Genomic DNA, 72,089 nt, shown 5'->3' on the forward strand with positions numbered 1-72,089 from the left:
GATGTCAAAGTGACAGAGATTCAGACTACAGTGGAGCAGCTCCAGGATGACATGCAGGAGAGGAGAGGCAAGACTACAACTGATGCATTTGCCAGAGTGCCAAGAGCTCAGAGATCACATGCAGTGCCAGTTGCTGACACCAGAGTGTTGGGGAACGTAGCAGAAATTCAAAATTTTCCTACGTGTCACCAAGATCTATCTATGGAGAAACCAGCAACAAGGGGAAGGAGAGTGCATCTACATACCCTTGTAGATTTCTAAGCGGAAGCGTTCAAGTGAACGGGGTTGATGGAGTCGTACTCGTCGTGATTCAAATCACCGATGATCAAGTGCCGAACGCACGGCACCTCCGCGTTCAACACACGTACAGCCCGGTGACGTCTCCCACGCCTTGATCCAGCAAGGAGAGAGGGAGAGGTTGAGGAAGACTCCATCCAGCAGCAGCACAACGGCGTGGTGGTGATGGAGGAGTGTGACAATCCTGCAGGGCTTCGCCAAGCACCATGGGAGAGGAGGAGTAGGGAGAGAGGTAGGGCTGCACCAAGAGGGAGAGAACTCATCTGTTATGGGCAGCCCCAGGCCTCTATTTATATAGGGGAGAAGGGGGCTGCGCCCCCTTTAGGGTTTCCCACCCCAAGGGGTGCGGCCAGCCCTAGATGGGACTTGGGGAGGCGGCCAAGAGGGGAAGAGAGGGGAGGCGCACACTAGGTGGGCCTTAAGGCCCATCTGGACTAGGGTTTGCCCCCTCCCACTCTCCCTTGCGCCTTGGATCCCTTGTGGGGGCGCACCAGCCCACCTAGGGGCTGGTCCCCTCCCACACTTGGCCCACGCAGCCTTCTGGGGCAGGTGGCCCCACTTGGTGGACCCCCGGGACCCTCCCGGTGGTCCCGGTACATTACCGATATCGCCCGAAACTTTTCCGGTGACCAAAACAGGACTTCCCATATATAAATCTTTACCTCCGGACCATTCCGGAACTCCTCGTGACGTCCGGGATCTCATCCGGGACTCCGAACAACATTCGGTAACCACATACAAGCTTCCTTTATAACCCTAGCGTCACCGAACCTTAAGTGTGTAGACCCTACGGGTTCGGGAGACATGTAGACATGACCGAGACGTTCTCCGGTCAATAACCAACAGCGGGATCTGGATACCCATGATGGCTCCCACATGTTCCACGATGATCTCATCGGATGAACCATGATGTCAAGGACTTAATCAATCCCGTATTCAATTCCCTTTGTCTATCGGTATGTTACTTGCCCGAGACTCGATCGTCGGTATCCAATACCTTGTTCAATCTCGTTACCGGCAAGTCACTTTACTCGTTCCGTAACACATCATCCCGTGATCAACTCCTTGGTCACATTGCACATATGATGATGTCCTACCGAGTGGGCCCAGAGATACCTCTCCGTTTACACGGAGTGACAAATCCCAGTCTCGATCCGCATAAAACAATAGATACTTTCGGAGATACCTGTAGTGCACCTTTATAGTCACCCAGTTACATTGTGACGTTTGATACACCCAAAGCACTCCTATGGTATCCAGGAGTTACATGCTCTCATGGTCAAAGGAAGAGATACTTGACATTGGCAAAGCTCTAGCAAACGAACTACACGATCTTTGTGCTATGCTTAGGATTGGGTCTTGTCCATCACATCATTCTCCTAATGATGTGATCCCGTTATCAACGACATCCAATGTCCATAGCTAGGAAACCATGACTATCTGTTGATCACAACGAGCTAGTCAACTAGAGGCTCACTAGGGACATATTGTGGTCTATGTATTCACACGTGTATTACGATTTCCGGATAATACGGTTATAGCATGAATAAAAGACTATTATCATGAACAAAGAAATATAATAATAACTTATTTATTATTGCCTCTAGGGCATATTTCCAACAGTCTCCCACTTGCACTAGAGTCAATAATCCAGTTCACATCGCCATGTGATTAACACTCATAGGTCACATCGCCATGTGACTAATACCCAAGAGTTTACTAGAGTCAGTAGTCTAGTTCACATCACTATGTGATTAACACTCAATGAGTTTTATGTTTGATCATGTTGCTTGTGAGAGAGGTTTTAGTCAACGGGTCTGAACCTTTCAGATCCGTGTGTGCTTTACAAATCTCTATGTCATCTCCTAGATGCAGCTACCACGCTCTATTTGGAGCTATTCCAAATAATTGTTCTACTTGGAGCTATTCTAAATTATTGCTCCATTATATGTATCCGGTCTCTCTACTCAGAGCTATCCGGATAGGTGTCAAGCTTGCATCGACATAACCCTTTACGACGAACTCTTTTACCACCTCCATAATCGAGAAAATTCCTTAGTCCACTAGTTACTAAGGATAACTTTGACGGCTGTCCTGTGAGCCATTCTTGGATCACTCTTGTACCCCTTGACTGACTCATGGCAAGGCACACTTCAGGTGCGGTACACAGCATAGCATACTATAGAGCCTATGTCTTAAGCATAGGAGACGACCTTCGTCCTTTCTATTCTGCCATGGTCGAGCTTTAAGTCTTAACTTCGTACCTTACAACTCAGCCAAGAACTTCTTCTTTGACTGATCCATCTTGAATACCTTCAAGATCATGTCAAGGTATGTGCTCATTTGAAAGTATTATTAAGTATTTTGATCTATCCTTATAGATCTCGATGCTCAATGTTCAAGTAGCTTAATCCAGGTTTTCTATTGAAAAACACCTTTCAAATAACCCTATATGCTTTCTAGAAATTCTACATCATTTCTGATCAACATATACTCATCAGAAATTCTATAGTGCTCCCACTCACTTCTTTGGAAATACAAGTTTTTCATAAAACTTTGTACAAACCCAAAATCTTTGATCATCTCATCAAAGTGTACATTCCAACTCCGAGATGCTTACTCCAGTCCTTAGAAGGATCGCTGGTGCTAGCATACCTTTTAGCATCCTTAGGATCGACAAAACCTTTCTGATTGTATTGCATACAACCTTTCCATACGAAGACTGGTAAGGAAACTCGTTTTGTCATCCATCTGCCAGATTTCATAAATGCAGCTAATGCTAACATGAATCCGACGGACTTTAAGCATCGCTACGGATGAGAAAATCTCATCATAGTCAACTCCTTGAACTTGTGAAAAAACTCTTCGCCACAAGTCGAGCTTCATAGATGGTGACATTACCATCCACGTCCGTCTTCTTCTTAAAGATCCATTTATCTCAATGGCTTGCCGATCATCGGGCAAGTCCACCAAAGTCCATGCTTTGTTCTGATACATGGATCCTATCTCGGATTTCATGGCTTCTAACCATTTGTCGGAATTTGGGCCCACCATCGCTTCTCCATAGCTCGTAGGTTCATTGTTGTCTAGCAACATGGCCTTCAAGACAGGATTACCGTACCACTCTGAAGTAGTACGCATCCTTGTCACCCTACGAGGTACGGTAGTGACTTGATCCGAAGTTTCATGATCACTATCATAAGCTTCTACTTCAATTGGTGTAGGTGCCATAGGAACAACTTCCTGTGCCCTAATACACACTGGTTGAAGTGATGGTTTAATAACCATATCAAGTCTCCACCATCCTCCCACTCAATTCTTTCAAGAGAAACCTTTCTTCGAGAAAGGACTCGATTCAAGAAACAATTCATATTGCTTTCGGATCTGAATTAGGAGGTATACCCAACTGTTTTGGGTGTCCTATGAAGATGCATTTTATCCGCTTTGGGTTCGAGCTTAATCCTGAAACTTTTTCACATAAGCGTCGCAGCCCCAAACCTTTAAGAAACGACAACTTAGGTTTCTCTAAACCATAATTCATACGGTGTCATCTCATCGGAATTACGTGGTGCCCTATTTAAAGTGAATGTGGTTGTCTTTAATGCCTAACCCATAAACTATCGTGGCAGTTCGATAAGAGACATCATGGTATGCATCATATCCAATAGGGTGCAACTATGATGTTCGGACACACCATCACACTATGGTGTTCCAGGCGGTATTAATTGCGAAACAATTTCCACAATGTCTTAATTGTGTGCCAAAACCCGTGACTCGGATATTCATCTCTATGATCATATCATAGACATTTTATCCTCTTGTCACAATGATCTTCAACTTCACTCTGAAATTACTTGAACCATTCAATAATTCAGACTTGTGTTTCATCAAGTAAATATACTCAACATTTACTCAAATCATCTGTGAAGTAAGAACATAACGATATTCACTGCATGCCTCAGCACTCATTGGACTGCACACATCAAAATGTGTTGCTTCCAACAAGTTGCTATCTTATTCCATTTTACTGAAAACGAGGCTTTTCAGTCATCTTGCCCATGTGGTATGATTTGCATATCTCAAGTGATTCAAAATCAAGTGAGTCCAAACGATCCATCTGCATGGAGTTTCTTCATGCGTATACACCAATAGACATGGTTCGCATGTCTCAAACTTTTCAAAAACGAGTGAGTCCAAAGATCCATAAACATGGAGCTTCTTCATGTGTTTTATACCATTATGACTTACATGGCAGTGCCACAAGTAAGTGGTACTATTATTACTATCTTATATCTTTTGGCATGAAAAAGTGTATCACTACGATCGAGATTCAATAAACCATTCCTTTAGGTGCAAGAGCACTTATTCAGGTTTAATACTAATCTTGATGGTAGAGGGAGCGTGCGATCTTTGATCACATCAAACTTGGAAACACTTCCAACACATATCGTCAGCTCACCTTTAGCTAGTCTCCGTTTATTCCGTAGCTCTTTATTTCGAGTTACTAACACTTAGCAACCGAACCGGTATCTTAATACCCTGGTGCTACTAGGAGTACTAGTAAAGTACACATTAACATAATGTATATCCAATATACTTCTATCGACTTTGACAACCTTCTTATCTACCAAGTATCTAGGATAATTCTGCTCCAGTGGTTGTTCCCCTTATCACAGAAGCACTTAGTCTCGGGTTTGGGTTCAACCTCGGGTTTCTTCATTGGTGCAGCAGCTGATTTGCCGTTTCATGAAGTATCCCTTCTTGCCCTTGCCCTTCTTGAAACTAGTGGTTTCACCAACCATCAACAATTGATGCTCCTTCTTGATTTCTACTTTCGCAGTGTCAAACATCGCGAATATTTCAAGGATCATCATATCTATCCCTGATATGTTATAGTTCATCACGAAGCTCTAGCAGCTTGGTGGCAATGACTTTGGGGAAACATCACTATCTCATCTGGAAGATCAACTCCCACTCGATTCAAGTGATTGTTGCACTCAGACAATCTGAGCACAAGCTCAACGATTGAGCTTTTCCCCCTTAGTTTGCAGGCTAAGAAAATCGTCGGAGGTCTCATACCTGTTGACATGGGCACGAGCCTGAAATCCCAATTTCAGCCCTCGAAACATCTCATATGTTCCGTGACATTTCAAAAACGTCTTTAGTGCCTCAACTCTAAACCGTTTAACTGAACTATCACGTAGTTATCAAAACGTGTATGTCCGATGTTCGCAACATCCACAAACGACGTTTGGGGTTCAGCACACTGAGCAGTGCATTAAGGACATAAGCTTTCTACTGTCCGCATAATTGCTACTATCAACTTTCAACTATATTTTCTCTAGGAACATATCTAAAACAGTAGAACTATAGCGCGAGCTACGACATAATTTGCAAAAGGTCTTTTGACTATGTTCAGGATAATTAAGTTCATCTTATGAACTCCCACTCAGATAGACATCCCTCTGGTCATCTAAGTGATTACATGATCCGAGTCAACTAGGCCGTGTCCGATCATCACGTGAGACGGACTAGTCATCATCGGTGAACATCTTCATGTTGATCGTATCTACTATACGACTCATGCTCGACCTTTCGGTCTCCGTGTTCCGAGGCCATGTCTGCACATGCTAGGCTCGTCAAGTTAACCCTAAGTGTTTTCGCTGTGTAAAACTGTCTTACACCCGTTGTATGTGAACGTAAGAATCCATCACACCCGATCATCACGTGGTGCTTAGAAGCGACAAACTGTAGCAACGGTGCACAGTTAGGGGAGACCACTTCTTGAAATTTTGTAAGGGATCATCTTATTTACTACCGTCGTTCTAAGCAAACAAGATGCATAAACATGATAAACATCACATGCAATCAAATAGAGTAGTGACATGATATGGCCAATATCATATAGCTCCTTTGATCTTCATCTTCGGGGCTCCATGATCATCTTGTCACCGGCATGACACCATGATCTCCATCATCATGATCTCCATCATCGTGTCTCCATGAAGTCGTCTCGCCAACTTATTACTTCTACTACTTTGGCTACCGGTTAGCAATAAAGTAAAGTAATTACATGGCGTTGTTCAATGACACGCAGGTCATACAATAAATTAAGACAACTCCTATGGCTCCTGCCGGTTGTCATACTCATCGACATGCAAGTCGTGATTCCTATTACAAGAACATGATCAATCTCATACATCACATTCTTCTTGGCCATATCACATCACAAAGCATACCCTGCAAAAACAAGTTAGACGTGCTCTAATTGTTGTTGCATGTTTTACGTGGCTGCTATGGGTTTCTAGCAAGAACGTTTCTTACCTACGCAAAACCACAACGTGATATGCCAATTGCTATTTACCCTTCATAAGGACCCTTTTCATCGAATCCGTTCCGACTAAAGTGGGAGAGACTGGCACCCGCTAGCCACCTTATGCACCAAGTGCATGTCAATCGGTGGAACCTGTCTCACGTAAGAGTACGTGTAAGGTCGGTCCGGGCCGCTTCATCCCACAATACCGTCGAAACAAGATTGGACTAGTAACGGTAAGCATATTGAACAACATCAACACCCACAACTACTTTGTGTTCTACTCGTGCAAAGAATCTATGCAATAAACCTGGCTCTAATACCATTGTTGGGGAACATAGCAGAAATTCAAAATTTTCCTACGTGTCACCAAGATCTATCTATGGAGAAACCAGCAACGAGGGGAAGGAGAGTGCATCTACATACCCTTGTAGATCGCTAAGCGGAAGCGTTCAAGTGAACGGGGTTGATGGAGTCGTACTCGTCGTGATTCAAATCACCGATGATCAAGTGCCGAACGCACGGCACCTCCGCGTTCAACACACGTACAGCCCGGTGACGTCTCCCACGCCTTGATCCAGCAAGGAGAGAGGGAGAGGTTGAGGAAGACTCCATCCAGCAGCAGCACAACGGCGTGGTGGTGATGGAGGAGTGTGACAATCCTGCAGGGCTTCGCCAAGCACCATGGGAGAGGAGGAGTAGGGAGAGAGGTAGGGCTGCACCAAGAGGGAGAGAACTCATGTGTTATGGGCAGCCCCAGGCCTCTATTTATATAGGGGAGAAGGGGGCTGCGCCCCCTTTAGGGTTTCCCACCCCAAGGGGTGAGGCCAGCCCTAGATGGGACTTGGGGAGGCGGCCAAGAGGGGAAGAGAGGGGAGGCGCACACTAGGTGGGCCTTAAGGCCCATCTGGACTAGGGTTTGCCCCCTCCCACTCTCCCTTGCGCCTTGGATCCCTTGTGGGGGGCGCACCAGCCCACCTAGGGGCTGGTCCCCTCCCACACTTGGCCCACGCAGCCTTCTGGGGCAGGTGGCCCCACTTGGTGGACCCCCGGGACCCTCCCGGTGGTCCCGGTACATTACCGATATCGCCCGAAACTTTTCCGGTGACCAAAACAGGACTTCCCATATATAAATCTTTACCTCCGGACCATTCCGGAACTCCTCGTGACGTCCGGGATCTCATCCGGGACTCCGAACAACATTCGGTAACCACATACAAGCTTCCTTTATAACCCTAGCGTCACCGAACCTTAAGTGTGTAGACCCTACGGGTTCGGGAGACATGTAGACATGACCGAGACGTTCTCCGGTCAATAACCAACAGCGGGATCTGGATACCCATGATGGCTCACACATGTTCCACGATGATCTCATCGGATGAACCACGATGTCAAGGACTTAATCAATCCCGTATTCAATTCCCTTTGTCTATCGGTATGTTACTTGCCCGAGACTCGATCGTCGGTATCCAATACCTTGTTCAATCTCGTTACCGGCAAGTCACTTTACTCGTTCCGTAACACATCATCCCGTGATCAACTCCTTGGTCACATTGCGCATATGATGATGTCCTACCGAGTGGGCCCAGAGATACCTCTCCGTTTACACGGAGTGACAAATCCCAGTCTCGATCCGCATAAAACAATAGATACTTTCGGAGATACCTGTAGTGCACCTTTATAGTCACCCAGTTACGTTGTGACGTTTGATACACCCAAAGCACTCGTACGGTATCCAGGAGTTACACGCTCTCATGGTCAAAGGAAGAGATACTTGACATTGGCAAAGCTCTAGCAAACGAACTACACGATCTTTGTGCTATGCTTAGGATTGGGTCTTGTCCATCACATCATTCTCCTAATGATGTGATCCCGTTATCAACGACATCCAATGTCCATAGCCAGGAAACCATGACTATCTGTTGATCACAACGAGCTAGTCAACTAGAGGCTCACTAGGGACATATTGTGGTCTATGTATTCACATGTGTATTACGATTTCCGGATAATACAGTTATAGCATGAATAAAAGACTATTATCATGAACAAAGAAATATAATAATAACTTATTTATTATTGCCTCTAGGGCATATTTCCAACACAGAGCCACCACTTCTGCACCAGCTACAGCCTCAGTTCCACCAGCTCCAGCATCTACTTCAGCCTCAACTCCAACCACGTCTACAGAAGGCTTCGTCCTTGGAGTGCTTCGGACTCCACCACCACCTGAAGATCAAGCCTAAGTGTCAATTTAGCACTATGCATTTTCTAGGAACTTTTTGGTAACTTGTTGCCAAAGGGGGAGAAAATGTATAGATCATAGGCTTCGAGAGAGAGTGTTGCTTTTCTCTCTTGTTTTATTTGGTGGTTTTTTCGAACTTTGTTTGCTTTTGGTTGAGTTGCTTTGATATGCTTGTGAGACATTGATGATCATGTGTTTGATCATAAGCTACACTTAATGTTTGCTTAATATTATCATCTTATCTATCTTATGTGATCATTCACTATTCTTGGTGATGAGTGCATGTATTTCATTCTTATCATTTTAAGCGCTCCACCAAGATGTATGTGACATGGAAGAGTAACCCATGACTCTAACTCTTTGTGCATTTGCAGTCCAAAGCAAATTTTAAATATGCACAAATTTAGGGGGAGCTCTTACTTGTCACATACTTCTCAAAGCAACGATATATTTCATGCTTATTATCATTTGTTGAAGCTTTGATCTATATGTTGTCATCAATTACCAAAAAGGGGGAGATTGAAAGTGCAACTATCCCTAGGTGGTTTTGGTAATTCATAACAACATATATCTCATTGAGCTAATGCTATTCCAAGATGACTATTTCAGGAAAGCTCAATGATTGGCATGGCATGGATGTGAAAGTGGAACCCTCAAAATGCTAAGGACAAAGGATTGGCTCAAGCTCAAAAGCTCAAGACTCTCCATTTTATATTTTAGTGATCCAAGATCACATTGAGTCTTTAGGAAAAGCCAATACTATCAAGGAGGGATGAGGTGTTGCTTAATGAGCCTCTTGCTTCATGTGCTTAGTGATATGCTCCAAAAAAAACCTCAACTACTTTCCCATATCCACATATGACCTAAACCCTAAGCCAAACTCGGTCCTACCGATTCTTTCTATCCGGCGCCACCGAGTTTCACTTGTCATAAGCCACTGCCAAACTCTAGCAATTCGGTTCTACCGATAGGGATCTCGGTCTCATCAAGATGGGATTGCAAACTCTCTGTTTCCCTTTCGTAACTTTTCGGTCTCACCGAAAGAGCGAATCGGTCCCACCGAGATTGCAATGTAAATTCAGTGTTTCCTTTTTGTAACTTTTCGGTCTCACTGAAAGAGCAAATCGGTCCCACCGAGTTTGCCTGACCAACTCTCTGGTTAGATAATTACCAAAATCGGTCTCACCGAGTTTGTGCAATCGGTCTCACCGAGATTACGTTATGCCCAAACCCTAACCATATCGGTCCTACCGAGTTGCATGTCAGTCCCACCGAAAATCTCTAACGGTCACTAGGTTTACCTTTTCGGTCCGACCGAGTTTGTTGATTCGGTCCCACCGAGATTGGAAAACTGTGTGTAACGGTTGGATTTTGTGTGGAGGCTATATATACCCCTCCACCTCCTCTTCATTCGTGGAGAGAGCCATCAGAACACATACACAATTCCAACTCATATGTTCTGAGAGAGAACCACCTACTCATGTGTTGAGACCAAGATATTCCATTCCTACCATATGAATCTTGATCTCTAGCCTTCCCCAAGTTGCTTTCCACTCAAATCTTCTTTCCACCAGATCCAAATCCTATGAGAGAGAGTTGAGTGTTGGGGAGACTATCATTTGAAGCACAAGAGCAAGGAGTTCATTACCTACACACCATTTGTTACTTCTTGGAGAGTGGTGTCTCCTAGATTGGCTAGGTGTCACTTGGGATCCTCCGACAAGATTGTGGAGTTGAACCAAGGAGTTTGTAAGGGCAAGGAGATCGCCTACTTCGTGAAGATCTACCGCTAGTGAGGCAAGTCCTTCGTGGGCGATGGCCATGGTGGGATAGACAAGGTTGCTTCTTCGTGGACCCTTCGTGGGTGGTTGCTTCTTCGTGGACCCTTCGTGGGTGGAGCCCTCCGTGGACTCGCGCAACCATTACCCTTTGTGGGTGGAGCTCTCCATGGACTCGCGCAACCGTTACCCTTCGTGGGTTGAAGTCTCCATCAACGTGGATGTAGGATAGCACCACCTATCCGAACCACGGGAAAAACATCCGTGTCTCCAATTGCGTTTGAATTCTCCAAACCCTTCCCTTTACATTCTTGCAAGTTGCATGCTTTACTTTCCGCTACCAATATACTCTTTGCATGCTTGCTTGAATTGTGTGATGATTGCTTGACTTGTCCTACAATAGCTAAAATCTGCCAAGAACTAAAATTGGGAAAAGGTTAAGTTTTTATTTGGTCAAGTAGTCTAATCACCCCCCCCCCCCCTCTAGACATACTTTCAATCCTACAACATCATAGATCGCACCATATCTAGTAAAGTACGATTACGATGTTCGGACACACCATTACACTGTGGTGTTCCGGGTGGCGTGAGTTGCGAAACTATTCCGCATTGTTTCAAATGTACACCAAACTCGTAACTCAAATATTCTCCTCCACGATCAGATCGTAGGAATTTTATTTTCTTGTTACGATGATTTTCAACTTCACTCTGAAATTCTTTGAACTTTTCAAACATTTCAGACTTATGTTTCATTAAGTAGATATACCCATATCTGCTTAAGTCATCTGTGAAGGTGAGAAAATAACGATATCCGCCACGAGCCTCAACATTCATCGGACCACATACATCTGTATGTATGATTTCCAACAAATCTGTTGCTCTCTCCATAGTACCGGAGAACGGTGTTTTTGTCATCTTACCCATAAGGCACGGTTCGCAAGTACCAAGTGATTCATAATCAAGTAGTTCCAAAAGTCCATCAGTATGGAGTTTCTTCATGCGCTTTACACCGATATGACCCAAACGGCAGTGCCACAAATAAGTTGCACTATCATTCTCAACTCTGCATCTTTTGGCTTCAACATTATGAATATGTGTGTCACTACTATCGAGATTTAATAAGAATAGACCACTCTTTAAGGGTGCATGACCATAAAATATATTACTCATATAAATAGAACAACCATTATTCTCTGATTTAAATGAATAACCGTCTCGCATCAAACAAGATCTAGATATAATGTTCATGCTTAACGCTGGCACCAAATAACAATTATTTAGGTCTAATATTAATCCCGAAGGTAGATGTAGAGGTAGCATGCCGACCGTGATCACATCGACTTTGGAACCATTTCCCACGCGCATCGTCACCTCGTCCTTAGCCAATCTTCGCTTAATCCGTAGTCCCTGTTTCGAGTTGCAAATGTTAGCAACAGAACCAGTATCAAATACCCAGGTGCTACTGCGAGCATTAGTAAGGTACACATCAATAACATGTATATCACATATACCTTTGTTCACCTTGCCATCCTTCTTATCCGCCAAATACTTGGGGCAGTTCCGCTTCCTGTGACCAGTCTGCTTGCAGTAGAATCACTCAGTTTCAGGCTTAGGTCCAGGTTTGGGTTTCTTCTCTTGAGTAACAACTTGCTTGCTATTCTTTTTGAAGTTCCCCTTCTTCTTTCCTTTGCCTTTTTTCTTGAAACTAGTGGTCTTGTTGACCATCAACACTTGATGCTCCTTCTTGATTCTACCTCCGCAGCTTTCAGCATTGCGAAGAGCTCGGGAATAGTCTTATTCATCCCTTGCATATTATAGTTCATCACGAAGCTCTTGTAGCTTGGTGGCAGTGATTGGAGAATTCTGTCAATGATGCAATCATCTGGAAGATTAACTCCCAATTGAATCAAGTGATTATTATACCCAGACATTTTGAGTATATGCTCACTGACAGAACTGTTCTCCTCCATCTTGCAGCTATAGAACTTATTGGAGACTTCATATCTCTCAATTCGGGCATTTGCTTGAAATATTAACTTCAACTCCTGGAACATCTCATATGCTCCATGACGTTCAAAATATCGTTGAAGTCCCGATTCTAAGCCGTAAAGCATGGCACACTGAACTATCGAGTAGTCATCAGCTTTGCTCTGCCAGACGTTCATAACATCTGGTGTTGCTCCAGCAGCAGGCCTGGCACCTAGCGGTGCTTCCAGGACGTAATTCTTCTGTGCAGCAATGAGGATAATCCTCAAGTTACGGACCCAGTCCGTGTAATTGCTACCATCATCTTTCAACTTTGCTTTCTCAAGGAATGCATTAAAATTCAACGGAACAACGGCACGGGCCATCTATCTACAATCAAACACAAACAAGCAAGATACTATCAGGTACTAAGTTCATGATAAATTTAGGTTCAATTAATCATATTACTAAAGAACTCCCACTTAGATAGACATCCCTCTAATCCTCTAAGTGATTACGTGATCCAAATCAACTAAACCATGTTCGATCATCACGTGAGATGGAGTAGTTTCATTGGTGAACATCACTATGTTGATCATATCTACTCTATGATTCACGCTCGACCTTTCGGTCTCCGTGTTCCGAGGCCATATCTGTATATGCTTGGCTTGTCAAGTATAACCCGAGTATTCCGCGTGTGCAACTGTTTTGCACCCGTTGTATTTGAACGTAGAGCCTATCACACCCGATCATCACGTGGTGTCTCAGCACGAAGAACTTTTGCAACGGTGCATACTCAGGGAGAACACTTCTTGATAATTAGTGAGAGATCATCTTAAAATGCTACCGTCAATCAAAGCAAGATAAGATGCATAAAAGATAAACATCACATGCAATCAATATAAGTGATATGATATGGCCATCATCATCTTGCGCTTGTGATCTTCATCTTCGAAGCACCGTCGTGATCACCATCGTTACCGGCGCAACACCTTGATCACCATCGTAGCATCGTTGTCGTCTCGCCAACCTTATGCTTCCACGACTATCGCTACCGCTTAGTGATAAATTAAAGCATTACAGCGCAATTGCATTGCATACAATAAAGCGACAACCATATGGCTCCTGCCAGTTGCCGATAACTTGGTTACAAAACATGATCATCTCATACAATAAAATTTAGCATCATGTCTTGACCATATCACATCACAACATGCCCTGCAAAAACAAGTTAGACGTCCTCTACTTTGTTGTTGCAAGTTTTACGTGGCTGCTACGGGCTTAAGCAAGAACCAATCTTACCTACGCATCAAAACCACAACGATAGTTTGTCAAGTTGGTGTTGTTTTAACCTTCGCAAGGACCGGGCATAGCCACACTCGGTTCAACTAAAGTTGGAGAAACTGACACCCGCTAGCCATCTTTGTGCAAAGCACGTCGGGAGAACCGGTCTCGCGTAAGCGTACGCGTAATGTCGGTCCGGGCCGCTTCGTCCAACAATACCGCCGAACCAAAGTATGACATGCTGGTAAGCAGTAAGACTTATATCGCCCACAACTCACTTGTGTTCTACTCGTGCATATAACATCAACACATAAAACCTGGCTCTGATGCCACTGTTGGGGAACGTAGTAATTTCAAAAAAATTCCTACGCACACGCAAGATCATGGTGATGCATAGCAACGAGAGGGGAGAGTGTGATCTACGTACCCTTGTAGACCGACAGTGGAAGCGTTATGATAACGCGGTTGATGTAGTCGTACGTCTTCACGACCCGATCGATCAAGCACCGAAACTACGGCACCTCCGAGTTCTAGCACACGTTCAGCTCGATGACGATCCCCGGACTCCGATCCAGCAATGTGTCGGGGAAGAGTTCCGTCAGCACGACGGCGTGGTGACGATCTTGATGTTCTACCGTCGCAGGGCTTCGCCTAAGCACCGCTACAATATTATCGAGGATTATGGTGGAAGGGGGCACCGCACACGGCTAAGAGAACGATCACGATGATCAACTTGTGTGTCTAGGGGTGCCCCTGCCCCCGTATATAAAGGGGCAAGGGGAGGAGGCCGTCCGGCCCTATAGGCACGCCAAGGAGGAGTTCTCCTCCTAGTAGGAGTAGGACTCCTACTAGGAGGGGGAAGGAAGTGGGGAGGGAGAAGGAAAGGGGGCGCCGCCCCCCTCTCCTAGTCCAATTCGGACCAGGGGGGAGGAGGCGCGCGGCCCACCCTGGCTGCCCTTCTCTTTCTCCACTAAGGCCCATATGGCCCATTACTTCTCCCGGGGGGGTTCCGGTAACCCTTCGGTACTCTGGTTTTCTCCGAAATCACCCGGAACACTTTCGGTGTCCGAATATAGCCTTCCAATATATCAATCTTTATGTCTCGACCATTTTGAGACTCCTCGTTATGTCCATCATCACATCCGGGACTCCAAACTAACTTCGGTACATCAAAACTCATAAACTCATAATATAACTGTCATCGAAACCTTAAGTATGCGGACCCTATGAGTTCGAGAACAATGTAGACATGACCGAGACATGTCTCCGGTCAATAACCAATAGCGGAACCTGGATGCTCATATTGGCTCCTACATATTCTATGAAGATCTTTATCGGTCAGACCGCATAACAACATACATTGTTCCCTTTGTCATCTGTATGTTACTTGCCCGAGATTCGATCGCCGGTATCTCAATACCTAGTTCAATCTCGTTACCGGCAAGTCTCTTTACTCATTCCATAACACATCATTGCGCAACTAACTCATTAGTTGCAATGCTTGCAAGGCTTATGTGATGTGCATTACCGAGAGGGCCCAGAGATACCTCTCCGACAATCGGAGTGACAAATCCTAATCTCGAAATACGCCAACCCAACATTTACCTTTGGAGACACCTGTAGAGCTCCTTTATAATCACCCAGTTACATTGTGACGTTTGGTAGCACACAAAGTGTTCCTCCGGCAAACGGGAGTTGCATAATCTCATAGTCATAGGAACATGTATAAGCCATGAAGAAAGCAATAGCAACATACTAAACGATCGGGTGCTAAGCTAATGGAATGGGTCATGTCAATCACATCATTCTCCTAATAATGTGATCCCGTTAATCAAATGACAACACATGTCTATGGTTAGGAAACATAACCATCTTTGATTAATGAGCTAGTCAAGTAGAGGCATACTAGTGACGTTTAGTTTGTCTATGTATTCACACAAGTATTATGTTTCCGGATAATACAATTCTAGCATGAATAATAAACATTTATCATGATATAAGGAAATAAATAATAACATTATTATTGCCTCTAGGGCATATTTCCTTCATAGATCGTACTTGGAGTCCCTCGAACCATTGATGAGCGATCCTGTGAACCGCTCATGAATAGTCCCTCGAACCAAAGAGCGAAAGTATGACCTCTCTACTTGGTTGCACGCATGCAACCTTCACAATGCGACAACACTTCATCGTTCAGAGCTAATTGCCACCGGAGAATTAGAGGGGGGATTAGAACCACACGAGACTTTTAATTATAAGGATTAGAGGATTAGTCTACCTCTGATTAGTCAACTAGGACCAACTAGAACCAGAAGAACTAGAGGAGGCTCCAAAACTTGTGTGTACAAAAGGGCACCAAACCTCTAGTATATATAGGTTAGTGGGGGAGGGAGGGCTGCCACCAAGGGGGAAGGAGTCCCCCTTGTGCGCCAGCCTAGGGGGGAGGAGTCTAACTCCTCCTCCATCCCAACACGGCCTCCTTACTTAGGGAAGGAGGCGCCTCCCCACTTGGGGCCTTTGTGGCCCAAGCTGCCTTCTACCACTTGGCCTTCTTAGGCCCGTTGATATTAAATTAAATATAAAATTGTTACTCTCAGATCAGTTTATATATAATTTAACATCCCTGGAAACATTTTCCGCCTATATATTATTTATCGGTAATATCAGGCATTACCCGATATTCACCGAAACCCTTCTAGTGACCCCGGAACGCTTCCGAATCCTCTTGGAACTATTCTGGATATTAATGAAACAATACCACAAATATATTCTAATCACTCCCGTCATACTAACACTCAACAGATCGTGATTGCCTTAAGCGTGTGACCCCGTAGTTTCGGTAACTCATAGACATGAACGAAACCGTTCGTTCAATGACTGACAGTGGAACCGTGGACGTCCATATCGATCCCTATGAGCACATGAATGATATTTGAGTGAACCTTTGGTTATCATTGTTGGGTTTCGTAGTAATTTCAAAAAAATTCCTACGCACACGCAAGATCATGTGATGCATAGCAATGAGGGGGGGAGTGTGATCTACATACCAAGTAGATCGACAACGGAAGCGTTTGGTTGAAGTAGTCGTACGTCTTCACGATTCGACCGATCAAGCACCGAAACTACGGCACCTCCGAGTTCTAGCACACGTTCAGCTCGATGACGATCCCCGGACTCCGATCCAGCAAAGTGTCGGGGAAGAGTTCCGTCAGCACGATAGCGTGGTGACGATCTTGATGCACTACAGCAGCAGGGCTTCGCCTAAACTCCGCTACAGTATTATCGAGGACTATGGTGGCTAGGGGCGCCGCACACGGCTAAGGAAAAGATCACGTGGATCAACTTGTGTGTTCTAGGGTGCCTCTGCCTCAGTATATAAAGGACCAAAAGGGGGGAGGCTGGCTGGCCACATAGGGCGCGCCAGGAGAGTCCTACTCCCTCTGGGAGTAGGATCCCCCCCCCCCCAATCCTAGTTGGAATAGGACTTGTGGAGGGGGGAAAGAGAGAGAGGGGCCGGCCCCCTCTCCTTGTCCAATTCGGAACAAGGGAGGGGAGGGGCGCGCGGCCCATGTAGGGCTGCCTCTTCTCTTTTCCACTAAGGCCCATCATGTCCCATTTAGCTCCCGGGGGGTTCCGGTAACCTCCCGGTACTCCGGTAAAATCCCGATTTCACCCGGAACACTTCCGATATCCAAACATAGGCTTCCAATATATCAATCTTTATGTCTCGACCATTTCGAGACTCCTCGCCATGTCCGTGATCACATCCGGGACTCCGAACAACCTTCGGTACATCAAAATGCATAAACTCATAATAAAACTGTCATCGTAACCTTAAGCGTGCGGACCCTACGGGTTCGAGAACAATGTAGACATGACCGAGACATGTCTCTAGTCAATAACCAATAGCGGGACCTGGATGCCCATATTGGCTCCTACATATTCTACGAAGATCTTTATCGGTCAGACCGCATAACAACATACGTTGTTCCCTTTGTCATCGGTATGTTACTTGCCCGAGATTCAATCGTCGGTATTCCAATACCTAGTTCAATCTCGTTACCGGCAAGTCTCTTTACTCGTTCTGTAATACACCATCCCGCAACTAACTCATTTAGTTGCAATGCTTGCAAGGCTTAAGTGATGTGCATTACCGAGAGGGCCCAGAGATACATCTCCGATAATCGGAGTGACAAAACCTAATCTCGAAATATGCCAACCCAACATGTACCTTTGGAGACACCTGTAGTACTCCTTTATAATCACCCAATTACGTTGTGACGTTTGGTAGTACCCAAAGTGTTCCTCCGGTAAACGGGAGTTGCATAATCTCATAGTTATAGGAACATGTATAAGTCATGAAGAAAGCCATAGCAACATACTAAACGATCGGGTGCTAAGCTAATGGAATGGGTCATGTCAATCAGATCATTCTCTCAATGATGTGATCCCGTTAATCAAATAACAACTCATTGTTCATGGTTAGGAAACATAACCATCTTTGATTAACGAGCTAGTCAAGTAGAGGCATACTAGTGACACTTTGTTTGTCTATGTATTCACACATGTATTATGTTTCCGGTTAATACAATTCTAGCATGAATAATAAACATTTATCATGATTATAAGGAAATAAATAATAACTTTATTATTGCCTCTAGGGCATATTTCCTTCAGTCTCCCACTTGCACTAGAGTCAATAATCTAGATTACACAGTAATGATTCTAACACCCATGGAGCCTTGGTGCTGATCATGTTTTGCTCATGGAAGAGGCTTAGTCAACGGGTCTGCAACATTCAGATCCGTATGTATCTTGCAAATCTCTATGTCTCCCATCTGGACTAGATCCCGGATGGAATTGAAGCGTCTCTTGATGTGCTTGGTTCTCTTGTGAAATCTGGATTCCTTTGCCAAGGCAATTGCACCAGTATTGTCACAAAAGATTTTCATTGGACCCGATGCACTAGGTATGACACCTAGATCGGATATGAACACCTTTATCCAGACTCCTTCATTTGCTGCTTCCGAAGCAGCTATGTACTCCGCTTCACATGTAGATCCCGCTACAACACTTTGTTTAGAACTGCACCAACTGACAGCTCCACCGTTTAATGTACACACGTATCCGGTTTGCGATTTAGAATCGTCCGGATCAGTGTCAAAGCTTGCATCAACGTAACCTTTTACGATGAGCTCTTTGTCACCTCCATATATGAGAAACATATCCTTAGTCCTTTTCAGGTATTTCAGGATGTTCTTGACCGCTGTCTAGTGATCCACTCCTGGATTACTTTGGTACCTCCCTGCTAGACTTATAGCAAGGCACACATCAGGTCTGGTACACAGCATTGCATACATGATAGATCCTATGGCTGATGCATAGGGAACATCTTTCATATTCTCTCTATCTTCTTCAGTGGTCGGGCATTGAGTCTTACTCAACTTCACACCTTGTAACACAGGCAAGAACCCTTTCTTTGCTCGATCCATTTTGAACTTCTTCAAAACTTTGTCAAGGTATGTGGTTTGTGAAAGTCCAATTAAGCGTCTTGATCTATCTCTATAGATCTTAATGCCTAATATGTAAGCAGCTTCACCGAGGTCTTTCATTGAAACTTTTATTCAAGTATCCCTTTATGCTATCCAGAAATTCTACATCATTTCCAATTAGTAATATGTCATCCACATATAATATCAGAAATGCTACAGAGCTCCCACTCACTTTCTTGTAAATATAGGCTTCTCCAAAAGTCTGTATAAAACCAAATGCTTTGATCACACTATCAAAACGTTTATTCCAACTCCGAGAGGCTTGCACCGGTCCATAAATGGATCGCTGGAGCTTGCACACTTTGTTAGCTCCCTTTGGATCGACAAAACCTTCTGGTTGCATCATATACAACTCTTCTTCCAGAAATCCATTCAGGAATGCAGTTGTAACATCCATCTACCAAATTTCATAATCATAAAATGCGGCAATTGCTAACATGATTCAGACAGACTTAAGCATCGCTACGGGTGAGAAGGTCTCATCGTAGTTAATCCCTTGAACTTGCCGAAAACCTTTTGCGACAAGTCGAGCTTTGTACACAGTAATATTACCGTCAGCGTCAGTCTTCTTCTTGAAGATCCATTTATTCTCAATTGCTTGCCGATCATCGGGCAAGTCAACCAAAGTCCATACTTTGTTCTCATACATGGATGCCATCTCAGATTTCATGGCTTCAAGCCACTTTGTGGAATCTGGGCTCACCATCGCTTCTTCATAGTTCGTAGGTTCATCATGATCTAGTAGCATGACTTCCAGAACAGGATTACCGTACCACTCTAGCGCGGATCTTACTCTGGTTGATCTACGAGGTTCAGTAGTATCTTGTTCTGAAGTTTCATGATCTTTATCATTAGCTTCCTCACTAATCGGTGTAGGTGTCGCAGAAACAGGTTTCTGTGATGTACTACTTTCCAATAAGGGAGCAGGTACAGTTACCTCGTCAAGTTCTACTTTCCTCCCACTCACTTCTTTCGAGAGAAACTCCTTCTCCAGAAAGTTTCCGAATTTAGCAACAAAAGTCTTGCCTTCGGATCTGTGATAGAAGGTGTATCCAATAGTTTCCTTTGGATATCCTATGAAGACACATTTCTCCGATTTGGGTTCGAGCTTATCAGGTTGAAGCTTTTTCACATAAGCATCGCAGCCCCAAACTTTCAGAAATGACAACTTTGGTTTCTTGCCAAACCACAATTCATAAGGCGTCGTCTCAACGGATTTTGATGGTGCCCTATTTAACATGAATGCGGCCGTCTCTAGAGCGTATCCCCAAAACGATAGCGGTAAATCAGTAAGGGACATCATAGATCGCACCATATCTAGTAAAGTACGATTACGACGTTCGGACACACCATTACGCTGTGGTGTTCCGGGTGGCGTGAGCTGCGAAACTATTCCGCATTGTTTCAAATGTACACCAAACTCGTAACTCAAATATTCTCCTCCACGATCAGATCGTAGAAACTTTATTTTCTTGTTATGATGATTTTCCACTTCACTCTGAAATTCTTTGAACTTTTCAAATGTTTCAGACTTATGTTTCATTAAGTAGATATACTCGTATCTGCTTAAATCATCTGTGAAGGTGAGAAAATAACGATATCCGCCACGAGCCTCAATATTCATCGGACCACATACATCTGTATGTATGATTTCCAACAAATCTGTTGCTCTCTCCATAGTACCGGAGAACGGTGTTTTAGTCATCTTGCCCATGAGGCACGGTTCGCAAGTACCAAGCGATTCATAATCAAGTGGTTCCAGAAGCCCATCAGTATGGAGTTTCTTCATGCGCTTTACACCGATATGACCTAAACGGCAGTGCCACAAATAAGTTGCACTATCATTATCAACTCTGCATCTTTTGGCTTCAATATTATGAATATGTGTATCACTACTCTCGAGATTCAATAAGAATAGACCACTCTTCAAGGGTGCATGACCATAAAAGATATTACTCATATAAATAGAACAACCATTATTCTCTGATTTAAATGAATAACCGTCTCGCATTAAACAAGATCCAGATATAATGTTCATGCTCAACGCTGGCACCAAATAACAATTATTTAGGTCTAATACTAATCCCGAAGGTAGATGTAGAGGTAGCGTGCCGACCGCGATCACATCGACTTTGGAACCGTTTCCCACGCGCACCGTCACCTCGTCCTTAGCCAATCTTCGCTTAATCTGTAGTCCCTGTTTCGAGTTGCAAATATTAGCAACAGAACCAGTATCAAATACCCAGGTGCCACTGCGAGCATTGGTAAGGTACACATCAATAACATGTATATCACATATACCTTTGTTCACCTTGCCATCCTTCTTATCCGCCAAATACTTGGGGCAGTTCCACTTCCAGTGACCAGTCTGCTTGCAGTAGAAGCACTCAGTTTCAGGCTTAGGTCCAGACTTGGGTTTCTTCTCTTGAGCAGCAACTTGCTTGCTGTTCTTCTTGATGTTCCCCTTCTTCTTCCCTTTGCCCTTTTTCTTGAAACTAGTGATCTTATTGACCATCAACACTTGATGCTCCTTCTTGATTTCTACCTCTGCAGCTTTCAGCATTGCGAAGAGCTCGGGAATAGTCTTGTTCATCCCTTGCATATTATAGTTCATCACGAAGCTCTTGTAGCTTGGTGGAAGTGATTGGAGAATTCTGTCAATGACGCAATCATCTGGAAGATTAACTCCCAATTGAATCAAGTGATTATTATACCCAGACATTTTGAGTATATGCTCACTGATAGAACTGTTCTCCTCCATCTTGCAGCTATAGAACTTATTGGAGACTTCATATCTCTCAATCCGGGCATTTGCTTGAAATATTAACTTCAACTCCTGGAACATCTCAAATGCTCCATGACGTTCAAAACGTCGTTGAAGTCCCGATTCTAAGCCGTAAAGCATGGCACACTGAACTATCGAGTAGTCATCAGCTTTGCTCTGCCAGACGTTCATAACATCTGGTGTTGCTCCAGCAGCAGGCCTGGCACCCAGCGGTGCTTCCAGGACGTAATTCTTCTGTGCAGCAATGAGGATAATCCTCAAGTTACGGACCCAGTCCGTGTAATTGCTACCATCATCTTTCAACTTTGCTTTCTCAAGGAACGCATTAAAATTCAACGGAACAACAGCACGAGCCATCTATCTACAATCAACATAAACAAGCAAGATACTATCAGGTACTAAGTTTCATGATAAATTTAAGTTCAATTAATATTACTTAAAGAACTCCCACTTAGATAGACATCCCTCTAATCCTCTAAGTGATTACGTGATCCAAATCAACTAAACCATGTACGATCATCACGTGAGATGGAGTAGTTTCATTGGTGAACATCATTATGTTGATCATATCTACTATATGATTCACGCTCGACCTTTCGGTCTCCGTGTTCCGAGGCCATATCTGTATATGCTTGGCTCGTCAAGTATAACCTGAGTATTCCGCGTGTGCAACTGTTTTGCACCCGTTGTATTTGAACGTAGAACCTATCACACCCGATCATCACGTGGTGTCTCAGCACGAAGAACTTTCGCAACGGTGCATACTCAGGGAGAACACTTCTTGATAATTTAGTGAGAGATCATCTTATAATGCTACCGTCAATCAAAGCAAGATAAGATGCATAAAAGATAAACATCACATGCAATCAATATAAGTGATATGATATGGCCATCATCATCTTGTGCTTGTGATCTCCATCTCCGAAGCACCGTCGTGATCACCATCGTCACCGGCGTGACACCTTGATCTCCATCGTAGCATCGTTGTCGTCTCGCCAAGCTTGTGCTTCTACGACTATCGCTACCGTTTAGTGATAAAGTAAAGCATTACATCGCGATTGCATTGCATACAATAAAGCGACAACCATATGGCTCCTGCCGGTTGCCGATAACTCGGTTACAAAACATGATCATCTCATACAATAAAATTCAGCATCATGTCTTGACCATATCACATCACAACATGCCCTGCAAAAACAAGTTAGACGTCCTCTACTTTGTTGTTGCAAGTTTTACGTGGCTGCTACGGGCTTAAGTAAGAACCAATCTCACCTACGCATCAAAACCACAACGATAGTTTCTTAATTTGACTCCGTTTTAACCTTCGCAAGGACCGGGCGTAGCCACACTAGGTTCAACTAAAGTTGGAGAAACTGTCACCCACAAGCCACCTCTGTGCAAAGCACGTCGGGAGAACCGGTCTCGCGTAAGCGTACGCGTAATGTCGGTCTGGACCGCTTCATCCAACAATACCGCCGAACCAAAGTATGACATGCTGGTAGGCAGTATGACTTATATCGCCCACAACTCACTTGTGTTCTACTCGTGCATATAACATCAACATATAAAACCTAGGCTCGGATGCCACTGTTGGGTTTCGTAGTAATTTCAAAAAAATTCCTACGCACACGCAAGATCATGTGATGCATAGCAACAAGGGGGGGAGTGTGATCTACATACCTAGTAGATCGACAACGGAAGCGTTTGGTTGAAGTAGTCGTACGTCTTCACGATTCGACCGATCAAGCACGGAAACTACGACACCTCCGAGTTCTAGCACACGTTCAGCTCGATGACGATCCCTGGACTCCGATCCAGCAAAGTGTCGGGGAAGAGTTCCGTCAGCACGACGGCGTGGTGACGATCTTGATGCACTACAGCAGCAGGGCTTCGCCTAAACTCCGCTACAGTATTATCGAGGACTATGGTGGTTGGGGGCGCCGCACACGGCTAAGGAAAAGATCACGTGGATCAACTTGTGTGTTCTAGGGTGCCTCTGCCTCAGTATATAAAGGACCAAAAGGGGGAGGCTGGCCGGCCACATAGGGCGCGCCAGGAGAGTCCTACTCCCTCTAGGAGTAGGATTCCCCCCCCCCCCCCCAATCCTAGTTGGAATAGGACTTGTGGAGGGGGGAAAAGAGAGAGAGGGGCCGGCCCCCTCTCCTTGTACAATTCGGACCAAGGGAGGGGAGGGGCGCGCGGCCCATGTAGGGCTGCCTCTTCTCTTTTCCACTAAGGCCCATCATGGCCCATTTAGCTCCCGGGGGGTTCCGGTAACCTCCCGGTACTCCGGTAAAATCCCGATTTCACCCGGAACACTTCTGATATCCAAACATAGGCTTCCAATATATCAATCTTTATGTCTCGACTATTTTGAGACTCCTCGCCATGTCCGTGATCACATCCGGGACTCCGAACAACCTTCGGTACATCAAAATGCATAAACTCATAATAAAACTGTCATCGTAACCTTAAGCGTGCGGACCCTACGGGTTCGAGAACAATGTAGACATGACCGAGACATGTCTCCAGTCAATAACCAATAGCGGGACCTGGATGCCCATATTGGCTCCTACATATTCTACGAAGATCTTTATCGGTCAGACCGCATAACAACATACGTTGTTCCCTTTGTCATCGGTATGTTACTTGCCTGAGATTCAATCGTCGGTATTCCAATACCTAGTTCAATCTCGTTACCGGCAAGTCTCTTTACTCGTTCTGTAATACACCATCCCGCAACTAACTCATTTAGTTGCAATGCTTGCAAGGCTTAAGTGATGTGCATTACCGAGAGGGCCCAGAGATACCTCTCCGACAATCGGAGTGACAAAACCTAATCTCGAAATACGCCAACCCAACATGTACCTTTGGAGACATCTGTAGTACTCCTTTATAATCACCCAATTACGTTGTGACGTTTGGTAGTACCCAAAGTGTTCCTCTGGTAAACGGGAGTTGCATAATCTCATAGTTATAGGAACATGTATAAGTCATGAAGAAAGCAATAGCAACATACTAAACGATCGGGTGCTAAGCTAATGGAATGGGTCATGTCAATCAGATCATTCTCTCAATGATGTGATCCCGTTAATCAAATAACAACTCATTGTTCATGGTTAGGAAACATAACCATCTTTGATTAACGAGCTAGTCAAGTAGAGGCATACTAGTGACACTTTGTTTGTCTATGTATTCACACATGTATTATGTTTCCGGTTAATAAAATTCTAGCATGAATAATAAACATTTATCATGATTATAAGGAAATAAATAATAACTTTATTATTGCCTCTAGGGCATATTTCCTTCAATCATGTGATGTTCCTTTGGCTTCACGATACTTCACAAAACCCGGGATACATCGGTACCCCCCTAAGTCATCACCATGCTCACTATACCAAAATCCTCGTCACCATTTTTCTTTTCTTTCTCGTTATTGTGTTCTGGCATCCCCTTGACGTAGTCACCTATGCCTGGTCAGGCGATGATGGACGTCGTCAGACGGAGAGGGCCTTAAAAATATCTCTCCATCGTCGGAGAAGCAAATCCCACTCTCGAGCTATGTAGTCCCTTATCAAACTTTCTAATGAACCTATAAGTTATCGTTATGATCATCGTGTTACAGGTGACGTTTGAGCAACCCCAAAGCCCACTATATGGTAATAAGTGACTACGATATTCTCATGGTCTAAGGAGCAAAATCACATGTTAACACTCTATGTTATTACAATTGATTATAGACGATATTAACTCAATTCATAACAGACAAGATTGGGTCGATTCAATATGACCGTTCTTCCAATGTCATAATCTCAATGTTGTTTTAGGACTATCGCTACACTTAACAATATCCCGAGATCTGGAAAATGTGATCACCAACAACACTTGAGCTAGTCCTAGAGGCAAGACTAGGAACCTTTCATTTTTACTGTTTATTATTCCACACGTGCATATAAGTTTTCTACTGAATCACATATTCCAGGATCATAGCAGTTATAGCATAGAATATAAACTTTGTAATTATGAGTATGGAAATATAACAATACAAATATTATTGCCTCTAGAGTATATTTCTAACACCACATTGACACCGGCCTAGAGCGGACGTGATATCTCACTTGCGCTGGCATTGAAGCGGCTCGTCGGCCGAGAGCGCCGCCTGTTGCACACGCCTTCTCTCCGCACTGAAATGGCATTTGTCTGCCCACCTACCTCCATTAAACCAGCGTGTGTGTGGAGGAACATAATCTATTGCCCGAGCGCCACATGTTCGTCCCTGTGTCGGCTGATATATATTAAGCACCTCTCTGGTAGGTGTCTCGCATCCGCACACTATTTAAACATGTCCTTGCGCCGGGCAGGAACCACACCCTAGTATCACACTCGGCATGGCCTCCAGCTCCAAATTCTTCTGTGGTGGCCTCTCTGGCGAGTAGAAGAAGGAGCTCTTCAGCATTGCAGCTGCATGGGTTGCCCAACAAGCCAGCAGGATACAGGAGGGCTTGCCGGCAAGCCCTCCAGAGCAGGTGACACTGCCACCACCAGGACGTCCTCGCTCGTCCAAACTGGCCAATGTTGTCTCCTTGCAAATCTGTCGCGAGCGATGCCGGCAACGTGTCTGACACGCGAAGAATAAGCCTTGTTCGCGGATGTTCACTCAACAGCAGAGGAATTTGACTGGGCACCAACGATGAGGTCACCAACTCCGCGTCAGTCGTGCCCCGACGCCACGACGACCAAGCCGGCATGTCTGCGGCCGCCGCTGACATCAAGGAAAAGTAGAACATGGATGGTCGCCGCCGGTTGGGTCCCATGAAGGCCAACGCTGCCGCCTCACCGGGTTGCACAGCCGGTGACTTGCCCGGGGCATAGGCCACGGCGTCCGTCTTTTCCGTTCCAAAAACCAATTTTAATTTGTGCTTCGCGGTAGCAGAGGGTGGCTACTCTTCCCCTCCCGCTAAAGCATGTCCCTACGGGGTTTAGGGCAGTCCGATGAGCGGGCTGCCGGACAAAGGGAAGACATGTCATGGAAATGAAGACCCGCCGCGGCCAACTATAGGCTAGTTTAGCCTAGTCTGGTATAGTTTAGTTAAATATAAAGGTTTTCATCTGGTTTGTATGAAAATTATCCAGTTCGCATGTAATTTGTTTGATCAGATTCAAATTCTGTTTTAAATGTACCTGGATAACTTTGAATGACCGGCTTTTTCTTTAGTATTTGTGGACGAATGCGGTGTCTGATCTATGGGTCGGTCTTGGAGATGCTCTGAATACCAACGAGTGTAGTACCAACGGGTGTACGACACACAACACATGTATGGCAGGAAGTATGGCAACAATCCGGTCGTACAAAGCACGCCGAGGCCCAGATCGACCAGGAGCTAGCTAATTGAAGCCTGCCCGTTGCGGCGGCCCGGAACCAACTAGCAACTGCCGTGGCCGTTCCCAGAGCGTTCGGGGCCACCACCTGTCGCGCATTTGGATTTCCGTGGCCCCTTTCGGTTTCTCCTCCTCGCCTCGTCGTACCTATTTAATGCCACCTATGTTCCAGAAAAACCTTATTCAATGCCATCCCCATTCAGGGAAAGGGGAGAGAATCAGAGGAGCAGCAGCCAATAGCCGCCCGCGGAGATAGCCAGAGCCGGAGCCAGAGAGGAAGGCTGGAATTCGAGAGATCGGAGGGAGGGAGGAGGATGACGGAGCGGCAGGACGAGGCGTGGTGCTCGTGCTCGCCGAGGCAGTGCAGGATTTGCCACGAGGAGGAAGGGGACGACGGCTGCGCAACCGCAACCGCCATGGAGTCTCCCTGCGGATGCTCTGGCTCCCTCAAGGTATATGTCGTGTATACATGGATTGCTATCATTCTGGCTGTTGTTCTGCCCAATTCCTTGGGTGTTCCCTTCTCCCGATCGGTGCCGTTTCTTGATGGTTGATCTGCGTGTTCATGTCGTGTTCTCCAGTATGCTCACAGGGGGTGCGTGCAGAGATGGTGCGACGAGAAGGGGAGCACCGTCTGCGAGATTTGCCTCCAGGTAACTCGGCCTTCTCTGGTTCCGTTGCATCTCCTTGAAAAAATCTCACTGGAATCCTCGCGTGTCCAGTTATTTCGCTTGATCATCATTTCCTACCGTCCGTTTATCCATGGGAATTTCCTTTTTTGAAAAACTTCTATTCTAATCTTTGCCTGATCATCATTTCCTACTGTTTTATCCATGAGAATTTCCATTTTTTACTTAAAAAATATATAGCAAAAAAAAGAGGACTAGGCTATGGGAGGATGAACCAACTCTGTTCGCCCTTTTCCACGATTTCCGGAATTGAGACCCGTGTGAGTGAGTGCTTCACAGCTTGGGTAGGACTCCTGTAAAGAGTAGATGTTTTTAGCATACCGAGTACTGTACAATCTTTTCATAGATAGAACTCTCCGCTGCTTGTTTCCTTGCTTTTGTTTAACATGTTTTTTTGCTGTCCAGAATTACGAGCCTGGATACACCGTTGCTCCCAAGAAAACTCAAGTTGCTCATGTCGCAGTCACCATCAGGTGCCGCCCCTCCCCACTCATTTTCTCCCTCTCCTCTCTTGGTAACTGGGACCGGTGCTGGTACGCGCAAAGAGGCTATAGAACGTAGTGAATGCTGAATAGTAAAACCTTACTCCTAATTCATGTCTAGTGAGTGACATGCAACTGTCATCAACCATTTGGAATGCCCAATAAAACATTCGGATCCTGACCTGGTTGCCGGGGTTCACAATAGCGAGGCACGACCAGTATACAAAAATTCAAACCATTCAGGTAAATAAACAAGAATACCAATCAAACAGCAGCTGTCCGTCTCACTCTACGCGGCATGGCATCTTGTTTCTTTAGGACGGGGGGAAAGCAAAGAACAAATGATCATTGACAGAGCCGCCGACCGGTACGTGGATTCGGTCCAGCTGTTTCGCCAGCCAAGTTGTACAGTACCAAATACCAACCGCCTTGTCCTGATTATTCTCCCCATGAGATGGCAGATAAGATGCCCTCCGTTTCACATCTGTACAACCGTGTCCTGCACTCCTGCAGCACCATGCCATTGCAGCCTTGCAAAACTGCAAACGAGTCAACCCGTCTCTTGGTTCGCACTACTGCAGAGATAGGTACCATCTGTTCAACAATGCAATGAGAATACGAGATGGCATGAATGGTCCAGAGGGTCAAATGTTGAATCCTGTCATCGCCATCACACGTTAACCTGTTGTTCGTGGTGCAGAGGGAGCCTGGAGGTCCCAAGGCAGGATTATGAGGCACCGGAGGATGCCGTGTTGATCGGGCTCGACGCGGCGGTGGGTGACCCGGCCTACGCCGAGTGCGCGAGCGCCGCCGGCAGAAGTGCTGCCTGGTGCCGGTCGGTGACGGTGACGGTACACCCCTGACCGAGACTTTGAACCACATTGCCATGTTCAGAACTTCAGATGCGAATGGCGTTGAACTCTGACCGAATTCTGCTTGTCCATGCAGTTCACTGTTGTGTTGCTGCTGAGGCATCTCATCGCCCTGGTGACCGTCGGCGCCGCGAATCAGTACGCCTTCAGCCTGCTGACGGTGAGTTCTATCCATGATTTTTCCCTCGGATAAATAAACAAATAAAGGTGATCCATGATTGTTTGACATGTGTTCCTTTTCTTTGAAGATATACTTGCTGAGGGCGAGTGGGATCTTGCTGCCGTTCTACGTCCTCATGCGGCTCATCTCCGCGGTGCAGCACGGCCAGATGCAGTACCGGCTGCAGATGCTCCAGGTGCGTTGCGTCGTCCGAGTTTTAGGCGCTGGTTGCAGGGGAGGTTCCAGTGAGCAAGTTTTTGACACCTGTTTCTTGCTGCAGGATCAAAGAAGGAACGCATCAAGAATGCAACACGGGGTGCCCGGTCAGAGACAACAGCAGCATGTGATTCTTGTTGTGTGAGGAGTGGATGTTGTCCGCTAGAATAGTCTTAAATGTATTATTATTGATGTTGATCAGGGAGCAATTAGGAAAAAAGAAAGAGAAAGAAAAATTGTTCATAAGCTTTCCGGTGTGTATGTGCACATATATTTCATTCAGTGATGAATGAATCAACAACTCCAAATCCAGCTTTTCTTTTATCAAGACAGTGCAACCCTCAGCTCTTGATAATCTCAAAATATACAGGCTGCGAAGATGGACTTTCTCGGGGTCTATATAAAGCTTACACCAGCAGACAAGTACTTCCTCCATCCGGAGTTAGTCATCCGGAATAATTTGACACTCAAACTGATTTGTTTAGCAAAGTACTTTCTCCATTCCAAATTACTCGTTACAGAAATGGATATATTTAAAATTAAAATATATATAAATACATTGACAAGTAATTCGAAATGAAGGAAGTAGTTATGAACTTTAACTTCCCGCTTTATTCATATGATGTCATATGGTACCGTGAATATGATCAAAGAGCATTCATGGTAAGAGCATTTACAGTCGGACGCCTAAAATCATAAGAAGAAAAAAAATCTCAAACACCTAGCTGACTGGCATCTATCTTATCCAACACAAAATTCGGAACGGATATGGGGAAGAGCATCTACAGCCGGACGCCTCAAACTATAAAAAGAAAAAACAAATCGGTCTCAAACGCCTAGCTTACCGGCATCTATCATACCCAACACAAATTTGGGGCGGCCAGGCGCGTCCGTCTCGTCGGACTTATGTTAGGATCCCGCACAAAATCACTCTGAAACCCAACGGTCTGACAGTCGTCTCCTTTGGGAGGTGTGAACGTCGCGTGGCCCGCTCCGGTCAAAGTCTGGTTATTTAAGCTGGACAGTGACCCCCCTCCCCTTCCCAGCCCTAGCCACATCCACTTCCCTCCCTCTTCGCGCCACCAGCCCGAGCCACATCCACTCCCTCCCCGCCTCCCCCTCTTGGCTCGCCGTCCGCAACAACCATAGCCCGGTGGAGGGTGACCACCTACATTATGTTGACGTTAGATCGACACTTTCAGCTTCTCGAGAAGATTCATGCTAGGTACGAAGCCTGGATCGCATCCGGCCTGCCACCGGACTTGTGGAGATGAAGGGGAAGGTGGAGGATGCGGAGCAACAGTCGAAGGCAGAGCAGGACCCCTAGCCAATGAAGGGGGCAGATTTGAATTCGAAGGACGCGACGGAGCCAGAGGTGGAGGCGGAGGCGGTTGCGGGCTTCGCCATGGCAGAGTTCGAGGTCGCCCAATCGGAGGAGGAGGCGGAGCAGACCGCCATCCTGGAGTCCATCTAATCGGAGGCCGCGGTGGAGGCCAACCGGCGCTTCCTCCGCCCGTAGAGGGCGGAGATCAACGAAATCTATGCCCCTAGTGAGTCTGACAACGAGCCAAAGGTGCCGCAGGCGCCCATCTACCTAAAGCCTGACATGGAAATCATCATGGATATCTAAGTAGTATGTAGGTTTTTATTATGCATAATTTGTATGGATTTGAGGTATCAACTTTGAGGTACCTGGATGCAGCAGACGAATTTTGAAGTGTGACCAGCCACTCCCCGCGGACACGCTTGGGTGCATCCGCGGGCGTCTGAGGGCCCGAATTTGATGTCCGCGACTGTAGATGCTCTAACAGTCTTAGCGACCAAATTACTACGAGAAGTATTCTTCATCGTCTTCACCAGGGCGTTAGATCCCTCAAAGTCCATTTAACTCCTTAAATGAAATCTTTTGAGCAGTTAAAGCCTAACTAACTGACCCCAAAGTTATAAGTTATAACTGCTAAAAAAATGAAGGAGTTGACCCTGAAAAGATGCCTTTGTTGTTTAAATTTAAGGAGCCACTCCAATTCTCCCTAAATCCTCTCTCTCCTCCCCCCAATTCACGACAGTGCACATCACCCCTCCAGCGAACCATCCAACCTTCTCGGCGTCACGACCATGCATGCTCGTGCACCCCCACCGACCTCTGGTGAAATTTCGGCTAAGTTTTCCTCTGATTTCTCGCCTTCCATACCACCCTCGGCCACTTCTCCCCGCTGTCCTCGGCCATGGGTAGAGGAGCACTATAGGCAGAACAACAAGTACAACATGCATTGCACTTACATAGTGTCAACAACCATCGTTTGATTTTGATAGATTCTTGCATCCCAGACCACACCATCGTGCGACTAGGAGAGCGAGGAGGAGAAGAAGGCATCCAAACAAAGTACTACCCAAATCATGGTCCGTGGACGACGAATTTCGCTGACTTTCTTGACTCCTTGACATATACATTGCTCAAATTTAGTAAAAGTAAGTATGAGTTAATCCTGCATCATAACCATCTCTTGGCATCATTTGTTTAATTGTGAAGACGAGGATAATTACACACCTCGTAAAAATGCTCTAAAATGCACCCAGAAAATCAATGCACAAGGGTTCGTTCTCTAAAAACTCTAATATATTTATCATAGCTTCCTCTATATATGTCAAGTTTCAAGAATTTTGGAAAGACAAATAGCACACTTGTAATTCACCCACAAAACTTGGTCGACATTGGGTTTATATTATCAGAAATAAAAATATGAACTAATAAATCTTGTAAATATTTATTTTTGGATCTGCAATCATCCAAGGAAGCCATGTTATAGGTAGCCCAAGGAAACTTGGTGGGCAAGGTGACATGCTAAAAGTGCATCTAATCCCCAAGGCGGACTTTGGAAATTCATGTCAATGTATCTCAAAGAACTAATGCTACTTCAAAGTATATATTTCAAGAAAATTTTAACCAATTTGGTTAGAGGCCTACTAGTGGGATTTGTGATGCATGAGACTCACTTTCCTACGTTTTTTCATTTTTAGTTTGCCCTTTGGGGCAACCATGTGTGGCAATATGTTTGTTGATCTTTATTGTGTTTGTATGATGAACTTCGATATAGTCAGTAAAAGATGATGCAGAGGCTGAAGGGGAACCTCTTTCTGAAAAAAAATTCGCTTAGAAGCTATTCCCAATGTCTGTAATTTGAGAAACTTTTACATAAAATCTGGATGAAGAATCACGGAACCTTGACAAGGGCACATCGCAAGGAGGGTGGGAATGTGTGGTGCACTCTACCATATGGTTGTGCCAGGGGTACCCTGGTCTGCATGTCAATACTATCCGACAATGATTCTATGAACCTAAGTTACTTTGTATTGATATATGTGTTGTTTCAAAAAAATGGGTGACTGCAATACCCCGTCGGTATTTACTACCCTAGAGGACTGGTGGGATCGTGCGATTCATGGTTCACCAAGAGGGAGAACACATGCACAAAGCATGATCTACTGTACTTTGTTTGAAGGAAACTATTGGTCTCCTTCTAGAGAACATGAGCCAAAGAGGGGTGACCTTCACTCCGATCATTATTGAGATAGTAAACGGGAGTCCAGGTGTGTTATCCAAGGGTTCCTTTTGGTTTGCACAGTTCTATGAATAAATTGCTCTCATTAGATCGAATGTTCTCTTTCATATATGTACCTCTAAGCAAAAAAGGCAATGCTCTTGCTAGTTTCTCTAGGAACGAAATCCATTTCTTTGATTTCATCTACGCTCTTAGTATATCAGTATTTTGCTCCTAGACAAAACTCAGTGTCTCTATCTCCTCTTTTTATGCCATCTACCCACTGGGTATAACAATAGTGAAAAAAAAATAACTTGCAGATAATGTTGGAAATATGCCCTAGAGGCAATAATAAAATGGTTATTATTATATTTCTTTGTTCATGATAATTGTCTATTGTTCATGCTATAATTGTGTTATCCGGAAATCATAATACATGTGTGAATACATAGACCACAACACGTCCCTAGTGAGCCTCTGGTTGACTAGCTCGTTGATCAAAAGATAGTCATGGTTTCCTGACTATGAACATTGGATGTCATTGATAACGGGATCACATCATTAGGAGAATGATGTGATGGACAAGACCCAATCCTAAGCATAGCTCAAAGATCGTGTAGTTCGTTTGCTATAGCTTTTCTGAATGTCAAGTATTATTTTCTTAGACCATGAGATTGTGCAACTCCCGGATACCGTAGGGGTGCTTTGGGTGTGCCAAACGTCACAACGTAACTGGGTGACTATATAGGTACACTACAGGTATCTTCGAAAGTGTCTGTTGGGTTGGCATGAATCGAGACTGGGATTTGTCACTCCGTATGACGGAGAGGTATCTCTGAGCCCACTCGGTAATGCATCATCATAATGAGCTCAATGTGACCAAGTGGTTGATCACGGGATCATGCATTACGGTACGAGTAAAGTGACTTGCCGGTAACGAGATTGGACGAGGTATTGGGATACCGACGATTGAGTCTCGGGCAAGTAACGTACCGATTGACAAAGGGAATTGTATACGGATTGATTGAATCACTACTAGGAAAAGGCCTACTAATGGCGCACCGGTTTTGCCTACTAATGGCGCATCACCGGTGCGCCATTAGTAGCACGCCACTAGTAATTTTTACTAATGGCGCACCACTGGTGTGTCATTAGTATACCAGATACTAATGGCGCACCATGTGGTGCGCCATTAGTATACCATTCGGTGCTCCACTGGTATTCCCTCCAGGTACGCCATTAATAACCTTATAGGTGCGCCACTAGTAATAAAGGAAGGTGCGCCACTAATAAGGGCTTAAATGCGCCACTAGTAATGTATTTGGAAAACAAAAAAAAATCTAAATTTACAGAAAACAACCTATAAGGAAAAATAATTTAAAAACAAAAAATAAAATAGAATCATAATTTTTTTATTATAGTAAGAATATTACAATGTCTTTACAAGTTTCCAATAAAAGAAAAATTGCAAGGAAATAAAAGAAATCCTAAAACTAATCTTCTAGTAATCTTTTCTTCTTTTTCTTCACTTTATCCCTGCAAAATGTAACAAAATAAACAGAAACACAAACAAACTATTTATAACATGTCAATACTGTCATTTTTTATGCAGAACTAGATATGAGCATATATTTCCAGAATTACATGGTGTGAATATTGTATGAGTAAGATTATAATGGAAATGAATTTTGATAGCTAGGAGCCCACTTTCGACGAGTATTTATCTGACAGAGCTAAATAATCATGGCATTTACCTTTTGATAATATTATTATACTATACTACCAGTATACTACTCCACTTGGATTTTTTAGATGAGCAGATCTGAGATAGACATTTGTTCAAGTGGCTATAGGTAGGCTTGAAGAATTCTCATCGGTTTAGGTGGCTACAGGTAGTCGCACAGCTGGAATATAGACTACTAGTACTATTTGAAAAGAAAACAAGAGTAAATCTGAACGTAATAGTCAGATCCGATCGCATTGAGCTAGAAAGAAAATTCATCAGGAAACAGATGGCCGGTGACTTACTTCCAGACGTTGAGGATCTCGTTGTGCCCGGCGAAGACGCTGCGGAGCGCGTTGTGGACGGACTGCTCACAGCGATAGCTGCCGCAAATGAACTCGTTGTCCTGCAGGTAGTCCAGTAGCCAGGAATTAAAGATAGGAGGGCTAGAACTGAAAGAACTAACATCTTAGAAAGCAACAGGAGATAATTCATATATGCAAAATACATATGAAGTGGTCTTCACCAAATTTGTTGAAACATGAACGAAATGTTTTAGCAGTACCAATGATACATGTCAAATTAATTGTTCCTGTCATGACAATGTAAAAGTAGTACTTGCATGCCAATGAAGACTTGCTAGTGTCAGATTCTATGAGGTTCAGGACATGTGTAATTGTGCCAAGTTCACTTGTAATGCCATTATTCATGATCTGAACTTTATCCTCCACAAAATAAAATAACAGTTGATCCATGCGAATGATACTTAATTTTGAAGCTACTATTAATTTATAAACTGAATATAAAGTGAGTTTATAAATTCAGAAACAGAAAATTCAGTTAGGCTACTGTTAACTGAATTTTGGAGTGTATACTTAACAAAGGCTTCATTTGAATGTACAGTCAAATTAAAAAAATGTGTTCATGGGGCAGCAGCACTAAGAACTGAAAGAGAAAGGTGCAGAAAAAAGATACTGAAAAACAATATCAGAAATAGTGCAGACGCTGTTGAGGCGCTGACTGAACCATTGATAGTACTACCACTCTTCTTTTTTGCGTCCATTAGCGTGACAGTGAGGTTACAACCTTTAATTAATCATGCAGTATGTGTATAAACTATAAAAAATAACTACACTACCTGGTTTTCATCCAAATAAGAAAACAGAGCACATACGATTTTTTTCACATATTCACATCATTGATACATGATGACATTTGATTGAGTGATGCAATGGTGGAAGAATAGAGTAATTGTTGTCCATCAGCTCATAAATGATTAATTATTACCTGCTTGAGGATAGGGGTGGCACACTTCCCTCTTAGACCGAAAGCATCATAGTAGGTTATTACCTGCTTGAAATACGCCCCAAATCCATACCTGAGATAACAAAAATACATGAGAAAAGCATTCTGGATCTCTCCGATTTGCACAACATACAGGATATAAATCATCTGAATCAAAAGCAAGCTGCATCTTGTTCATCAAATGTTATATGTACAGAATTTGATCGTACACTGCAATGCAAACCATTCAACCACGAAGTAGCTAGAGCTAGTGATTTCAATTCTCTACCATGATGCATGCATGTATGCGTGCAAGAAACCGCCAGACTAATTAAGCATTGAGGTAGGCTACATAATCCAATCCGGCTAGCTCGTAATCATATCCATACTAGGTAGCCGCTACATAGTTAAGTCTGGACAGAGAGTCAGAGACTGGGATGAACACGTACATGGGAAGGAGCAGGAGACGCAGGGCCTTATCTGCCCAACCTCCGACCAGATCGGTGGTGTTTGAGGCCGCCTTAGAGCTCCAGCGGTACCTCCCCTGCAGGCAAACAGAACAATAGGCAAAAATCAGCTGTGCAGATTGATTCAGAAGCAGGATTAATGCGGGAGAGACACGGTACCTTTCGAGATGAGTGCCATGGATGCAGAGCAGGAGGAGGACGGCCGCGCGTCCCCCCTTGTCGAACTTGGTGCAGAACAACGCAGAGGCTGCTTCCTCTCCCGGCGCGTGGATGTGGAGAAGAAACCACCCTCCACCGGCGCCATCGCCTGCGGCACCTTGGCCTTGCCGCTGGATCCGCCGCCGTTCATCAATCATGGGCTAGCTCAACGACGACGAGGATCTGGAAGCCCGGCTATGGCCGTGGCGGCTGGATCTGGGGCCTTGGGGTGGCGGGGAGCTCCTCCTCCTGCAGCTCGGCGGCCTCCACACCCCGGAGCAACGCCCTCGTCGGAGGATGTGGTCACCAGCTCTCCTCTAGATCTGGTAAGGAGGGTTGGGGAAGGAGCTCACCACGGCTCCATGCCCTGGATCTGGTGTGAGGGAGGGGGAAGGGGGCTCGCCGTGGTCGGGAGGGAGAGGAAGAGGCGGGCGGCCGGGGCTTCCCGATCTAAATCAAAGTCGAGGGAGGTGGGTGGGTGTGTCAGGAGGAAGGGGAGGGGAGAGAACGTGATAGCAATGGTACACTGGTAGGGGTGCGCCATACGTATAGATAGCAATGGCGCATCTCTTACTGGTGCGCCATTACTAGTTAAAACTAGTAATGGCGCACTTTCCCCTGGTGCGCCACTGCTAAGTCTGGGGAGGGGTATGGGGCCAGGACAAAACTAGTAATGACGCACCAGACACCAGGTGCGCCATTAGTAATATGGACACTAATGGCGCACTCATATCTGGTGCGCCACTTCTATATAGTAGTGGCGCACCACATGTCTGGTGCGTCATTAGTGTCAATTTCATCTATAGCCCTTTTCCTAGTAGTGAATCCTCGACATCGTGGTTCATCCGATGAGATCATCGAGGAGCATGTGGGAGCCAACATGGGTACCCAGATCCCGTTGTTGGTTATTGACCGGAGAGTCGTCTCGATCATGTCTGCGTGTCTCCCGAACCCGTAGGGTCTACACACTTAAGGTTCGGTGACGCTAGGGTTGTTGAGATATTAGTATACGGTAACCCGAAAGTTGTTCGGAGTCCCGGATGAGATCCCGAACGTCATGAGGAGTTCCGGAATGGTCCGGAGGTGAAGATTTATATATAGGAAGTCAAGTTTCGGCCATCGGGAAGGTTTCGGGGGTAATCGGTATTGTACTGGGACCACCGGAAGGGTCCCGAGGGTCCACCGGGTGGGGCCTCCTATCCCGGAGGGCCCCATGGGCTGAAGTGGGAGGGCAACCAGCCCCTAATGGGCTGGTGCGCCCCCCATGGGCCTCCCCTGCGCCTAGGGTTGGAAACCCTAGGGGTGGGGGCGCCCCACTTGGCTTGGGGGGCACTCCACCCCCTTGGCCGCTCCCCCCTTGGAGATGGCATCTCCTAGGGCCGGCGCCCCCCTAAGGGTCCTATAAATAGTGGGGGGAAGGGAGGGCAGCCGCACCCTAGCCCCTGGCCTCTCCCTCTCCCTCCCGTGACACTCCTCCCTCTCCCTGTGCTTGGCGAAGCCCTGCCGAGATCACCGTTGCTTCCACCACCACGCTGTCGTGCTGCTGGATCTTCATCAACCTCTCCTTCCCCCTTGCTGGATCAAGTTGGAGGAGACGTCTTCCCAACCGTATGTGTGTTGAACGCGGAGGTGTCGTCCGTTCGACGCTAGATCATCGGCGATTTGGATCACAACGAGTACGACTCCATCAACCCTGTTCTCTTGAACGCTTCCGCGCGCGATCTACAAGGGTATGTAGATGCACTCCTCTCTCCCTCATTGCTAGATGACTCCATAGATTGATCTTGGTGATGCGTAGAAAATTTTAAAATTCTACTATGTTCCCCAACAGTGGCATCATGAGCTAGGTCTATGCGTAGTTTCTATGCACGAGTAGAACACAAAGCAGTTGTGGGCGTGGATATTGTCAATTTGCTTGCCGTTACTAATCTTATCTTGATTCGGCGGCATCGTGGGATGAAGCGGCCCGGACCGACCTTACACGTACGCTTACGTGAGACTGGTTCCACCGATTGACATGCACTAGTTGCATAAGGTGGCTGGCGGGTGTCTGTCTCTCCCACTTTAGTCGGATCAGATTCGATAAAAAGGGTCCTTATGAAGGGTAAATAGAAATTGGCATATCACGTTGTGGTTTTGGCGTAGGTAAGATTCATTCTTGCTAGAAACCTATAGCAGCCACGTAAAAAACTTGCAACAACAATTAGAGGACGTCTAACTTGTTTTTGCAGCATGTGTCGTGTGATGTGATATGGCCAAAAGGATGTGATGAATGATATATGTGATGTATGAGATTGATCATGTTCTTGTAATAGGAATCACGACTTGCATGTCGATGAGTATGACAACCGGCAGGAGCCATAGGAGTTGTCTTTATTTATTTATGACCTGCATGTCAACATAAACGTCATGTAATTATTTTACTTTATTGCTAAACGCGTTAGCCATAGTAGTAGAAGTAATAGATGACGAGACAACTTCAAGAAGACACGATAATGGAGATCATGGTGTCATGCCGGTGACAACGATGATCATGGAGCCCCGAAGATGGAGATCAAAAGGAGCAAATGATATTGGCCATATCATGTCACTATTTGATTGCATGTGATGTTTATCATGTTTTACATCTTATTTGCTTAGAACGACGGTAGCTTAAATAAAATGATCCCTCGTAATAATTTCAAGAAATTGTTCCCCCTAACTGTGCACCGTTGCGAAGGTTCGTTGTTTCGAAGCACCATGTGATGATCGGGTGTGATAGATTCTAACGTTCGAATACAACGGGTGTAAGCCAGATTTACACACGCAATACACTTAGTTTGACTTGACGAGCCTAGCATGTACAGACATGGCCTCGGAACACAGAAGACCGAAAGGTCGAGCATGAGTCATATAGAAGATACGATCAACATGAAGATGTTCACCGGTGTTGACTAGTCCGTCTCACGTGATGATCGGACATGGCCTAGTTGACTCGGATCATGTTTCACTTAGATGACTAGAGGGATGTCTATCTGAGTGGGAGTTCATTGAATAATTTGATTAGATGAACTTAATTATCATGAACTTAGTCTAAAATCTTTACAATATGTCTTGTAGATCAAATGGCCCACGTTGTCCTCAACTTCAACGCGTTCCTAGAGAAAACCAAGCTGAAAGATGATGGCAGCAACTATACGGACTGGGTCCGGAACCTGAGGATCATCCTCATAGCTGCCAAGAAAGATTATGTCCTAGAAGCACCGCTAGGTGACGCACCCATCCCAGAGAAGCAAGACGTTATGAACGCTTGACAGTCACGTGCTGATGATTACTCCCTCATTTAGTGCGGCATGCTTTACAGCTTAGAACCGGGGCTCCAAAAGCGTTTTGAGATACACAGAGCATATGAGATGTTCGAAGAGCTGAAAATGGTTTTCCAAGCTCATGCCCAGTCGAGAGATATGAAGTCTCCGACAAGTTCTTCAGCTGTAAGATGGAGGAAAATAGTTCTATCAGTGAGCACATACTCAAAATGTCTGGGTTGCATAACCGCTTGACTCAGCTAGGAGTTAATCTCCCGGATGACGCGGTCATTAACAGAATCCTTCAGTCGCTTCCACTGAGCTACAAGAGCTTTGTGATGAACTTCAATATGCAGGGGATGGAAAAGACCATTCCTGAGGTATATTCAATGCTGAAATCAGCAGAGGTGGAAATCAAAAAGGAACATCAAGTGTTTATGGTGAATAAATGTTGGAAATATGCCCTAGAGGCAATAATAAAAGTATTATTATTATATTTCCTTGTTCATGGTAATTGTCTTTTATTCATGCTATAACTGTATTATCCGGAAATCGTAATACACGTGTGAATACATAGACCACAATATGTCCCTAGTGAGCCTCTAGTTGACTAGCTCGTTGTGATCAACAGATAGTCATGGTTTCCTGGCTATGGACATTGGATGTCATTGATAACGGGATCACATCATTAGGAGAATGATGTGAGGGACAAGACCCAATCCTATGACTAGCACAAAAGATCGTGTAGTTCATTTGCTAGAGCTTTGCCAATGTCAAGTATCTCTTCCTTCGACCATGAGAGCGTGTAACTCCTGGATACCGTAGGAGTGCTTTGGGTGTATCAAACGTCACAACGTAACTGGGTGACTATAAAGGTGCACTACAGGTATCTCCGAAAGTATCTATTGTTTTATGCGGATCGAGACTGGGATTTGTCACTCCGTGTAAACGGAGAGGTATCTCTGGGCCCACTCGGTAGGACATCATCATATGCGCAATGTGACCAAGGAGTTGATCACGGGATGATGTGTTACGGAACGAGTAAAGTGACTTGCCGGTAACGAGATTGAACAAGGTATTGGATACCGACGATCGAATCTCGGGCAAGTAACATACCGATAGACAAAGGGAATTGAATACGGGATTGATTAAGTCCTTGACATCGTGGTTCATCCGATGAGATCATCGTGGAACATGTGGGAGCCATCATGGGTATCCAGATCCCGCTGTTGGTTATTGACCGGAGAACGTCTCGGTCATGTCTACATGTCTCCCGAACCCGTAGGGTCTACACACTTAAGGTTCGATGACGCTAGGGTTATAAAGGAAGTTTGTATGTGGTTACCGAATGTTGTTCGGAGTCCCGGATGAGATCCCGGACGTCACGAGGAGTTCCGGAATGGTCCGGAGGTAAAGATTTATATATGGGAAGTCCTATTTTGGCCACCGGAAAATGTTCGGGATTTTTCGGTATTGTACCGGGAAGGTTCTAGAAGGTTCCGGAGTGGGGCCCACCTGCATGGGGGGACCCACATGGACGTGGGTAGTGGGGGCAAGGCCCCACACCCCTGGTCAAGGCGCACCAAGATCCCCCCTTAGAAGGAATAAGATCATATCCCGAAGGGATAAGATCAAGATCCCTAAAAAGGGGGGATAACAATCGGTGGGGAAGGAAATAATGAGATTTCTTTCCTCCCACCTTGGCCAACGCCCCAATGGACTTGGAGGGCAAGAAACCAGCCCCTCCACCCCTATATATAGTGGGGAGGCGCATGGGAGCTATACACGAAGTTCTGGCACAGCCCTACCTCTCTCCCTACTCCTCCTCTCCCATGGTGCTTGGCGAAGCCCTGCTGGATTGCCACGCTCCTCCACCACCACCACGCCGTTGTGCTGCTGTTGGATGGAGTCTTCCTCAACCTCTCCCTCTCTCCTTGCTGGATCAAGGCGTGGGAGACGTCACCGGGCTGTACGTGTGTTGAACGCGGAGGTGCCGTCCGTTCGGCACTAGGATCATCGGTGATTTGAATCACGACGAGTACGACTCCATCAACCCCGTTCACTTGAACGCTTCCGCTTAGCGATCTACAAGGGTATGTAGATGCACTCTCTTTCTACTCGTTGCTGGTCTCTCCATAGATAGATCTTGGTGACACGTAGGAAAATTTTGAATTTCTGCTACGTTCCCCAACAGTGGCATCATGAGCTAGGTCTATTGCGTAGATTCTTTGCACGAGTAGAACACAAAGTAGTTGTGGGCGTTGATGTTGTTCAATATGCTTACCGTTACTAGTCCAATCTTGTTTCGACGGTATTGTGGGATGAAGCGGCCCGGACCGACCTTACACGTACTCTTACGTGAGACAGGTTCCACCGATTGACATGCACTTGGTGCATAAGGTGGCTAGCGGGTGCCAGTCTCTCCCACTTTAGTCGGAACGGATTCGATGAAAAGGGTCCTTATGAAGGGTAAATAGCAATTGGCATATCACGTTGTGGTCTTGCGTAGGTAAGAAACGTTCTTGCTAGAAACCCATAGCAGCCACGTAAAACATGCAACAACAATTAGAGGACGTCTAACTTGTTTTTGCAGGGTATGCTATGTGATGTGATATGGCCAAGAAGAATGTGATGAATGATATGTGATGTATGAGATTGATCATGTTCTTGTAATAGGATTCACGACTTGCATGTCGATGAGTATGACAACCGGCAGGAGCCATAGGAGTTGTCTTTATTTATTGTATGACCTGCGTGTCATTGAAGAACGCCATGTAAACTACTTTACTTTATTGCTAAACGCGTTAGTCATAGAAGTAGAAGTAGTCGTTGGCGTGACAACTTCATGAAGACACGATGATGGAGATCATGATGATGGAGATCATGGTGTCATGCCGGTGACGATGATGATCATGGAGCCCCGAAGATGAAGATCAAAAGGAGCAAAATGATATTGGCCATATCATGTCACTATTTGATTGCATGTGATGTTTATCATGTTTATGCATCTTGTTTACTTAGGACGACGGTAGTAAATAAGATGATCCCTTACAAAATTTCAAGAAGTGTTCTCCCCTAACTGTGCACCGTTGCTACAGTTCGTCGCTTCTAAGCACCACGTGATGATCGGGTGTGATGGATTCTTACGTTCACATACAACGGGTGTAAGACAGTTTTACACAGCGAAAACACTTAGGGTTAACTTGACGAGCCTAGCATGTGCAGACATGGCCTCGGAACACGGAGACCGAAAGGTCGAGCATGAGTCGTATAGTAGATACGATCAACATGAAGATGTTCACCGATGATGACTAGTCCGTCTCACGTGATGATCGGACACGGCCTAGTTGACTCGGATCATGTGATCACTTAGATGACCAGAGGGATGTCTATCTAAGTGGGAGTTCATAAGATGAACTTAATTATCCTGAACATAGTCAAAAGACCTTTTGCAAATTATGTCGTAAGCTCGCGCTTTAGTTCCACTGTTTAGATATGTTCCTAGAGAAAATATAGTTGAAAGTTGATAGTAGCGATTATGCGATCAGTAGAAAGCTTATGTCCTTAATGCACCGCTCAGTGTGCTGAACCCCAACGTCGTTTGTCGATGTTGCGAACATCGGACATACACGTTTTGATAACTACGTGATAGTTCAATTAAATGGTTTAAGTAGAGGCACCAAAGACGTTTTCGAAACGTCGCGGAACATATGAGATGTTTCGAGGGCTGAAATTGGGATTTCAGGCTCGTGCCCACGTCAAGAGGTATAAGACCTCCGACGATTTTCTTAGCCTGCAAACTAAGGGAGAAAAGCTCAATCGTTGAGCTTGTGCTCAGATTGTCTGAGCACAACAATCACTTGAATCGAGTGGGAGTTGATCCTCCAGATGAGATAGTGATGTTTCCCCAAAGTCATTGCCACCAAGCTGCTAGAGCTTCGTGATTAACTATAACATATCAGGGATAGATATGATGATCCTTGAAATATTCATGATGTTTGACACCGCGAAAGTAGAAATCAAGAAGGAGCATCAATTGTTGATGGTTGGTGAAACCACTAGTTTCAAGAAGGGCAAGGGAACAAAGGGATACTTCATGAAACGGCAATTCAGCTGCTGCTCTAGTGAAGAAACCCAAGGTTGAACCCAAACCCGAGACTAAGTGCTTCTGTAATAAGGGGAACAACCACTGGAGCAGCATTACCCTAGATACTTGGTAGATGAGAAGGCTGGCAAGGTCGATAGAAGTATATTGGATATACATTATGTTAATGTGTACTTTACTAGTACTCCTAGTAGCACCAGGGTATTGGATACCGGTTCGGTTGCTAAGTGTTAGTAACTCGAAATAAAAGCTACGGAATAAACGGAGACTAGCTAAAGGTGAGCTGACGATATATGTTGGAAGTGTTTCCAAGGTTGATATGATCAAGCATCGCACGCTCCCTCTACCACCGAGATTGGTGTTTGCGTTGAGCATAGACATGATTGGATTATGTCTATCGCAATACGGTTATTCATTTAAGGAGAATAATGGTTACTCTATTTTTGAATAATACCTTCAATGGTCTTGCACCTAAAGGAATGGTTTATTGAATCTCGGTCGTAGTGATACACATTTTCATGCCAAAAGATATAAGATAGTAATGATAGTACCACTTACTTGTGGCACTGCCATGTAAGTCATAATGGTATAAAACGCATGAAGAAGCTCCATGTTGATGGATCTTTGGACTCACTCGTTTTTGAAAAGTTTGAGACATGCGAACCATGTCTATTGGTGTATATGCATGAAGAAACTCCATGCAAATGGATCGTTCGGACTCACTTGATTTTGAATCACTTGAGATATGCAAATCATACCACATGGGCAAGATGACTGAAAAGCCTCATTTTCAGTAAGATGGAACAAGATAGCAACTTGTTGGAAGTAACACATTTTGATGTGTGCAGTCGAATGAGTGCTGAGGCATGCAGTGAATATCATTATGTTCTTACTTCACAGATGATTCGAGTAAATGTTGAGTATATTTACTTGATGAAACACAAGTCTGAATTATTGAATGGTTCAAGTAATTTCAGAGTGAAGTAGCAGATCATTGTGACAAGAGGATAAAATGTCTATGATATGATCATAGAGATGAATATCTGAGTTACGAGTTTTGGCACACAATTAAGACATTGTGGAAATTGTTTCGCAATTAATACCGCCTGGAACACCATAATGTGATGGTGTGTCCGAACATCATAGTTGCACCCTATTGGATATGGTGCGTACCATGATGTCTCTTATCGAATTACCACTATCGTTCATGGGTTAGGCATTAGAGACAACCACATTCACTTTAAATAGGGCACCACGTAATTCCGATGAGATGACACCGTATGAATTATGGTTTAGAGAAACCTAAGTTGTCGTTTCTTAAAAGTTTGGGGCTGCGACGCTTATATGAAAAAGTTTCAGGTTGATAAGCTCGAACCCAAAGCGGATAAAATGCATCTTCATAGGAAACCCAAAACAGTTGGGTATACCTCCTAATTCAGATCCGAAAGCAATATGGATTGTTTCTAGAATCGGGTCCTTTCTCGAGGAAAAGTTTCTCTCGAAAGAATTGAGTGGGAGGATGGTGGAGACTTGATGAGGTTATTGAACCGTCTCTTCAACTAGTGTGTGACAGGGCACAGGGAGTTGTTCCTGTGGCACCTACACCAATTGAAGTGGAAGCTTATGATATTGATCATGAAACTTCGGATCAAGTCACTCCCAAACCTCGTAGGATGACAAGGATGCGTACTACTTCAGAGTGGTACGTAATCCTGTCTTGAAGGTCATGTTGCTAGACAACAATGAACCTACGAGCTATGGAGAAGCGATGGTGGGCCCGGATTCCGATAAATGGCTTGAGGCCATAAAATCCGAGAGAGGATCCATGTATGAAAACAAAGTGTAGACTTTGGCAGAACGGCTCGATGGTCGTAAGGCTAATGAGTACAGATGGATTTCAAAAGGAAGACGGACAATGATGGTAAATGTCACCATTAAGAAAGCTCGACTTGTCGTTAAGATGTTTTCCGACAAGTTCAAGGAGTTGACTACGATGAGATTTTCTCACTCGTAGCGATGCTAAGAGTCTGTTGGAATTATATTAGCGATTACTGCATTATTTATGAAATCTTGCAGATAGGATGTCAAAACATTGTTTCCTCGACGATTTTAATGAGGAAAGGTTGTATGTGATACAACCGGAAGGTTTTGTCAATCCCGAAAGATGCTAATAAGTATGCAAAGCTCCAGCAATCCTTCTAAGGACTGGAGTGAGCATCTCGGAGTTGGAATGTATGCTTTGATGATGATCAAAAATTTTGGGTTTGTACAAAGTTTATGAGAAACTTGTATTTCCAAAGAAGTGAGTGGGAGCACTATAGAATTTCTGATGAGTATATGTTGTTGACATATTGTTGATCAGAAATGACGTAGAATTTCTGGAAAGCATATAGGGTTATTTTGAAAGTGTTTTTCAATGGAAAGCCTGGATTAAGCTACTTGAACATTGAGCATCAAGATCTATAAGGATAGATCAAAATGCTTAATAATACTTTCAAATGAGCACATACCTTGACATGATCTTGAAGGTGTTCAAGATGGACCAGTCAAAGAAGGAGTTCTTGCCTGAGTTGTAAGGTACGAAGTTAAGACTTAAAGCTCGACCACGGCAGAATAGAGAGAAAGGACGAAGGTCGTCCCCTATGCTTAAGACGTAGGCTCTTCAGTATGCTATGCTGTGTACCGCACCTGAAGTGTGCCTTGCCATGAGTCAGTCAAGGGGTACAAGAGTGATCCAAGAATGGCTCACAGGACAGCGGTCAAAGTTATCCTTAGTAACTAGTGGACTAAGGAATTTTCTCGATTATGGAGGTGGTAAAAGAGTTCGTCGTAAAGGTTACGACGATGCAAGCTTGACACCTATCCGGATAGCTCTGAGTAGAGAGACCGGATACATATAATGGAGCAATAATTTAGAATAGCTCCAAGTAGAACAGTTGTTTGGAATAGCTCCAAATAGAGCGTGGTAGCTGCATCTAGGAGATGACATAGAGATTTGTAAAGCACACACGGATCTGAAAGGTTCAGACCCGTTGACTAAAACCTCTCTCACAAGCAACATGATCAAACATAAAACTCATTGAGTGTTAATCACATAGTGATGTGAACTAGACTACTGACTCTAGTAAACTCTTGGGTATTAGTCACATGGCGATGTGACCTGTGAGTGTTAATCACATGGCGATGTGAACTAGATTATTGACTCTAGTGCAAGTGGGAGACTGTTGGAAATATGCCCTAGAGGCAATAATAAAAGTATTATTATTATATTTCCTTGTTCATGATAATTGTCTTTTATTCATGCTATAACTGTATTATCCGGAAATCGTAATACACGTGTGAATACATAGACCACAATATGTCCCTAGTGAGCCTCTAGTTGACTAGCTCGTTGTGATCAACAGATAGTCATGGTTTCCTGGCTATGGACATTGGATGTCGTTGATAACGGGATCACATCATTAGGAGAATGATGTGATGGACAAGACCCAATCCTAAGACTAGCACAAAAGATCGTGTAGTTCATTTGCTAGAGCTTTGCCAATGTCAAGTATCTCTTCCTTCGACCATGAGAGCGTGTAACTCCTGGATACCGTAGGAGTGCTTTGGGTGTATCAAACGTCACAACGTAACTGGGTGACTATAAAGGTGCACTACAGGTATCTCCGAAAGTATCTATTGTTTTATGCGGATCGAGACTGGGATTTGTCACTCCGTGTAAACGGAGAGGTATCTCTGGGCCCACTCGGTAGGACATCATCATATGCGCAATGTGACCAAGGAGTTGATCACGGGATGATGTGTTACGGAACGAGTAAAGTGACTTGCCGGTAACGAGATTGAACAAGGTATTGGATACCGACGATCGAATCTCGGGCAAGTAACATACCGATAGACAAAGGGAATTGAATACGGGATTGATTAAGTCCTTGACATCGTGGTTCATCCGATGAGATCATCGTGGAACATGTGGGAGCCATCATGGGTATCCAGATCCCGCTGTTGGTTATTGACCGGAGAACGTCTCGGTCATGTCTACATGTCTCCCGAACCCGTAGGGTCTACACACTTAAGGTTCGATGACGCTAGGGTTATAAAGGAAGTTTGTATGTGGTTACCGAATGTTGTTCGGAGTCCCGGATGAGATCCCGGACGTCACGAGGAGTTCCGGAATGGTCCGGAGGTAAAGATTTATATATGGGAAGTCCTATTTTGGCCACCGGAAAATGTTCGGGATTTTTCGGTATTGTACCGGGAAGGTTCTAGAAGGTTCCGGAGTGGGGCCCACCTGCATGGGGGGACCCACATGGACGTGGGTAGTGGGGGCAAGGCCCCACACCCCTGGTCAAGGCGCACCAAGATCCCCCCTTAGAAGGAATAAGATCATATCCCGAAGGGATAAGATCAAGATCCCTAAAAAGGGGGGATAACAATCGGTGGGGAAGGAAATAATGAGATTTCTTTCCTCCCACCTTGGCCAACGCCCCAATGGACTTGGAGGGCAAGAAACCAGCCCCTCCACCCCTATATATAGTGGGGAGGTGCATGGAGCTATACACAAAGTTCTGGCACAGCCCTACCTCTCTCCCTACTCCTCCTCTCCCATGGTGCTTGGCGAAGCCCTGCTGGATTGCCACGCTCCTCCACCACCACCACGCCGTTGTGCTGCTGTTGGATGGAGTCTTCCTCAACCTCTCCCTCTCTCCTTTCTGGATCAAGGCGTGGGAGACGTCACCGGGCTGTACGTGTGTTGAACGCGGAGGTGCCGTCCGTTCGGCACTAGGATCATCGGTGATTTGAATCACGACGAGTACGACTCCATCAACCCCGTTCACTTGAACGCTTCCGCTTAGCGATCTACAAGGGTATGTAGATGCACTCTCTTTCTACTCGTTGTTGGTCTCTCCATAGATAGATCTTGGTGACACGTAGGAAAATTTTGAATTTCTGCTACGTTCCCCAACAATAAAACCACTAAGTTCAAGAAAGGCAAGGGTAAGAAGAACTTCAATAAGGACGGCAAGGGAGTTGCCGCGCCCGGTAAGCAAGCTGCCGGGAAGAAGCCAAAGAATGGACCCAAGCCCGAGACTGAGTGTTTTTATTGCAAGGGAAGTGGTCACTAGAAGCGGAACTGCCCCAAATACTTAGCGGACAAGAAGGCCGGCAACACTAAAGGTACATGTGATATACATGTAATTGATGTGTACCTTACCAGTACTCGTAGTAGCTCCTGGGTATTTGATACCGGTGCGGTTGCTCACATTTGTAACTCAAAGCAGGAGCTGCGGAATAAGTGGAGACTAGCAAAGGACGAGGTGACGATGCGCGTCGGGAATGGTTTCAAGGTCGATGTGATCGCCGTCGGCACGCTACCTCTACATTTACCTACAGGATTAGTTTTAAACCTCAATAATTGTTATTTAGTGCCAGCTTTGAGCATGAACATTGTATCAGGATCTCGTTTAATTCGAGATGGCTACTCATTTAAATCCGAGAATAATGGTTGTTCTATTTATATGAGAGATATGTTTTATGGTCATGCTCCGTTGGTGAATGGTTTATTCTTAATGAATCTCGAGCGTAATGTTACACATATTCATAGTGTGAATACCAAAAGATGTAAGGTTGATAATGATAGTCCCACATACTTGTGGCACTGCTGCCTTGGTCACATAGGTGTCAAACGCATGAAGAAGCTCCATGCAGATGGACTTTTGGAGTCTCTTGATTACGAATCATTTGACACGTGCGAACCATGCCTCATGGGTAAAATGACCAAGACTCCGTTCTCAGGAACAATGGAGCGAGTAACCAACTTATTGGAAATCATACATACTGATGTGTGCGGTCCAATGAGTGTTGAGGCTCGTGGTGGCTATTGTTATGTTCTCACCCTCACTGATGACTTGAGTAGATATGGGTATGTCTACTTAATGAAACACAAGTCTGAGACCTTTGAAAAGTTCAAGGAATTTCAGAGTGAGGTTGAGAATCAACGTGACAGGAAAATCAAGTTCTTGCGATCAGATCGTGGGGGAGAATACTTGAGTCACGAATTTGGCACACACTTAAGAAAATATGGAATAGTTTCACAACTCACGCCGCCTGGAACACCTCAGCGTAATGGTGTGTCCGAACATCGTAATCGCACTCTATTGGATATGGTGCGATCTATGATGTCTCTTACCGATTTACCACTGTCATTTTGGGGCTATGCTTTAGAGACTGCCGCATTCACTTTAAATAGGGCTCCGTCGAAATCCGTTGAGACGACACCGTATGAATTATGGTTTGGGAAGAAACCTAAGCTGTCGTTTCTAAAAGTTTGGGGATGCGATGCTTATGTCAAGAAACTTCAACCTGAAAAGCTCGAACCCAAATCGGAAAAATGCGTCTTCATAGGATACCTAAAGAAACTATTGGGTATACCTTCTACCTCAGATCCGAAGGCAAGATCTTTGTTGCCAAGAATGGGTCCTTTCTAGAGAAAGAGTTTCTCTTGAAAGAAATAAGTGGGAGGAAAGTAGAACTTGATGAAGTATTACCTCTTGAACCGGTAAGTGGCGCAGCTTCAGAAAATGTTCCTGAGGTGCCTGCACTGACTAGAGAGGAAGTTGATGATGATGATCATGAAACTTCAGATCAAGTTGCTACTGAACTTCGTAGGTCCACGAGGACACGTTCCGCACCAGAGTAGTACGGCAATCCTGTCTTGGAAATCATGTTGTTAGACAACGGTGAACCTTCGAACTATGAAGAAGCGATGGCAGGCCCGGATTCCGACAAATGGCTGGAAGCCATGAAATCCGAGATAGGATCCATGTATGAAAACGAAGTATGAACTCTGACTGACTTGCCCGATGATCGGCGAGCCATAGAAAATAAATGGATCTTTAAGAAGAAGACAGACGCGGATGGTAATGTGACCATCTATAAAGCTCGGCTTGTCGCTAAGGGTTATCGACAAGTTCAAGGGGTTGACTATGATGAGAATTTCTCACCCGTAGCGAAGCTGAAGTCCGTCCGAATCATGTTAGCAATTGCCGCATTCTATGATTATGAGATATGGCAAATGGACGTCAAAACGGCATTCCTTAATGGTTTCCTTAAGGAAGAATTGTATATGATGCAGCCGGAAGGTTTTGTCGATCCTAAGAATGCTGACAAGGTGTGCAAGCTCCAACGCTCGATTTATGGGCTGGTGCAAGCATCTCGGAGTTGGAACATTCGTTTTGATGAGATGATCAAAGCGTTTGGGTTTACGCAGACTTATGGAGAAGCCTGCATTTACAAGAAAGTGAGTGGGAGCTCTGTAGCATTTCTCATATTGTATGTGGATGACATACTGCTGATGGGAAATGATATAGAATTCTTGGAAAGCATAAAGGCCTACTTGAACAAGTGTTTTTCAATGAAGGATCTTGGAGAAGCTGCTTATATATTAGGCATCAAGATCTATAGAGATAGATCGAGACGCCTCATTGGTCTTTCACAGAGTACGTACCTTGACAAGATATTGAAAAAGGATCAGTCAAAGAAGGGGTTCTTGCCTGTATTGCAAGGTACGAGATTGAGCACGGCTCAATGCCCGACCATGGCGGAAGATAGAGAAAAGATGAGTGTCGTCTCCTATCCCTCGGCCATAGGGTCTATCATGTATGCTATGTTGTGTACCAGACCTGATATAAACCTTGCCGTAAGTTTGATATGAAGGTACCAAAGTAATCCCGGCATGGAACACTGGACAGCGGTCAAGAATATCCCTAAGTACCTGAAGAGGACTAAGGATATGTTTCTCGTTTATGGAGGTGACGAAGAGCTCATCGTAAAGGGTTACGTCGATGCTAGATTCGACACAGATCTGGATGACTCTAAGTCACAAACCGGATACGTGTATATTTTGAATGGTGGGGCAGTAAGCTGGTGCAGTTGCAAGCAAAGCGTTGTGGCGGGATCTACATGTGAAGCGGAGTACATGGCAGCCTCGGAGGCAGCACAAGAAGCAGTCTGGGTGAAGGAGTTCATTACCGACCTAGGAGTCATACCCAATGCGTCGGGCCCGATGACTCTCTTCTGTGACAACACTGGAGCTATTGCCCTTGCCAAAGAGCTCAGGTTTCACAGGGAAGACCAGGCATATCAAGCATCGCTTCAACTCCATTTGTGAAAGTGTTCAAAATGAAGACATAGAGATTTGTAAAGTACATACGGACTTGAATGTGGCAGATCCGTTGACTAAACCTCTCCCTAGAGCAAAACATGATCAACACCAGAACTGCATGGGTGTTCGATTCATCACAATGTAACTAGACTATTGACTCTAGTGCAACTGGGAGACTGTGGGAAATATGCCCTAGAGGCAATAATAAAATGGTTATTATTATATTTCTTTGTTCATGATAATTGTCTATTGTTCATGCTATAATTGTGTTATCCGGAAATCGTAATACATGTGTGAATACATAGACCACAACACGTCCCTAGTGAGCCTCTAGTTGACTAGCTCGTTGATCAAAAGATAGTCATGGTTTCCTGACTATGGACATTGGATGTCATTGATAACGGGATCACATCATTAGGAGAATGATGTGATGGACAAGACCCAATCCTAAGCATAGCTCAAAGATCGTGTAGTTCGTTTGCTGTAGCTTTTCCGAATGTCAAGTATCATTTCCTTAGACCATGAGATTGTGCAACTCCCGGATACCGTAAGGGTGGTTTTGGTGTGCCAAACGTCACAACGTAACTGGGTGACTATAAAGGTACACTACAGGTATCTCCAAAAGTGTCTGTTGGGTTGGCACGAATCGAGACTGGGATTTGTCACTTCGTATGACGGAGAGGTATCTCTGGGCCCACTCAGTAATGCATCATCATAATGAGCTCAATGTGACCAAGTGGTTGATCATGGGATCATGCATTACGGTACGAGTAAAGTGACTTGCCGGTAACGAGATTGAACGAGGTATTGGGATACCGACGATTGAGTCTCGGGCAAGTAACGTACCGATTGACAAAGGGAATTGTATACGGATTGATTGAATCCTCGACATCATGGTTCATCCAATGAGATCATCGAGGAGCATGTGGGAGACAACATGGGTATCCAGATCCAGCTGTTGGTTATTGACCGGAGAGTCGTCTCGGTCATGTCTGCGTGTCTCCCGAACCCGTAGGGTCTACACGCTTAAGGTTCGGTGACGCTAGAGTTGTTGAGATATTAGTATACGGTAACCCGAAAGTTGTTCGGAGTCCCGGATGAGATCCCGGACGTCACGAGGAGTTCCGGAATGGTCCGGAGGTGAAGATATTTATATAGGAAGTCAACTTTCGGCCATCGGAAAGGTTTCGGGGGTAATTGGTATTGTACGGGACCACTGGAAGGGTCCCCGGGGTCCATCGGGTGGGGCCACCTATCCCGGAGGGCCCCATGGGATGAAGTGGGAGGGGAACCAGCCCCTATGGGCTGGTGCGCCCCCCATGGGCCTCCCCTGCGCCTAGGGTTGGAAACCCTAGGGGTGGGGGCGCCCCACTTGGCTTGGGGGGCACTCCACCCCCCTTCCCCCCTGGAGATGGCATCTCCTAGGGCCGGCGCCCCCTCTAGGGGTCCTATAAATAGTGGGGGGAGGGAGGGCAGTCGCACCCTAGCCCCTGGCCTCTCCCTCTCCCTCCCGTGACACTCCTTCCTCTCCCTGTGCTTGGCGAAGCCCTGCCGAGATCACCGTTGCTTCCACCACCACGCCATCGTGCTGCTGGATCTTCATCAACCTCTCCTTCCCCCTTGTTGGATCAAGTTGGAGGAGACGTCTTCCCAACCGTACGTGTGTTGAACGCGAAGGTGCCGTCCGTTCGGCGCTAGGTCATCGGTGATTTGGATCACGACGAGTACGACTCCATCAACCCCGTTCTTTTGAACGCTTCCGCGCGCGATCTACAAGGGTATGTAGATGCACTCCTCTCTCCCTCGTTGCTAGATGACTCCATAGATTGATCTTGGTGATGCGTAGAAAATTTTAAAATTCTGCTACATTCCCCAACAGATAATGAGTTTGAGTTTGAAATGCAAACACAAGTGACATGTCAGTCTTTTCCCCATGGTTCAGATAGTTATCACAATCCTACTCAATGTTGACAGAGGCCTTGAACCAAACAGCTAAGATCACAATGATCTATTCTGCATCATCCACCAAGCGGTCCAACAAGCGCAATCAACATTCAACCATGGCTTATCAACCTTCCATGCCAAGCATTCACTAAGGGTTAGATCTTCACAAAGCAGGCGATCCCCGAGCCTTTAAAAACTCGTAATTCCTTCACAATGTAGTGGATGAAGGCTTTCAAGTGACTCGATCTTAACCTTCTAGGAGGCGTACACCCTCCAATAGTAAGAAGCAAATCAAAGTCACTAGGTAGATCTTCTCAAAAGATCTTCAACAAAGCGCTTCTCAAGAACCCATATGATCTCTCTCTCACACAAGGGACATGAGTGGGGTAACAATATAGGAATAGTAGGTGTGGGGTTCAAGAATGAGGAAGGAATTCTTGGCCTTCAAATAACCAAAGAAGTGCCCATGGAATCACCGAAAACTTATTATCTTCCCTTCTTGCCTTGGAGATCTCTCTCTATATCCCAAGACTTGAACTTGTGGCAATTGGAATGGAGTAGAATGGAATGAGGTGATTCATTCAAAAGTTGAATGGTCATATCAAATCTTTATAAACCTAAAAAACACAGTGCTCCTAAGTAATGGGATAAAAGAGTTGGTGGTTCTAAAAGACAAAGAGGTGGCTCTTTTTTGTGCGCATTAACTTGCTCTATAGTATCTAGTAAAATGAGCATCTTAGTAGTACCATTGTAGACAGAGAAGTACTTAAATAAAATGTATGCATAGATGTCGAAGTCACAACTTGGGGGTATCAAACCTATACTGTAACCAGATATAGAAGCAAACTATAAGTTGTTCAGAAGTGATGTTTGAAACGTTATGCTTGCAAGTTCCAGAGCTAACAGAAAAATATTTGACATGATTTTGGCTCAGCGGTACCAGAACAAAATGAGTGCCGATTCCAACCTATAGAATCTGAGTTTGGTTGGGGGTAAGGTTAGCTCGCTCATAGAGACTCCATAGTACTAATTAAGAAACCAAAGTGGCACTGAAGCTTTGGAAAAAACTTAGTTGTAGAGTGGCTATTGTGGATCCTTTTTGAGGATCCTTGACAGATCTTTGCATGGACTTCAAACCAAAGTACCTTTGCTTGCGCCCCTCTACATAGTACAACTTTCATACACTCAATATAATTATAGCATTGCAATGCAGTAGTCTACCTGTTGTGATGGAATCAGACTATCTAGAGGCAGTCAAAATGATCAAAGTTGGAGAAGGGAGCAAATCAAAATATGATTTTATTTTTAGAGAGGTCATTAGTCGTATGAGATAGAGGGAGGGAGGGAGGGAGATAGATTCTTGCATTACTCATATCTGTCAGAACTGTAATAGAGCTAATCATTTCATGGCCAACTTTGGCAGGTTGCAACGCCAAACTGCGGTTTGGTTAGGCTCTAGTACAGATGAAGTCCTGGATGTTGCTGGACAAGATTGCAACCCTTAAAGTTTGAATAACGCGAGAACTTATTCGCAAAATAATAATACTCCCTCCTTCCATCTATATAGGGCCTAATGCATTTTTCAAGACCGCCTTTGACTATTGATAAAATTAATACTACATGACATGCATAATGTGAAAAATATATCATTGAAAGCTCCTTTCACATACGAATTTGATGACGTGCTTTGTGTAAGTTGCATGTCATATATTATTGCTCTAACATTTGGTCAACGTTAGCCTCGAAAAACACATTAGGCCCTATATAGATGGAAGGAGGGAGTAATATAATTCTTGGATTCACTAAAACTTATATATTACAGTATAAAGATTGATGTAGACACCATCTTCAAAAGTTTGAGGTGGGGTCACAATTGATACCAAAATATTCATTAGGACTACATTCCCCAAATATAACTCAATAAACAGTTAGCCCTCTCAATTACTTTGTCATGAATCACCAGAAAAATAATAGAATTATCTACGATATGTACTCTCAGCGTCTCCACTACATCAACCTACAACGACAATTGTTTTGCTGCAATCTCAACTCTACTTTGGGCATGTTCAATAGCATGACATCGGTTGTATGTAGAAATTTAGATGAGGTGGATGAAAGAGAAAGAGGGTTTCTTCATAATTGAAAACAATCCATGGACATCTTACAAATAGTGGTTTTGTTCTTGTATGGATGGTGCATGTAGTTCGCACTCTACACATAGTCAAGGCTAAAGATAGACTAGTTATAGACATATCGTTGTACGTGTTGTCGAAGGTGGTGTCTATGCATGATATGTATTGGTAGTACAAACTTGCCTAAGAACAACTTTAGCAGAGATGTCGTAATGAGCCAATCGTCATCATAACTGTCAGTATGTGATGCTAAATAAATATGACATTCTAGCATAGTCGTCATACTTTTAGAATCATTATCCTTTATATCTGACCTCCGAACCTTCATATTTAAACTTTTGAAGTGCACTATATATGAAAGCTGCGTGTGGCATGAAGAGAACTTCACATAATTCCTTTATGTGGGGATGACACAGAGATTGGGGGAAAAGATGTCTCATTGTCGAATGAGTCATGTGGTATGAAGGCAGCCAATATGATTAACGATCAATTATGATGTACTACTAGTAAATATTGATGGAACAAAAAATTGATGTATTTTAGACCAAAATTAGTAATTTCAGACTTTTCCAAAACGTGAAATACGGCAGAAACGCGGACGCAAACACCAGACCCATTCTTAAGTACAAGCCAGTGGTGGTGTCCGGTCGAATAGAAAAATAGAATCAGACTCAAGTTCGATCTCTCTCAAGCAAGGTTTGGTATCGGTATCGGTGCGCTTTGCCCGTACTAGGTCTTGAAACTTAGAATCCAAAATCTTCCCCACCACCACGCTTATGCAACCGTCTTTATGATTGTCAATTCAGACAAGAAACTATCAAAGATCACCCATAAAGGCTTGTTCGGTTAATCCCTCCCACAAAGGGATTGGAGAGGATTGAAGGGGATTGAGGTGGATTTTGACTTGTGGGGGATTTAATCCCTCTCAATCTCCTCCAAACCCCTTCAAATCTGAAGGAACCGAACAAGGCCTAAGAGGGATTTCAATCGAAATCCCAAAACAGGATATTAGTTCTTTCTTAGAAATTAATCGTTCGATGTCTGCTCGTTCTCCCCTCTTCAACCAGAAACAAGTGGAGGTTCGATCTCTCACCTAAAGCAATTGGGGCTGATGAAATCCAAGAAAAAAGATATAACAGATGAGGAAGGAGCTAAAGCGGAAATGTCTTCAGATTGAGTCTCAACTATTGGTAAAACGGTGCATTTCCCTTTACGATTTCCACACACTTTCCTGGGCCAGAAATCCACGGTGTTTCCGCGCTCCCGCGGACCTCGGGGGTCCATTCGCAAGAACGGCGCAGCCCACTTTGACCTCGCCGCACCGGCGTGCCGTGCGCAGCAAGAAGATCAGCGGCCGACCGACCACCCATCCGGAGGCAAAGGCGAGCGCACCGCGCACACACGCCTTTTCCCCATTCCCTCGGCCCCGCACCTCCCAGATCCCACCGTCCCCATGGCCTTCTCGCGCCTTCTCCCCTCCCGCCGCCTCCTCTCCGCCCTCCTCCACACCCCGACCCCGATCCCCGCCGCGCGCGCCACCGGCCCCGCCGCCGCGACCACCTCCCCGTTCGCCCACACCCTCCAGCCCGCGCGCTTCTTCTCCGCGACGAGGCGGGCCGGGCCGGGCGCCCCGCGGCAGCGCGCGGCGGACATCGGCGCGCGGGCGCGGCAGCTGCAGAGCCGGCGCCTCTGGACCTACGCGCTCACCTTCGGCTGCGCGGCCGGGTTCGTGGTCACCGTGCTCGCCACGTTCCAGGACCAGCTCGTCTTCTACCTCACCCCCACCGACGCGCTCGCGCGCTTCGCCACCGACCCCTCCAAGACCCGCTGCCGCCTCGGCGGGCTCGTCCTCGAGGGCTCCGTCGCCCACCCCTCCTCCTCCAACTCCGAGATCGAGTTCGTCGTCACCGACCTCGTCACCGATGTCCTCGTCCGCTACGAGGGCGCCCTCCCCGACCTCTTCCGCGAGGGCCACTCCGTCGTCGTCGAGGGGTTCCTCAAGCCACTGACCGACGACCTCCGCCGCGACTGGGCAGGGAGAAAGGTCTCCGATAAGGCGCTGGAGGGCCAGTGCTTCTTGCGCGGCACGGAGGTGCTCGCCAAGCACGACGAGAAGTACATGCCCAAGGAGGTCGGCGAGGCCATCGAGCGCAACAAGAAGCAGATCGAGGCGGATGCGGCCGCCGCCGCCGCCGAGGAGAACGCGGCGGTTGCGGTGGATGGAGCCAAAGCAAACTCGTAAGATTTGCTTTTTTTGCTTTACGCTTTAGATCTCGGGTGCGTGGGATTGAGGCATAGATAGATTTGATTGTCCGAATGCGATGAGTTGGGGAATCTCTGCAGCATGATTCAATTGAAGCTGTTGTAATTGGAGTGGTAATTTTGAGCCCTGAAAAAGGGGATTTTGACCGGGGAAATAATGAAAACTGATTGTGTGATAATCCATTCAACACGATTATACGTATTCATTGGGTAGCAATTGCTATGCTCTTATCACTGGGTGCTGTAGATTTTTCTAGTGCAGCTACTGGGTTCTTTTGTTGTGATAACTAAGAGACAGACTATTGAATTTTGGTTTTCATAAGCTATTGTTAGATCTCTTGTGTGTTCATTTCATTAGCTTTTCTCTTGATTTGGATCCATTCCCATACGAAATTCAGTTCACCCCGTGCAAATGCCCATGTTGGTGCCCTTACTATCATGAACTTGCAAAATTCCCTTCCAAGGATGTACTGCATTGCTGGTCTGTATCATGAACTTGCGACAGACTGACGGATGGTACAGTTATTATCCTCCATAATATACTTCCTTGTATGATACTATGTGCTTAATACTCCCTCCGTCCCGGATGACTTGTCTTCCATTTGTAGATGTATCTAGACACGTTTACAAATCTGACAAATCTAAGACAAGTAATTCGGGATGGAGGTAATAGTTCTCGTCCTTACCTGTGAAGTACCACTGTAACTGATTGATGACATTACAGAGAACATCATTGAAGCTTGCCACAATTGTCATTGCTGGATATATAGCATATTTGTATTATATTGCTTAGCTGACTTCCATTTCGTGACAATTCAGCAGGTTATATTTTGCCAATGCCTACCTGAAGTATTCAGGGTAACTAGTGAGCAAAAGTTGTATTGTTTTCTCTATTATTATTGGGATACATCAGTAGATTGTACTACTTCTCTATCACAATCCTCGCTAGTACTAGTGCCAAATCGACCTGCTAGATTTTTTTTTTACTTTAAACAGAATTATTTACGGTTTGGTTGAGGAAGTGATCTTAGGGTCAGTTCTTTTGGCAGCTTAAAAAATAAACCGCCTCCTCCCCAGCTTTTCTCATAAGCCGCCTTTCTTATTCATTGGGGCTTCTAAACTAGTTATATAATACCTAATTTAGAAGTCTCAACAAACTTTAGTGGCAGCTTATTTTTTAAGCCGGAGAGAGGCAGCTTATTTTTTGGTCCCGATAACTGTCACACGTGTGGTGTATCGGATAGTTGTGCCACACGCCTCGTGTGGCATGGACAGCAACCAGCCCACACACCTACGTGTGGGCAAAACAACTAATGCCCACACACATCTTTTTTCCCCTCCTAAACCCTCTCACACGCGTGCGTGTGGGCGAAGTTGATAACGCCCACACGCCCCTATGTCAGGCCTCGTACCCTTCTGGTCCCGCATGCGACGCGTGACGTCCATCGCACGCCCGCAGTTGCCATGGTCCAGACCCTCGTCCATGTTCGTTTATCTGCAGTTGCCATGTCGCTGAACTACGATTGCCATGTCAGACAATTGCAGTTGCCATGATTGCTCAACTGCAGTTGCCATGTATGGTATGATCTAATGTAGTTGCCATGATTTCATAACTTTAGGAGTTGCCACATACTAACATTAGGCAGTTGAGAGAGTTGCCATGTGCTCACAAGCATGCTAGGGCAGTTGCCATGTAAAAAGGAAGAGTTGTCATCTGCTTACGTGCACGTTAGATAACGTGCACTTGCCATGTACGTGCACGTTGGGGCAGTTGCCATGTACCATGTAAAAACACATGGCAACTCGATAAAAGACAGTTGCCATCTGCTTACGTGCACACTAGGCAGTTGCCGTGTACCCTGCAAAAATACATGGCAACTCGGGTAAAAAAAGAGAGTTGACACCTGCTTATAAAGCACACTAGAGGCAGTTGCCATGTGCGCTGCAAAAACACATGGCAATTAGCAGCTTACGTGTGGGAGAGGAGACGGGCGTGTGGGCGAGATGGCAAATGCCCACACACCAGCCCTTGTGCGTGACTGAAAACTGGTGTGTGGGTGAACTGCTAAACGCCCACACACCGGCCCCTCCGTGTGGTAAAATGAATGTGTGGGCGAACTATGTCACACATCACACACACGCCTTGTTCTACGTGGCACAGAAAATCAGTCAGATTGTGTCAAGATTCGTGCATATAGTACTGGACGGTGATGGATGCGTGTGGTCGAGATGGTCAACGCCCATACGTGTGGGCGTTAACATTTTCGTATTTTTTAAGCCGCTCAAAAAAACTGACCCTTAATGTTCAATTGAACTGTAAAAACGTCTTATTTTATGATACAGATGAATATTTAAATTGGTGTAAGCTTTATTTTGCAAGCATTTGGAAACCTGGAAACATACAGATAAGCGCGAGAAAGCATCCTGTGGAAACCTGGAAACCAAAACAGGAGCCATCAAATCTGAAATGTGGGCCGCTGACCGAACCCTGCATTTTTTCGTCAATGGGTGTATTTGGTAGCCTGCAGCGTCCCCCTCCCCCCACCCCACACACACACACACTAAAAACCAGCCTGGCTCTCCAAACCAATTAAACCTAGATGAAGATCATATGAAATAATTTGAAAGATGACTTCTGACCATGCGGATCTTTTTTACATCAACATGCAAAAAACTTGATGGACTACGAGAGCTACGTATCCAGGCTTGTCGAGAAAATGTCTGAAATTAAATCATTTCAGACAAGCCATATTAATAATATGTTGTTACTAGTATAATGTCCGTGCATTGTTACGGAATTTTTTTTATTGCTTAAACTTGGTTAATTTTTGGCCCATTCCAATGACATTGTCTAGGACCCTTCTCTATGTGTTCTTTTTAACATTGACATAATCCATCTCAATCTCTCTTAAAATCTACAAAAATGAAATACACCTATTATATTATCATGTGCAACATGTCTACAAAGAAGAACAATCATTTGTATAAATCTCTTCTAATTCTATCAAATCAAGGTTTTAGTTTGGTAGAACATAGTTACATCAATGGCTTTGTCAATCGACATTCTCAAAGCATCATTCGAAGCCACCGGTTTTTATCTCTGATCTACAAAGGCAAACTAAACATATATTAGAAAAGAAGATCATATACAATATATATTCATTGGTCAGCTGCTACATGCAAGCATGTGACCGTTTTAGTCAGGGTGAGTGGCATCATGCTTTTTTGTAGAGTGAGTCACAACCCAATTTTAATAATATGTAGGCTCACATATATATTACTTGTTAGTAATTATTCTCTAGAAACAATTTGTTAAGTTTTGTGATATTTTCACTGTGTAAAAAAGTATGCGACGTTTCTCTCATCACAAATAATCGCTTTTTTCTTAAAAAATAAAACAATCGCTTTTCCTAGAAAAGCAAACAACCACTCCTTCTCTTCTTATCTTAAAAAACAATTCACCCTCTCACTCTCTGATCGCATGACACAATGCTCACGCTCACATCTCATTCCCGGCCCGCTCTGCCCACCACGCCTTCTCACTGTCGCCTCCCCTCGACGCCACATCATTTAGCATGCACCTTGCTCTCATCATCGTGTCCCCTCCTCTCCACGGCAAGGCACACCATCATAGCCCAGGGCAACCACCATGGCGACACAACCTGTTGTTCACCGCAATGCCGCACCTTCTCCGAGTATGGCGGTCACAACCAGGTCCCAAGCTTATGTGTCCATCCTTTTATCTAGTGGACATAAATACTTCAATGGTTCAACATGTATGTGTCCTTGTGGATCCTCGTACACATCAACCAGTATTGTCGAACTTTTTTACAACACTATATGCGCCTCCACTACTACTACCACTACGGGTCTGTTGCTATAGAATAAACTAATAAATATTAATCATTGACAAAAGAATCATTTTAATTGGTATACTACATAAATATTCTTGTAGTAATAATTTTAAAAATTGGCAACAATAGACCAATTTAAAAGCATCCAAATTTAGAATAAACAATCTCGAAAAAGGAAAACTTTGAAATGTGACCATTTTCTAACTTAAAAAAATTATCATGATCATATAAGGTTATTAGAGGCTTGTCCCGACCCATTCCGTGAATGCTACAAGACGTGCATTAGGTTTTCACTCAATCCTCCTTCATCAGAAGGACACCCTTCCTATTTTTTCTTCCTGCCCATGCATATCTTTTCACAAACATGCCACAGAAGATTAGCACAAATCTACTTTCTCTCTACTTCAATCTCTACAAGCCAATAGAAATTGTCGTTGCATTATGATGATGGATGATAATGTTTGGATAAATCAATAAGTTTTTTATGTACAAGCATGCTATTCAATTTAAACCTAGTAGAATTGACATTTCTTAGTAATATGTCGATTATTCTGCCGAGTCTTTTGTGCTCCCTCGTATCACACAACCGATCGGCAACAACACATGGTACTGCCAGGATGTAAATGGTATACCACCAAATATGCTTGTGGCAGAGGTGCAACAACACTGTCAAGAAGCGGGACAGTGCCAACCAGGGCCGTACCATGGAAATTAGAGGCCCTGTGCAAATCAAAATTAGGCTCTTTGTGTGAAAGAAAAACAATCATTTTTTGTCAACACTGCAATTTTTCATAAGAAATTACACTAGTTGGAAGCACTAGATTGATGGATCGTGATTGGACATAGATACCTAGGGTTGCTTGGCGTAAAATACTTCCAGCAATTATTTACTCTAGTATTAATGCTTCATTTAATACCTTGATTAACAAAAAAATTGGGGGCCTCCGATGCTGGGGGGCCCTATTCAGTTGCTCCTGTTGCACATGTGGACATACGGGCCTGGTGCCAACGACGTGTCATTTGAGGTAGCAGAGCCAATGCTGAGAGAGGTTGTGAAGCAAAGGAGCCGACGGTGAAGTTCCAACTTTAGGATTGTTACTAGCCATTTTATCATGGTCTTGCTTCGTAATGGCCATGTGTTGGTACAGAATAACAGTAAAAGTGATAGAGACCTGACTCAAAAAGATTTATTCTTTGATTGGGCATTAGCTACAGACCAAAAACTATGGCAATGGAACATGTTCTCTAAACCGAACTGAATAACCCACACAAATTTTCAGGCATGAACATTTGCCAAAGAACCAATTCATGCCACAATGTATGCACCTAAACTTGTTTGTGAGCTAGGAAGCATTTAATTGTATGCACACACGACTTGCTTCTTCCTCTCCCTCTATCACCTAGTTGGAGCAACAAACTTTCTGGGTGCATGAGGGTTTCATAATTAAGACGTTAAAAGCATTCATTCAGCAAAGTTTTCTCCCTGGACAAAGGCATCAGGTTGACTTTAGAACTGAATAATAGACGAGAGGCTTTTCCTTGACCACGCTTTAATGAATGGTCTATTAGCTAGGTAGCCGAGACACCAAAATTCCTCAAACTAATGCTAGTAGAAAATATAAGCATCAGTTTCGCCTTCACAAAGAGCATATCCATACTACATTCGTATGTACAGATGGCTGCTACAACAATGTGGAGTCACAGGAATAGGAAGAAAGACTGAAAACCTGATCCAGTCAAAAAGCACATACTCAGATTATAGCCTTGCCCGCAGATACATGGTCAGACCATATATAATTTAATATAAGCAAAATGTTAGGTGTTGCCTCTTTACTAAAACTACGGTCCATACGGTCAGTATTTCGGAACGAGCTCTTATTTCATATTTACATTTCTATGCATCAATATTCCAGAATACCAACCTATATATGTTGGAGCTCATGCAACAACATTCATAGTTTGTGTCTTCCCCTTTCTAGCACAATTGTACAAATCATGAGGTAGGCTCATAGCTGTGTTGCAAAAGAGAATTAAGTTTTAGAAAAAAAAACGATGATCACTTATTCAAATCCACACCAAGAAGGAATTGTTCAATCCATATTAAGAAGAGAACATGTCAAACAAAGTTGTACCCTGGAAGATAAGAAGCATTAGCAAGAAAACATTCTCTTCTCGTTGTTCCTGGTTCATGAAGGTCTTCTCCTTGTAGCCGGTAATGAGCTTGTATCTGCAGGTTGAAGCAACTCATCAGTAGGTTGGTGTGGGCAACCTCAAACTGGTTATAGATTCAAATGTGAGCATATGTAGAGAACAATACATAATCTCAAATCCAACAATCAAAGCAGTACATAGACCTAAATCACGCTTGCGATCGGCAACAGATGAAGAGAATCGTTGAGGAACCCTAATCCACCAAGCACCCTACTGCCAACATTGCCAAGGCTCTATGCTCTGCCATACACCGCCCGCCTCCAGGCACGTGTAAAGAGCTCGAGGTCTCCACACGCCTTCTCGTGCCTTCCCGCTAGCATCAATAACCATCCCTCTCCCGACGTGTTTCATTTCCACCGCAGATCCTTGCCATGGACATTCGGTGGGAGCCAGGCACTCGTCGCAGGGACACATGGGGGCATGGTAGTTAGAGAAGGTGTAGGTTCCGCCGGTGCTTGGTGCTATTGCAGGTCAAGGAAGGTGTCATGGTTGCCTTCATTAAGGCTTCGACCCCAGGGAGAGATGCAGGGACTGAGCAGCGACCGGAGGGAATAAGAAGGGCACATTGAGGACTTCGCCGGGAGCCCGCTCTGCCATGACTGTGGCGCTTCTGTTCCCAACCTGCCGCCATCCCTCATGTGGTGGAGATGTCGCTTCGTTCCTCAAGTCACCACTGCTTCTATGATGGAGGAAGAGAGGCCCGAAGCAACATGAGAGTTAAGGGAGAGTGAGCGGCTGGTGGCAATGGCCCGCGTGGTCAGTGGAGGTGGGGGACGAAGCATCGGGAGGAGAAGCATATCAGAGAGAGGTAATTGGGGTGCTCCGGAAGGAAGGAAAGAAGACCCCGTAGATATATAAGTTCCACTTACCACATGGGTATTGATTTATATTGATTGTGAAGGATTGTGGATGTCGCCTAGAGGGGGGGGGGGGGGGTGAATAGGCGTTTTAAAATAATTACGGTTTAGGCTTGAACAAATGCGGAATAAACCTAGCGGTTAATTTGTCAAGCACAAAACCTAAATCAACTAGGCTCACCTATGTGCAACAACAACGAATGCTAAGCAAGATAAGCAACTATGAGATAGCAAGATATATGACGAAGAACAATATGGCTATCACAAAGTAAAGTGCTCAAGTAAAGGGCTCCGGTAAGAGATAACCGAGGCACGCGGAGACGACGATGTATCCTGAAGTTCACACCCTTGCGGATGCTAATCTCCGTTTGGAGCGGTGTGGAGGCACAATGCTCCCAAGAAACCACTAGGGCCACCGTAATCTCCTCACGCCCTCGCACTATGCAAGATGCCGTGATTCCACTAAGGGACCCTTGAGGACGGCCACCGAACCGGTACAAATGGCAACCCTTGGGGGCGGTCACCGAACCCGTACACTTTGGCAACCCTTGGGGGCGGTCACCGGTACCCGTCAAATTGCTCAGGGCGATCTCCACAACCTAATTGAAGACCCCGACGCTTGCCCGGAGCTTTGCACCACAATGATTGAGCTTCGAACACCAACAACCGTCTAGGGCGCCCAAGCACCCAAGAGGAACAAGTTCAAGGGTACCAAGCACCCAAGAGTAATAAGCTTCTCAACTTGTAACTTCCACGTATCACGTGGAGAACTCAAACCGATCCACCAATGCAATGGCAAGGGCACACGGAGTGCCCAAGTCCTTCTCTCTCAAATCCCACCGAAGCAACTAATGCTAGGAAGGAAAATGAGAGGAAGAACAAGAAAGAGAACACCAAGAACTCCAAGATCTAGATCCAAGGGGTTCCCCTCACATAGAGGAGAAAGTGATTGGTGGAAATGTGGATCTAGATCTCCTCTCTCTTTTCCCTCAAAAACTAGCAAGAATCCATGGAGGGATTGAGAGTTAGCAAGCTCGAAGAAGGTCAACAATGGGGGAAGAACACGAGCTCTAAGGATAAGGTTCATTGGGGAAGAAGACCCTTTTTTAAATGAGGGAAAAATTCCAACCGTTATGTGCTCAGCCCGCACACGAGCGGTACTACCGCTCCACGAGCGGTACTACCGCTCGGGCGGAAGAAGCAGGGAAAACGAGTAACAAAACATGAACCTTGGGGCGGTAGTACCGCATATAAGAGGTACTACCGCTCACCCCAGCAGTACTACCGCTGGAGGAGCAGAACACGGGACCAAAAAGGCAGGCAGAGCAGAGTATGGCGGCAGTGAAGCAGTAACGGTACTACCGCCCGACCGGAGCGGTACTACCGCTTAGGCGGTACTACCGTGCCTTACTGTCGTGCAACTACTGCTAAACCCGACACAAAAAGAGCAGGACCCAAAATCGAGGCGATAGAAGAGCGGTACTGCAGGGGTACTACGGCTGAGAGCACCAAGCAGTACTACCGCTTGGGCTCGCGGTACTACCGCTCGGACCAGACAAAAGCCACTTCTCAAGAAAACAAGAACTGCCATAACTTCTGCATATGAGCTCCAAATTGAGCAAACTCAAGCTTGTTGGAAATAAGACGACGAGTAGCATCAAAACAACGACTGTTTATAGTAAGAAGAGGCAGGGGAGGTATGCCTAACAAAAAGAGGAGTGAAACCTCCAACCGAGAAGAACCGGCAAAACCTCCAACATCGAAAACATCATAGAAGATGCATGTGAACTCCGTTTTCGATGAACTCGAGCTTGTCATCAAGATGACCATAAGCTCTAAGACTCACAAAGAGAACCAAACAAGAACCAAGAAAGATGATGCAAGGATGCAATGGTTTGAGATCTCAACGAACGATACGATCAAGCTACTCATCGAGAGCCCCCTTGATAGTACGACAATCGATCCTATAACCCGGTCTCCCAACTACCATCATGAGACTGGTAAAATAGAAAACCTATCAAGGGCAAACCTTTGCCTTGCACATGGTCCACTTGAGCTAGATGATGACGATCTTGACTTCCTCAAGTTGGACCACCTTTCTTGATTGTGTTGGTTCGATAAAGACTAGTTGATTGCTCCCCCATACTCCACTATGGGTGAGCCACTCTTCTGCACATCTTCACATGTCCATTGTCACCACAATGGACGGAAAGCTTCAAGCATTTGATCTCTTCATGATGCTCCACTTGAACTTGCACACCGCAACCTAACCCCACAAAGAACTCTCACGAAGACCATGGGTTAGTACACAAAGCGAAATTGGCAATGCTTACCATACCATGGGATCACTTGATCCCTCTCGGTACATCTTCTGCGCTTTGTGAGTTGATCAACTTGATTCATTCTTGACTTAATCTTGATGAACCTTGAATATTTCCAATTCTCTTCATTTGGATGATGTCTCGAAGGTAGACATGAATGATCACACAATCTTCTTCTTCAAGACATGCTTGCAATAAGCTCGACACTCACATGACCAATCTTTGGATAATTCCTTGAATGGCACCTTGGTCGACACACACTCTCCTTCAAACCAACACATGTACTCCAAGAAAAGCCTATGGACAAAACCTTTAAATATAACTCAAGGCAACCATTAGTCCATAGAGATTGTCATCATTTGCCAAAACCAAACATGGGGGCACCGCATGTTCTTTCAATCTCCGCCATTTTGGTAATTGATGACAATCACTTTCAAGAGAGTTTATACAAGGAATTATGCATCACCATGGAATGCAACAACCAATAATGCATGCGTATGAGATGCAAATGCTTAGGAACAAAACCGAAGCAAGGAGAAAACTCTAAAGACTTCTCCACAAAACTCTCTGAAACCTCCACAAAACTCTTTGAAACCTCCACAAAACTCTCTAAAACTTCTCCCCATTGGCATCGATTGCCAAAATGGGCGAAAAGCTTAGAAAGCCAATATAGATTGAGTTCCTCCATAAGTTGTTTATTTCTCAACAAGAGAGAGGAATGCCATACACATATCCAAAGGTAATACTTGGAGGAAGACCAACTATATTGAGGCACCAAGATTGCTAAAGGAAGATATGCCACAAAGACATAACAAAGAGAGACACAAGCAATCAGAAGATACCAATTGAAGCAAGTAAACAACGGATATCAATTGAACCAACTAGACCAAAGATCCTACGAGCCACATGAATAAAGATATTATGATATGAGCAGAGGATTGTTCTAAAGAAACTAGAGAAGCTCCCCATGATTTGTGAACGCATAAGAATATTTGTATTTGGATACAAAGTGCACAAAATAGGATCATAGCTCCCCCAAAATCAATATAAACTAACAACAAGTGCAAGTGAGCATAGGAAACTAAGCCTAGTACTTGCAACAAAACACTTGGTTGAGCAACAAGTGAAAGAGGCAACTTAAGAATGGGCTCAACCAAAATGATGTGTGTGAGTCAAGGCAATGCACTTGAGAAGACTAATGTACGGATGAGCATTAAGCATCCATAAAGTCTTGAAAGAATGAGGCACACGGTGCAAGGCATATCATTCCCACACACAACTAGCAAATGGGTTCACAAGCTTACTAATAAGCATATAAAGAACCTATGCTTGTGACAACCCGCGGTGAAGATAGAAGATGAAAGCCCCATCATGACGAGGGATACCAATTAAGATGGCAAAAGCCTCGTAAAGATAAGCATGAGGAAAAAAATCTTCACCACACAAGAGTGCATCAAGATGCAACGATAGAAGACACACACTCAAGGCAAAAGCTTTCACGGAGCCACCAAAGAAATAACATAAGAAAGACAAGGTGGACGTGAAAGAAAGGATATCAACTAGATATGCAACTTCTCTCAAGTGTATAAGATTCTAGGTAGACGAAATCATGATGATATATATCTACAAAGAAGGATGTACACCTGAAATAGTTACAACACGAGGAACAAGATATCCAAAGGGAGGTCATACATATACCAATAAGATATTTGCTTGGAAGCATAGCACATGGCTAGATATGGTCTTATTATATATAAATGAATTCCTACCACACACCCATCAAAGACATCACAACTAGCAACATGAGATCATCGTTGAGATGCTTTCAGAAGGGAAACAAGTATCACAAGATGGAATGAATATCATGCTAAGATGCAACCTACACAAGGTTGAAAGCAAGGAAGAATGCATGAGGAGATACTTGTTACCGAGATATCATTGGAAGGATGTAGTAGATACCAATTAAAGGTAGATAGTAGTTCATTGATCATCCTAGCATGACTCCAATAAGTACATGGTGACACCACCTTCCTTGTGAGTGAGCCGAGCGTCCAATGCATCTCCAATTGTTCCTAGAACAACAACACAAACAAAATGGTACCCAAACTCATTGGGACCAAAGAGTTGGAAACACCAACAATACATAGGACAAACTCCACATAAATATGTGCATAGAGATAAGGAAATGAATTTCATGCACATCGCATCCAATTTGAGACTTGGTGGAGTTTCTGAAAGTGCTAGTGATCGACTAGAGGGGGGTGAATAGGCGATTTTTATGAAAGTCTTCAAAACATGGAAGTTTCGAAGACAAACGATAGAAATAAACCTATTACCACACAGCGGAAGGTAGACTACACTAGACAAGCCATAGTCAAGTATTCAATGAAGTGAAGGCACAATGACTAATAGCAACTAGGCAGTATGGATCAGGATGGAAGATAGTATGAAGCCAATCAGAACAAGCAGTCACTCTGTGAAGACAAAAGATAATGCAGACAGGCAATGATTTCACAAGGACCAACTGTAAATAAATAGATGGGAAAGTTAGAACCAGTAGCTCGTAGAAGACAATGATTTGTTGGACCAGTTCCAGTTGCTGTGACAACTGTACGTCTGGTTAGGGAGGCTGAGATTTAACTCAGAAGACAATGTCTTCACCTTATTCCCCTTGAGCTAAGGACACCCAGTCCTCGCCCAATCACTCTGGTAAGTCATCAAGGTAGACTCCCAAACCTTCACAGACTTCGTTCACCGGCGATCCACAATGACTCTTGGATGCTCAGAACGCGACGCCTAACCGGCTGGAGGATACACAGTCCTCAAGTGTAATAAGTCTTCAGATCACACAGACAAGAAGACTTCAGTGATGCCTAACACTCTTTGGCTCTGGGTGTTTAGGATTTTGTCCTCGCAAGGAATTCTCTCTCAAAGGCTTCGAGGTGGGTTGCTCTCAAACGACAAAAGTTGTACACTAACTCTGAGCAGCCAACCGTTTATGGTTCTAGGGGGTGGGCTATTTATAGCCACTAGGAAACCCGACCTGATTTGTCCGAAATGACCCTGGGTCACTAAGGAACTGACACGTCTTCCAATGGTCAGATTTCAAACACACACGACAACTTTACTTGGGCTACAAGCAAAGCTAACTTATCCAGCTCTGGATAAGATTTGCTCTCATTGTCTTCGCTCGAAGACATAGGATTTTGGTTAAGCATCACTTCAGTCATTGTGACTGGTTCACTTGGACCCCACTTAACAGTAAGGTGGTTCCTATGACTCAACAAATAAGAAAAAGAACGATGAAACAAATAAGTCTTCGCGCTCCATAGTCTTCACGCAATGTCTTCTCTTGTCATAGTCTTCAATGTGAATGTCTTCACATACCACCTTTGACTTCAATGTCTTCACACATTTTTAGGGGTCATCTCTGGTAGGAAAACCGAATCAATGAGGGACTTCTACCTGTGTTATCCTGCAATTCTCACAAACACATTAGTCCCTCAACCAGGTTTGTTGTCAATACTCCAAAACCAACTAGGGGTGGCACTAGATGCACTTACAATCTCCCCCTTTTTTGTGATTGATGACAAACTGGTTGAAGCTTTCAACGGGGAATAAAATATGTGAAATTGTAAAGGATAGGGTATTGTCATCATAAGTGGCAAAGGCTCCCCTGAAGATGTGCATATAAGTAATTTGCTCTTGGAATGCAAATGCACATGGCAGG

The 72,089-nt window shown here is 44.8% G+C and overlaps 2 protein-coding genes across 2 annotated transcripts; both read left to right on the forward strand.

Annotated features, from left to right (window-relative positions):
• Window positions 1–27,771: 27,771 nt before the first annotated feature.
• On the forward strand, window positions 27,772–30,329 carry LOC123131535 (uncharacterized). Its single transcript, XM_044551212.1, has 7 exons — window positions 27,772–28,050; window positions 28,180–28,251; window positions 28,693–28,760; window positions 29,470–29,620; window positions 29,718–29,801; window positions 29,890–29,997; window positions 30,082–30,329. Exons 1-7 carry the CDS (start codon window positions 27,913–27,915, stop codon window positions 30,160–30,162), a joined length of 702 nt encoding a protein of 233 aa, XP_044407147.1. The 5' UTR covers window positions 27,772–27,912; the 3' UTR covers window positions 30,163–30,329.
• Window positions 30,330–58,158: 27,829 nt separating this feature from the next.
• On the forward strand, window positions 58,159–59,442 carry LOC123131617 (cytochrome c-type biogenesis protein CcmE homolog, mitochondrial). Its single transcript, XM_044551305.1, has one exon. It carries the CDS (start codon window positions 58,308–58,310, stop codon window positions 59,094–59,096), a length of 789 nt encoding a protein of 262 aa, XP_044407240.1. The 5' UTR covers window positions 58,159–58,307; the 3' UTR covers window positions 59,097–59,442.
• Window positions 59,443–72,089: the final 12,647 nt, after the last annotated feature.

This window comes from Triticum aestivum, chromosome 1A, assembly GCF_018294505.1.
Source record: "Triticum aestivum cultivar Chinese Spring chromosome 1A, IWGSC CS RefSeq v2.1, whole genome shotgun sequence".
Classification (NCBI taxonomy): domain Eukaryota; kingdom Viridiplantae; phylum Streptophyta; class Magnoliopsida; order Poales; family Poaceae; genus Triticum; species Triticum aestivum.

Bases quoted from the DNA above. Each gene is read 5' to 3' on its own strand.
- LOC123131535 (XM_044551212.1), top strand. From the start codon at position 27,913: ATGACGGAGCGGCAGGACGAGGCGTGGTGCTCGTGCTCGCCGAGGCAG. The intron at 28,051-28,179 runs GTATATGTCGTG...CGTGTTCTCCAG, and splicing joins GATGCTCTGGCTCCCTCAAG to TATGCTCACAGGGGGTGCGT. The intron at 28,252-28,692 runs GTAACTCGGCCT...TTTGCTGTCCAG, and splicing joins TCTGCGAGATTTGCCTCCAG to AATTACGAGCCTGGATACAC.
- LOC123131617 (XM_044551305.1), top strand. From the start codon at position 58,308: ATGGCCTTCTCGCGCCTTCTCCCCTCCCGCCGCCTCCTCTCCGCCCTC.